This window comes from Caretta caretta, chromosome 2, assembly GCF_965140235.1.
Source record: "Caretta caretta isolate rCarCar2 chromosome 2, rCarCar1.hap1, whole genome shotgun sequence".
NCBI lineage: Eukaryota > Metazoa > Chordata > Testudines > Cheloniidae > Caretta > Caretta caretta.
This window is the reverse complement of record NC_134207.1, coordinates 37,688,511-37,751,188: the sequence shown is the minus strand read 5'-3', so window position 1 is coordinate 37,751,188 and position 62,678 is coordinate 37,688,511. Positions and strand designations below refer to the sequence as shown.

General features: G+C 46.5%; 1 protein-coding gene across 1 annotated transcript; it reads right to left on the bottom strand.

The window, feature by feature from the left end:
• Positions 1 to 45,867: 45,867 nt before the first annotated feature.
• Positions 45,868 to 60,256, bottom strand: LOC125632730 (uncharacterized). The gene is made up of 2 exons (XM_048841390.2): positions 47,094 to 60,256; positions 45,868 to 46,505 (listed from the first exon to the last, which is right to left on the bottom strand). Exons 1-2 carry the CDS (start codon positions 47,674 to 47,676, stop codon positions 46,420 to 46,422), a joined length of 669 nt encoding a protein of 222 aa, XP_048697347.2. The 5' UTR covers positions 47,677 to 60,256; the 3' UTR covers positions 45,868 to 46,419.
• Positions 60,257 to 62,678: the final 2,422 nt, after the last annotated feature.

Below are 62,678 nucleotides of genomic sequence, written 5' to 3'. Positions count from 1 at the left end.
GTGAGAAACAGAACAGAGGAAAGGAAAGAGAACACTAAGATAGAGACAGCATGAATATTAATTCAATTGAGAAGGGTAAGGACAAAGAGGAGGAAAGAATAAGCAAATGGAAGAGGAGGCCAATGACCACGCAAATTGTCAGTGAGAAAGATAACACAGTTAAGAGAGAATTAGTAGGGAAGTTGGAGTCAATGATCAGAGAAAGGAATGACTGTGTGAGGTGCAAAGAGTAACTAGACTGAATGAAGTAACTGAGGGCCAGAACAATATGGAAAGCTAGTGCCCTGCTTATAATAATAAGCAAGCAACTCTACCACTGCCCAGGCAAGCATTCATGTACAGATCACCTCCAAGGGAAAAAAGCATACCAGGAAAAGCAGATGCATGTCAATCTAATTAATCTGTAAGTGTTCCATCTGGCTGCTTAGCAGGCTCAAGGACCATTCTCAAAGAAGTCCATAGTGTAGTGGGGAAGTGAGGAATAACTTACATTTATATGACTATAAAGATACATAATGCAAACATGACTGTAACAATCACTTAACAAACAAATACACATCAGTGTTTAAAAAACATCATCCTGGATGCTAAAGACAAAAGAATGGTTACTTACCCTGCAGTAACTGTGGCCTTCAAGATGATGTAGTCAGTGTGTATCCCACTGTAGGTGAGCACATGCCTCATGTGGATGAGATTGGATTCTTTTCAAAAGCAGTGTCTCGTGGGGCCACACATGCACCCTATGTCTCCTTGTATTCCCATGTGAGATCATAAAAGGCAGAGCAGCCATGACCGTGTCTCAGTTCCCTCGCCATTCGAAGCCCATGATAGCTGGGGATTCCAAAAATTAGGGATGGAGGGCAGGTCATGGGATCCAAAGTGACAACATCCTGAAGAACCCCAGTTACTAGAGGGTAAGTAATCGTTCATTCTTCTTCAAGTATATGTCAGTGAGAATCCCACTGGAGGGGACTGACAAGCAGTATTCCCTCTGGACAGTTGGATGAGGCAATTCAACTGCATCAGTCAAACAGAGATTGCAGAGCTCTCCTAAACTTGCCATCTGACCTGGTGGCTAAGTCCAAGGCATGTTTGACAAAGGTCAGTGGCTTATTCCACGTTGCCACTTTAGAGATTTCTGAAGCAAGCAGATGCTGCTTGTTTTCTTGTGGGGTAAGATACAGGCATAAATATACTGGCACGTGAAGAGAAGGGAGTTACTTTAAAAGTGGAGAACCAGTGATATGTGCCAGCAATGACCCTCTGCCATGTACATTGGCCAAACTGGACAGTCTCTACGTAAAAGACACAAATCAGACATCAGGAATGGTAACATACAAAAGCCAGTAGGAGAACACTTCAATCTCCCTGGACATTCAATAACAGACTTAAAAGTAGCCATACTACAACAAAAAAACCTTCAAAAACAGACTTCAAAGAGAAACTGCAGAACTACAATTCATTTGCAAACTTAACACCATTAATTTGGGCTTGAACAGGGACTCACTACAAGAGCAATTCTCCCTCTCTTGGTATTGACACCTCCTCACCAGTTATTGGGAATGGACCACACCCACCCTGACTGAATTGGCCTTGTCAACACTGGTTCTCCACTTGTAAAGTAACTCCCTTCTCCATGACAGGTTTCAGAGTAACAGCCATGTTAGTCTGTATTCGCAAAAAGAAAAGGAGCTACAGCTCACTTCATCCCTTCTCCATGTGACAGTATATTTATGCCTGTATCTATAATTTTCATTCCATGCATCTGAAGAAGTGGGGTTTATTACCCACTAAAGCTTATGCCCAAATAAATCTGTTAATCTTTAAGGAGCCACTGGACTCCTAGTTGTTTCTGTGACACCTTAAGCAGCTCTGAGATTACAGAATCAGGACCCAAGGATCTTTTAAACAATTTCATGTCCTCTTTGACAAGTTGGGAGCTCCTCTGGGAACAAAAGGTAATTAGGATGACTTTGAAGGAGGTCCATCACTAGTACTTAACTATACGAACTAACATAAGGCAATTTGCTTGTTCCTCCACCATTCACAGATCTGCTATACATTTCAAAAACAGATGAATACAGAGATATCCCATGTTTACAATTCGTATAAATGCTATGATGTTCTTTTGGTATCTGAATTAACATAATACAACATAGACAGGGACTCATTACATTGTTGACTCTACTCCTACATGTAAATACATAAAAACACAAACATTATCTCCCCACATGTCTTTTGAGGGTTATTTATTTTGCAGGATGTTTAACCCTTTCTGGCCACAACATCCAAAGAGGTCCAACTTAGGCTCTTTACCCTTAAGCATGCCCTTTGTGGACCTGCTACTTTTCTGCTCTGCTGAAACAACCAGAGAGTCTGGGTTTGGGCGGGCACAGAAGTGCTCAAAGCCCTTTGGGGGCACCTGGTATCTCTTTTCCATTCATTTTGAGGTGGGCGGGAGAGTGGCCAGAGTTTGTTGAAGTCCTTTGGCTGCCTCTAGGTTCCCCTCACTGACGGGAGGGTTATCCTGGCCAGAGTCAAGAGCTTAATATACCAAAAGGGTTGTAGGACTACTCCTGTATGAATGTAGTTTCAATGGCCAGGGTCTCTGCAATACGGGACACAAGATCCTGGAATGCCTTGAAGTCATCAGTTGCCAGTGTGGGGGTTGGTTCCAAGGCCTCATCTGCCAATCAGGATGACTCCTTGAGTGGCGAAGGGGGTCATTGCTATTCCTCCATCATCTCCTCTCAAGGGGACCAACATCTGGCCTCAAGTGGGTGGCATGGCTAACGACACTACTGGGGAACAAGATCTCCTCCTCCTTCTGGATCAGTGAAAGGGGGATCTGCTCCTGGATACACCTGACAATGGTCCACAGTAAGGTCAATACAGCCAAGGCAACATGACACAGTTGAGGGTCCAGCCTAGTTGAGGCTGCCCAGCCCATTGCCACTCACTCCTCATCTGAGGCAGAGCCCTAAATGAGGGCCACCTGATGCCCTCTCTGGGATGGCTCTCTGAAGGTAAAGGGAAAAGAAGTACGCCAATGATGACTAAGAGAAGTAAATTTCTTCTTCAAATAACAATGCCTTTTCATAGAATCATAGAATATCAGGGTTGGAAGGGACCTCAGGAGGTCATCTAGTCCAACCCCCTGCTCAAAGCAGGACCAATCCCCAACTAAATCATCCCAGCCAGGGCTCTGTCAAGCCTAACCTTAAAAACCTCAAAGGAAGGAGATTCTACCACCTCCCTAGGTAACGCATTCCAGTGCTTCACCACCATCCTAGTGAAAATTTTTTTCCTAATATCCAACCTAAACCTCCCCTACTGCAATTTGAGACCATTACTCAATGGTAGCAGATGACAGAACAAGGAGAACAGTTTAGATCCATCCTCTTTGGAACCCCCTTTCAGGTAGTTGAAAGCAGCTATCAAATCCCCCCTCATTGTTCTCTTCTGAAGACTAAATAATCCCAGTTCCCTCAGCTTCTCCTCATAAGTCATGTGTTCCAGTCCTCTAATCATTTTTGTGGCACTCTGCTGGACGCTTTCCAATTTTTCCACAACCTTCTTGTAGTGTGGGGCCCAAAACTGGACACAGTACTCCAGATGAGGCCTCACCAATGTTGAATAGAGGAGAATGATCATGTCCCTCCATCTGCTGGCAATGCCCCTACTTATACAGCCCAAAATGCCATTGGCCTTCTTGGCAACAAGGGCAAACTGACTCATATCCAGCTTCTCGTCCACTGTAACCCCTAGGTCCTTTTCTGCAGAACTGCTGCCTAGCCATTTGGTCCCTGGTCTGTAGCGGTGCATGGGCTTCTTCTGGACTCTGCACTTGTCCTTGTTGGACTCTGCACTTGTCCTTGTTGAACCTCATGAGATTTCTTTTGGCCCAATCCTCTAATTTGTCTAGGTTCCTCTGTATCCTATCCCTACCTTCCAGCGAATCTACCTCTCCTCCCAGTTTAGTGTCCTCTGCAAACTTGCTGATGGTGCAGTCCATGCCATCCTCCAGATCATTAATGAAGATGTTGGACAAAACTGGCCCCAGGACCGACTCTTGGGGCACTCTGCTTGATACCGGCTGTCAACTAGACATGGAGCCATTGATCACCACCTATTGAGCCCGATGATCTAGCCAGCTTTCTATCTACCTTATAGTCCATTCATCCAGCCCATACTACTTTAACTTGCTGGCAAGAATACTGTGGGAGACCGTGCCAAAAGCTTTGCTAAAGTCAAGGAATAACACGTCCACTGCTTTCCCCTCATCCACAGAACCAGTTATCTCATCATAGAAGGCCATTAGATTAGTCAGGCATGACTTGCCCTTGGTGTATCCATGCTGACTGTTGCCGATCACTTTCCTCTCCTCTAAGTGCTTTAGAATTGATTCCTTGAGGACCTGCTCCAACTTTTGTGATTCTGCTGCCAGCTCCAGTGCCAGTCATTGTCTGGGCTCAGAGAATGGCTCCAGAAGAGACACTTTGGAGAAATTGATGTATTTCAGGCCATTACCAGGCTCAATCATGGGTACTGGTACTAGGGGTACCCCATCAGGTCTCTTTTTTTCCCCATATATCAGTGAAGTTTTGGGGGAGGAGTTAGAGGCTCTGTCCTTGGAGGATTGGTGTTTTATGTCCTCTTTCCAGGACTTTCCCTTCTGCTTGCAACTATTCTTGAGCTCCTTTTGGCTCTGAGTTTTGGCATCACCACTCTGTAGGGGCATAGTTGCCAGCTTTATAGCCTGGGATGCTAGCACTGGGGCTGCCAGTGCCAAAACAACCAGTGCCAAGGCTGTCAGTGCCAGTGTCCTTGGTGTTGAATTTGTCAGCATCAAAGTCACCAAATGCCTGGCACCTTCTTTTCATTATCTGATCCTAGGATATTATGTGTGCTCAAGGAAGCACTGGTCAATGCTGGCTTTTCCAGCCTCACTCTAGTAGTTACAATCACCTCATGGAGTGCCCTAGCAAACGTAACTTGAGCCGAGCATCCCAGGATTTGCAAGTTCTCGAAGAAAACACACAAAGCATTTATCTGGAATGTGGCTCACCTCTAGGTAGACAAGGTGTTGACTATGTCCATCTTTGAGGATCAGTCCGTCCTATGACAGACAGGGTTTGAACCCTGAAGGTTTACAGTCTGTCATGAGGTGTGGCAGTTAGTGCAAAGCACTTCACCCTGCTGTAAAGCTTTCTGCATTGACATCTCTAAGAAGAGTAGTGGGCTGAATGCTCGCTAGGTTCCATCTCAATGGTTGCTACCATGGGTGATAAGAGGGAACTAATGGAGGGTCACAGTTGCGCCACCCTTCATGCTCTTGCATGGGAGCATTAGGAGGCACAGGGCACATGAGCGGCTCTGATAGATACAGCTCTCTCACACATGAGTTCTATGTGCACCTACAGTGGGGCCCTGTGAGGGGTTTACAGTCCTCCTTCTTCCCTTTTTTTAAAGATGGGCACTACATTAGCCTTTTTCCAGTCGTCCAGGACTTCCCCAGATCACCATGAGTTTTCAAAGATAATGGCCAATGGCTCTGCAATCACATCCGCCAACTCCTTTAGCACTCTCGGATGCAGCACATCCGGCCCCATGGACTTGTGCTCGTCCAGCTTTTCTAAATAGTCCCAAACCACTTCTTTCTCCGCAGAGGGCTGGTCACCTCCTCCCCATGCTGTGCTGCCCAGTGCAGTAGTCTGGGAGCTGACCTTGTTCGTGAAGACAGAGGTAAAAAAAGCATTGAGTATATTAGCTTTTTCCACATCCTCTGTCACTAGGTTGACTCCCTCATTCAGTAAGGGGCCCACGCTTTTCTTTCCTTGACTTTCTTCTTGTTGCTTACATACCTGAAGAAACCCTTCTTGTTACTCTTAACATCTCTTGCAAGCTGCAACTCCAGGTGGGATTTGGCCTTCCTGATTACACTCCTGCATCCCCGAGCAATATTTTTATACTTCTCCCTGGTCATTTGTCCAATCTTCCACTTCTTGTAAGCTTCTTTTTTGTGTTTAAGATCAGCAAGGATTTCACTATTAAGCCAAGCTGGTCGCCTGCCATATTTACTATTCTTTCTACACATCAGGATGGTTTGTCCCTGTAACCTCAATAAGGATTCTTTAAAATACAGCCAGTTCTCCTGGACTCCTTTCCCCCTCATGTTGTTCTCCCAGGGGATCCTGCCCATCAGTTCCCTGAGGGAATCAGTCTGCTTTTCTGAAGTCCAGGGTCCGTATTCTGCTGCTCTCCTTTCTTTCCTGTGTCAGGATCCTGAACTCGACCACCTCATGGTCACCGCCTCCCAGGTTCCCATCCACTTTAGCTTCCCCTACTAATTCTTCCCGGTTTGTGAGCAGCAGGTCAAAAAGAGTTCCGCCCCTAGTTGGTTCCTCCAGCACTTGCACCAATTGTCCCCTACGCTTTCCAAAAACTTCCTGGATTGTCTGTGCACCGCTGTATTGCTCTCCCAGCAGATATCAGGGTGACTGAAGTCCCCATGAGAACCAGGGCCTGCGATCTAGTAACTTCTGCGAGTTGCCGGAAGAAAGCCTCGTCCACCTCATCCCCCTGGTCCGGTGGTCTGTAGCAGACTCCCACCATGACATCACCATTGTTGCTCACACTTCTAAACTTAATCCAGAGACACTCAGGTTTTTCTGCAGTTTCATACTTGAGCTCTGAGCAGTCATACTGCTCCCTTACATTCAGTGCAACTCCCCCACCTTTTCTGCCCTGCCTGAACAGTTTATATCCATCCATGACAGTACTCCAGTCATGTGAGTTATCCCACCAAGTCTCTGTTATTCTAATCACATCCTAACCAACTCCTGAACCAACAATAGAGAGGCTCCAGCCAATTCCCACCAGCTCCCCAGCCTAGGAGGTGTACCGTCTTGCCCTGATGGTATAGTTCCTTAATTCACAAGCTGGGATTCTGCTCTCCAGCCTTGGCCCACATCCGCAGTTCAGTCTTTGTTCTGCAGACCCATTTCCAGGTGTTGAGTTGTGGGGAGAGAGAGACCAAGTGATGATGTTACTTCCCCTCTTTTATAGCTTCTTCCAGCTTGCTGGAAAAATCCTTTGTTAGGTTGCGAGTCAAGCAGTGTCCATTGTCTGCGTACTATCTCTGAGAAGTCTCCATCGTATACAGTTCCTGAGATAGATGGGTTGGTAGTCTGGATTCCCCTTAATGGACCATCAATGCTGTCTGGCTTCTCCACTGTTGTACCTGAAAGGCTGATTGTGGGTGTCTCCAAACTCACAACATATTTCAGTAACACACACATAGCATAACTTCACATACAGTGACAGCACCTACAATCCAACAGGATATTAATGTTCAACAGATCAAGACTTTTAGAATGATACTTCACAAGGCACACTTTGTACAAAACATATCATAATCGTATCACCATGGTAAATATGGGGGTGCCAGGGTGTTGCTTTGGGGTACAGAGTGTCACAGTGACTATACCTACTCCATAAGCAATGATCCAGATGCACTCCCTCTGGAGGTGGGAACCCATGAGAGGCCCTGAAAAGCAGGATGTTATCACCCCAGACAGACTAAATTGCTGCTACTACTAAGACTGTGACCACACCCCAAAGGGAGGAGCTCCAGCCCAGAAGGAAGAGACCTGGGGTGAGTGAAACTTGTAGTGGACCAGTGGGTGGTCTGTTTGGGACACTGCAACGCTCCTTTTTAGAACCCTGAGTCACGATCTGGGGGAGTGGGAGGACCCAGGTCCCCCTACCTTGCTCCCCCTCTTCCCTCTGTCACGACAAAGCCCCAAACAGAGAAGATGGATACACAGGACTGGCTGAGGGCTGCTATATATGACCCAGCAAGGCCCCCTCCAGAACAGAGAGACTGATAAAGACTGCGGAGCCATGGCCTGACTACTAGACCAGCTGGCTTTCAGCTTGACACACTACAAACATTGGTGGAGAATGTGGGCAACGCACTTGGACCTGAAGGCAGCCTGAAAAAAAGTGGGGTAGAGAGAATGAAGAGGGCCATGGAGATGACAAGTTGCTAAAATGGGTAGTGGAAAATGGACAACAGCAAAAACAGCAACAGACCCACTTGCTACAGCAGCCAGGGACACAACCAGCAGCAACAGGCTCTGCAACAACAGCTGCAGCAGCAGCAGTTTATTAGGGAGTTGGCCACGCAACACTGGGAGCAGCAGTAACAGCTGGTGCAACAGGTGGTTCCGCCTCTGCAACCCCCAAACATGCCATCTAACCCACCAGTAAGAGCAGTTGGCCCCAACTCTGCTCCAATCCTCCCTTTGAAACGACAAGCCCAAAGCATTTCTAGTGACCTTCCAGAGGAAAGGAATGGACATGAGCAAGCACTCAAAGGAAAAAAGGTTACTAACTTTTTGTAACTGTTTTCTTCGAGATGTGTTGCTCATGTCCACTCTATGACCTGCCCTCCTTCCCCTCTGTCCGAGTTCTGGAGAGAAGGAACTGAGGGAAGGGGGAGCCAGCAGCGCCCCTTATATCGGCGCATATGCGCACCACTCCAGAGGGCACTGGATTCCCCTACGGATACCACTGAGGGAAAAACTTCTGGCACCAGTGCATGTGGTGAGCGCGCACACACACCCTACAATGGAATAGACATGACCAAGCACTTGAAGAACCTGGCTATCCAACCAAGGACTGGGGTGGCCAAGTAAGCAGAGACCACACTCAGGACTTTACTCTCAGGGTGAGTTGCAAGAGGAGGAAGTTTCCAGCCCAACAAGAGGCTCCTCTGCAGCCACAATGTCAAATGTGGGAGCACAAGCAGCCAAGGCCTCTCCACTGCCCAGAAACTGCTTCACATGCAGGCAACCAGGCCACTTCCAATTACATTGCCCATACATGGATTATAATTACAGGTGGGTCTAGGTGGTAGAAGCCAGAGCCCACAAGTTGGGACCAAAGAAATTGGTGGTTCCAGTGCAGGTTAATGGTGTCAGGATCTAAACCTTAATAGACACGGGGTATAATCAAATAGTGGTCAGAGAATGTTTGGCCAGGGTTGACAGAGAGCCCCTCAGTTATTATATTTCTACAGTGCATACACAGGGATGTGCACCTCTTTCCCATGAAATGGATGCACTTAATAATACAGAACCTGCAGGAATAATAATAATAATACGTCCCGCAGGAAGGTAGCCATAAACGTGGCCTACCCCATAGCAACTGGATGGGACTGGAAGTTCTTTCAGGAATTTCTAGAGACAGAGAGAGGGACATCCCCAGAGAAAGAAAGAGGGAACGCTGTGGACAGGATGATAGGAGAACCCTAGGGAATAGCTGGGAGGGGGGAACAATGAGCCAGGGAAAGGGATGTTCGCATCCCCAGTTAAAGGCCCCCACCCCTACTGATGAACTATGCCCCATGGGGACTCAAGCCAATGACACATATATCACACTCCCTGACACTGACCTGTTCTTGAGCCAAGTTGATTTAATCAAAGAACAACAAAACAATTTGAGGCTGAACCGAGCCTACGGGCAGTCAGTGATGAAGTAAAGGAACAGGGGCTTGTAAAGCAATAGCCACACTTTGTATTGCAAGGAGAAAAAAATATATTGAGCAGTGAAGGATGCTCAGATTGGGGAGGTCAGGATGCAACTCCTTGTCCCCAAGTGGTCCTGAAGGGAGCTGATAAGCTGGCCTATGTGATACTTCTTGGAGGGCAACTCAGGCAGGAGAAAATGCTTGAAAGGGTGAACCTGGCATCCACAAGAATGTGCAGGACTATTGTGCTTCATGCCCTGAATGTCAGTGGACAAGCCCAAGAAAGGTCCCTAAGGCTCCTCTGTCTCTCTCCATGGTGAGGTCCCTATTCAAATGAGTAGGAATGGACTTCACAGGTCCACTGGAAAAGAGTGCAGTGGGAAGGAGCGGGCACCAATATATTTTGGTGATCATGGACTATGCCACATGCTACTCGGAGGTGATCTTCTCCAATGCACAAAGGCAGCAATCATCACCACAGAGCTTATGAAAGCATTTGCCTGAGTTGGAATCCCTACAGAAATAATCACCAACCCAGGATCCAATTTTGTGTCACAGTTAATGAGGGAGATGTGCAGCTTACTAAAGGTAAGAGCAAGGCATAGATCTCATAGTGGAGGGACAGTTTAAAGGAACATTGGCAGCCCAAGGGGAAGGGGACTCAGGCTGAAGCTTGGGCTCTGAAGCACAGGGAGGGGGTGGGCTTCAGAGCCTGAGGTCCAGCCCACCACAGAATGCCGACACATGGCATGAGTCTTGTGAGCGCAGGACTGTAGACCCAGGCTCTGAGACTCACTACCATGAGAGGGTTTTTTTTTGCCATGTACACATACCCATTGACACTGGAAGCACAGAGACCAAAGGGGGCACAAATAAGTTAGTAAATAGTATTATCTGTCATTTTATAGTACCTAGTGCACATGCCAAAAAGAGAGACTTGCTCAACTTGAACTTTTTTGAAACTGAAGACTTAAAAGCTTATTTTTTCTTTAACCTTTGAAGTCCTAACAAAGAGCCAAAATCTTGCTTCCTTCATGCAACAAACTGGTCCATCAGTTTTCAGTTAGCTTACAATGTTGCTATGTAGTGATCAGCTACTGCCTCTCCAGGTGGTGGAGTGCCTTTATGCTGTTGAAAGAAGTTCTCCTGTCCGTGTAGTGGTGTCTTCACTAAGGGCTACAGCGGTGCATTTTCAGCTGTAAGTGCAGACAAGCCTTCCCTGTGGAAGGAAAAATCCCTGGACCCTGTGCTCCCACCGATCCTAGTTTAACACAGATGCTGACTTCAACTGAGTGACCCCTGATTTTACACTGAGACCAAACGCAGGCCCTCAATAAGGCCCTTGATTTGGCCCATAACTAAATAAACCCTCATTGCATATTATTGGCGGGTGGGGGGGGGGGTATGTGTATTAAACCCTGATAGAAAATTTGAACACGCAATCTTACAGCTGGACAATCTTGTCTGGACCCCAGACACGGGGCAGCGATCAGCTCAAGGCCCCGGCACTTCCCGCGACCAGCACAACCGCCTCGGTCGCCACACAGCGCCGTTACGCCTCCCGCTCCCCCGGCGCCCATCTCAGCACAACCGCCAGGGATACGGTTCCTCTCAGCGGCTCAGCCCGCCCCGCCCCGCCCCCTCGGAGGGCCAGCGCCCGAGTTCCAGCGCGAGCCAAACCCGCTCCTTCCCGCCTGCTGGAGCACGCACGCGGGGCCGCGGTCCGGGGGGCGGGGGTGCAGGGAGTGGGGACAGGCGGGTTTGGCCCGGGGGGTGCGGGGCTGAAGGCACCATGCAAAGCGGCCACGCAGCAAAGCAGCCGCCCACGCGGCGCTCTGAGTCCCTGCAGCTGGGACTGGGGTGGCTGGGGACGCTCCCAGGGCTCTGGCTACCAGGCCAGCTGGCTCCGCCCCGGCGGGGCTGCAGGGGCACCGCCAGAGAGCACAAAGCAGCGGGCATGGCGCTGCCGCGCTTCCCGCCCGGGTCTGTGAGGGCAGCGCCCCCGGCAAGGAGAGCGGCGGCATCCGCGACGCAGCGGCCGCCTCAAGGAGAGAGCAAGGCAGAGTCGCGCTCGCCGGGCCTGCCGCTAGGGGCGGGGCAGCGGGAGGTGGCGGCCGGTCTCTGGGCTGCTGGTGTAGGGTAACGAAGTCTCTCCGGAGTAATGTGCTCATTAGGTTTCAAAGTAACAGCCCTGTTAGTCTGTCTTTGCAAAAGGAAAAGGAGTGCTTGTGGCACCTTAGAGACTAACCAATTTATTTGAGCATGAGCTTGCATCCCATGAAGTGAGCTGTAGCTCAGGAAAGCTCATGCTCAAATAAAGAAAAGGAGGACTTGTGGCACCTTAGAGACTAACCAATTTATTTGAGCATGAGCTTTCCTGAGCTACAGCTCACTTCATCAGATGTTTACCGTGGAAACTGCAGCAGACTTTATATACACACAGAGAATATGAAACAATACCTCCTCCCACCCCACTGTCCTGCTGGTAATAGTTTATCTAAAGTGATCAACAGGTGGGCCATTTCCAGCACAAATCCAGGTTTTCTCACCCTCCACCCCCCCACACAAATTCACTCTCCTGCTGGTGCTAGCCCATCCAAAGTGACAACTCTTTACATAATCAAGTCGGGCTATTTCCTGCATAGATCCAGGTTTTCTCACATCCCCCCCACCCCCATACACACACAAACTCACTCTCCTGCTGGTAATAGCTCATCTAAACTGACCACTCTCCAAGTTTAAATCCAAGTTAAATCAGAACATCTGGGGGGGGGGTAGGAAAAAACAAGAGGAAACAGGCTACCTTGCATAATGACTTAGCCACTCCCAGTCTCTATTTAAGCCTACATTAATAGTATCCAATTTGCAAATGAATTCCAATTCAGCAGTTTCTCGCTGGAGTCTGGATTTGAAGTTTTTTTGTTTTAAGATAGCGACCTTCATGTCTGTGATTGCATGACCAGAGAGATTGACTTGATTATGTAAAGAGTTGTCACTTTGGATGGGCTAGCACCAGCAGAAGAGTGAATTTGTGTGGGGGGGTGGAGGGTGAGAAAACCTGGATTTGTGCTGGAAATGGCCCACCTGTTGATCACTTTAGATAAGCTATTACCAGCAGGACAGTGGGGTGGGAGGAGGTATTGTTTCATATTCTCTGTGTGTATATAAAGTCTGCTGCAGTTTCCACGGTATACATCTGATGAAGTCAGCTGTAGCTCACGAAAGCTCATGCTCAAATAAATTGGTTAGTCTCTAAGGTGCCACAAGTCCTCCTTTTCTTTTTGCGAATACAGACTAACACGGCTGTTCCTCTGAAACCTGTCATGCTCAAATAAATTGGTTGGTCTCTAAGGTGCCACAAGTGCTCTTTAGGGTGTCGTGAGCCTGCTCAATTCATCTGCTGAAGGCACTGCCCTTCACCCTGCCCTTATTAGCCATAAGCTTCTGCGGACTGCTTTTGACAGGGGTTAAAAAGGGGCAAAGGCAGCGAATCGGAGCAGGGGGCGGAAATTGACTGGTCAGGGGGGTCAAGCAGCTGGAGGCAGGATAAGGAGAGGGGCTAAAGGGCAAAATCAGGGCTGGGGGGGAGGAGCGGGAGTTCAGCTCGGGGTGAGGCTCTGGCAGAGGGTGTCAGAGGGCAAAACCCGGCACAGGGGGTAACAGTTACCCCACTGGGATTGAGACACCGGTGTTTGCCAAAATGGTGGGGGCAAAGGGGCTTTTTTTTATTTCCCTTCTCAGACGGTATGTCTACACTACAAAATTAGGTCGAATTTATAGAAGTCGTAGAATCATAGAATATCAGGGTTGGAAGGGACCCCAGAAGGTCATCTAGTCCAACCCCCTGCTCAAAGCAGGACCAATTCCCAGTTAAATCATCCCAGCCAGGGCTTTGTCAAGCCTGACCTTAAAAACCTCTAAGGAAGGAGATTCTACCACCTCCCTAGGTAACGCATTCCAGTGTTTCACCACCCTCTTAGTGAAAAAGTTTTTCCTAATATCCAATCTAAACCTCCCCCACTGCAACTTGAGACCATTACTCCTCGTTCTGTCATCTGCTACCATTGAGAACAGTCTAGAGCCATCCTCTTTGGAACCCCCTTTCAGGTAGTTGAAAGCAGCTATCAAATCCCCCCTCATTCTTCTCTTCTGCAGGCTAAACAATCCCAGCTCCCTCAGCCTCTCCTCATAAGTCATGTGTTCCAGTCCCCTAATCATTTTTGTTGCCCTTCGCTGGACTCTCTCCAATTTATCCACATCCTTCTTGAAGTGTGGGGCCCAAAACTGGACACAGTACTCCAGATGAGGCCTCACCAATGTCGAATAGAGGGGAACGATCACGTCCCTCGATCTGCTCGCTATGCCCCTACTTATACATCCCAAAATGCCATTGGCCTTCTTGGCAACAAGGGCACACTGCTGACTCATATCCAGCTTCTCGTCCACTGTCACCCCTAGGTCCTTTTGCGCAGAACTGCTGCCTAGCCATTCGGTCCCTAGTCTGTAGCTGTGCATTGGGTTCTTCCGTCCTAAGTGCAGGACCCTGCACTTATCCTTATTGAACCTCATCAGATTTCTTTTGGCCCAATCCTCCAATTTGTCTAGGTCTTTCTGTATCCTATCCCTCCCCTCCAGCGTATCTACCACTCCTCCCAGTTTAGTATCATCCGCAAATTTGCTGAGAGTGCAATCCACACCATCCTCCAGATCATTTATGAAGATATTGAACAAAACCGGCCCCAGGACCGACCCTTGGGGTACTCCACTTGATACCAGCTGCCAACTAGATATGGAGCCATTGATCACTACCCGTTGAGCCCGACAATCTAGCCAGCTTTCTACCCACCTTGTAGTGCATTCATCCAGCCCATACTTCCTTAACTTGCTGACAAGAATACTGTGGGAGACCGTGTCAAAAGCTTTGCTAAAGTCAAGAAACAATACATCCACTGCTTTCCCTTCATCCACAGAACCAGTAATCTCATCATAAAAGGCGATTAGATTAGTCAGGCATGACCTTCCCTTGGTGAATCCATGCTGGCTGTTCCTGATCACTTTCCTCTCATGCAAGTGCTTCAGGATTGATTCTTTGAGGACCTGCTCCATGATTTTTCCAGGGACTGAAGTGAGGCTGACTGGCCTGTAGTTCCCAGGATCCTCCTTCTTCCCTTTTTTAAAGATTGGCACTACATTAGCCTTTTTCCAGTCATCCGGGACTTCCCCGGTTCGCCACGAGTTTTCAAAGATAATGGCCAATGGCTCTGCAATCACAGCCGCCAATTCCTTCAGCACTCTCGGATGCAACTCGTCCGGCCCCATGGACTTGTGCACGTCCAGCTTTTCTAAATAGTCCCTAACCACCTCTATCTCCACAGAGGGCTGGCCATCTCTTCCCCATTTTGTGATGCCCAGCGTAGCAGTCTGGGAGCTGACCTTGTTAGTGAAAACAGAGGCAAAAAAAGCATTGAGTACATTAGCTTTTTCCACATCCTCTGTCACTAGTTTGCCTCCCTCATTCAGTAAGGGGCCCACACATTCCTTGGCTTTCTTCTTGTTGCCAACATACCTGAAGAAACCCTTCTTGTTACTCTTGTCAGTTTTGTAGAAAGCGTTTTTAGACAGTTGATTGTGTGTGTCCCCACACAAATGCTCTAAGAGCATGTAGTCGGCGGAGTGCGTCCACAGTACCGAGGCAACCATCCGTCGACTTCTGGAGCGTTGCACTGTGGGTGGCTATCCCACAGTTCCCGCAGTCTCCGCCACGCATTTGAATTCTGGGTACAAATCCCAGTGCCTGATGGGGCTAAAAGATTGTCACGGGTGGTTCTGGGTACATATTGTCAGGCCCCCGTTCCCTCCCTCCCTCCGTGAAAGCAAGGGCAAACAATCATTTTGCGCCTTTTTTCTTGAGTTACCTGTGCAGACGCCATACCACGGCAAGCATGGAGCCCGCTCAGCTAACCGTCATCGTATGTCTCCTGGGTGCTGGCAGATGTGGTACTGCATTGCTACACAGCAGCAGTTTATTGCCTTTTGGCAGCAGACAGTGCAGTATGACTGGTAGCCTGGGTGCTCTTTTAACCGGGCGCCTGGGCAAACATGGGAGTGACTCAGCCAGGTCATTTCCCTTGTTTCGTCTTGTGGTGATTGAGTCTTACCGGCAGTGCACTGTCTTTTAACCTGCAGCTAGCAGAAGATGATGTTGTCAAGCACCGTCTTCTGCTGAGCACCCAGGTGTTGACGATGGCTAGTGGTCGTACTGCACAGTCTGCTGCCAGCAAGATGTATAAAGATAGATGAAGTGGCTCAAAACAAGAAATAGACCGGATTTGTTTTGTATTCATTTTCTCTTCCCTCCCTCCCTCCCTCTGTGAAATCAATGGCCTGCTAAACCCAGTTTTGAGTTCTATCCTTGAGGGGGCCATTCAGTTTCTTGCAAAGCCACCCCCTTTGTTGATTTTAATTCCCTGTAAGCCAACCCTGTAAGCCATGTCATCAGTCGTCCCTCCCTCCGTCAGGGCAACGGCAAACAATCGTTCCGTGCCTTTTTTCCGTGCAGACGCCATACCATGGCAAGCATGGAGCCCGCTCAGATCACTTGGGCAATTAGGAGCACATTAAACACCACACGCATTATCCAGCAGTATATGCAGCACCAGAACCTGGCAAAGCGATACCGGGCGAGGAGGCGACGTCAACGCGGTGACATGAGTGATGAGGACATGGACACAGACTTCTCTCAAAGCACGGGCCCTGGCAATGTGGGCATCATGGTGCTAATGGGGCAGGTTCATGGAGTGGAACGCCGATTCTGGGCTCGGGAAACAAGCACAGACTGGTGGGACCGCATAGTGTTGCAGGTCTGGGACGATTCCCAGTGGTTGCGAAACTTTCGCATGCGTAAGGGTACTTTCATGGAACTTTGTAACTTGCTTTCCCCTGCCTGAGGCGCAAGAATACCAAGATGAGAACAGCCCTCACAGTTGAGAAGCGAGTGGCAATAGCCCTGTGGAAGCTTGCAACGCCAGACAGCTACCGATCAGTCGGGAATCAATTTGGAGTGGGCAAATGTACTGTGGGGGCTGCTATGATGCAAGTAACCAACGCAATCAAAGATCTGCTGATATCAAGGGTAGTGATCCTGGGAAATGTGCAGGTCATAGTGGATGGCTTTGCTGCAATGGGATTCCCTAACTATGGTGGGGCCATAGACGGAACCCATATCCCTATCTTGGCACCGGAGCACCAAGCCGGCGAGTACATAAACCGCAAGGGGTACTTTTCAATAGTGCTGCAAGCACTGGTGGATCACAAGGGACGTTTCACCAACATCAACGTGGGATGGCCGGGAAAGGTACATGATGCTCACATCTTCAGGAACTCTGGTCTGTTTCAAAAGCTGCAGGAAGGGACTTTATTCCCAGACCAGAAAATAACCGTTGGGGATGTTGAAATACCTATAGTTATCCTTGGGGACCCAGCCTACCCCTTAATGCCATGGCTCATGAAGCCATACACAGGCAGCCTGGACAGTAGTCAGGAGCTGTTCAACTACAGGCTGAGCAAGTGCAGAATGGTGGTAGAATGTGCATTTGGACTTTTAAAGGCGCGCTGACGCAGTTTACTGACTCGGTTAGACCTCAGCAAAACCAATATTCCCACTGTTATTACTGCTTGCTGTGCGCTCTACAATATCTGTGAGAGTAAGGGGGAGATGTTTATGGCGGGGTGGGAGGTTGAGGCAAATCGCCTGGCTGCTGGTTACGCACAGCCAGACACCAGGCCAGTTAGAAGAGCACAGGAGGGTGCGGTGCGCATCAGAGAAGCTTTGAAAAACAGTTTCATGACTGGACAGGCTACGGTGTGAAAGTTCTGTTTGTTTCTCCTTGATGAAACCCCCCACCCCTTGGTTCACTCTACTTACCTCTGAATGTCCCCTTAAGAAAAGCACCCTATTTCAACCAGGTGACCATGAATGATATCACTCTCCTGAGGATAACACAGAGAGATAAAGAACGGATGTTGTTTGAATGCCAGCAAACATACACTGCAATGCTTTGTTCTACAATGATTCCCGACTACGTGCTACTGGCCTGGAGTGGTAAAGTGTCCTACCATGGTGGACGGAATAAGGCTGCGCTCCCCAGAAACCTTTTGCAAAGGCTTTGGGAGTACATCAAGGAGAGCCGCAAATGCCAGGGCAAATTAATCATTAAACATGCTTGCTTTTAAACCATGTATAGTATTTTAAAAGGTACACTCACCAGAGGTCCCTTCTCCTCCTGGCGAGTCCGGGAGGCAGCCTTGGGTGGGTTCGGGGGGTACTGGCTCCAGGTCCAGGGTGAGAAACAGTTCCTGGCTGTCGGGAAAACCGGTTTCTCAGCTTGCTTGTTGTGAGCTATCTAGAACTTCATCATCATCATCTTCCTCATCCCCAAAACCTGCTTCTGTGTTGCCTCCATCTCCATTGAAGGAGCCAAACAACACGGCTGGGGTAGTGGTGGCTGAACCCCCTAAAATGGCATGCAGCTCATCATAGAAGGCTCTGACCCGGAGGGGCCGTTTGCCTCTCTGGTTTTCTGGTAGGCTTGCCTCAGCTCCTTAAGTTTCACGCAGCATTGCTTCGGGTCCCTGTTATGGCCTCTGTCCTTCATGCCCTGGGAGATTTTGACAAATGTTTTGGCATTTCGAAAACTGGAACGGAGTTCTGATAGCACGGATTCCTCTCCCCATACAGCGATCAGATCCTGTACCTCCCGTTCGGTCCACGCTGGAGCTCTTTTGCGATTCTGGGACTCCATCATGGTCACGTCTGCTGATGAGCTCTGCAGGGGCACCTCTGCTGATGAGCTCTGGCCAGTGTGGCAAGCTGCAGGTGTCCATGCAAACAGGAAATTGAAATTCAAAAGTTTGCGGGCCTTTTCATGTCTACCTGGCCCGTGCATTTGAGTTGAGAGTGCTGTCCAGAGCGGTCACAATAGAGCACTCTGGGATAGCTCCCGGAAGCCAATACCATCTAATTGCGTCCACAGTACCCCAAATTCGACCCGGCAAGGCCGATTTAAGCGCTAATTCCCCTTGTCAGGGGTGGAATAAGGAAATTGATTTTAAGAGCCCTTTTTAAAAAAAGGGCTTCGTCGTGTGGACGGGTGCAGGGTTAAATCGATTTAATGCTGCTAAGTTCAACCTCAACTCCTAGTGTAGAACAGGGCTCACAGACAGCACCTCTCTGCATCGGCTTCCCAGGGCTGGGTTCTTAAAGGCACAGACACAGGGCTGCGTTCTTAAAGGCACAGGCATCCCAATGCCTAGTCAATGCAACTCCTCTTTGTCTGATCTAACCTACTGAGGCTATGTCTACATTACAAAGTTAAAAGCACTGCCGAGGGTGCCAATGCTCCTGGTAATCCACCACGATGAGGGGATTAGCGCCGAGCACTGGGAGCCGAGCCTGTTCACACTAGCGCTTTAAATAAGATGGGTGCAAAACTAGTTGGAAAAGAATTCCGACAGTAGTTATCAGTGATTCACAGGCTGAAAGGCCTGAGTCAGGCTGAAAGGGCATAATGAGTGGGGTTCTGCAGGGATCAGTTCTGGATAAGTTTCTATTCAAAATCTTAATCAATGATTGAGATAATGGCATAGAAAGTACATTTATAAAGTTTATGAATGATAACAAGCTGCACGCATACAAAATGGGAAATGACTTCCTAGGAAGGAGTACTGAGGAAAGGGATCGGGGGGGGGGGGGGAGAAGGGGTCATAGTAGACCACAAGCTGGCAGTATTGTTTCCAGGTGTCCAGTTCTGGGTGCCACATTTCAGGAAAGATGTGGACAAATTGGAGAGAGTCCAGAGAAGAGGGGGAAAAAAATTAAGGTCTAGAAAATGTGACCTATGAGGGAAGTAGCATCTTTTTACAAAAGCTGTTTCTTACAATCCATATATAAATAACTGCTGCAGATAGTACATTTCTACATGTAGCAATTTCACATACACTATAGTGCAAGAAACTGCTACCTGTAGGCATTTGCTACATCAGGTAGCCGTTTACTACAATAGCAGTTTCTTACAATCCATTACGTACCAGTAGCACACACTTATGTGGAGCAGTTTAATACCTCACCGGGCCAGGTGCTGGCGGCACAGCTGATGCCAGGCAGCACAGGGCTGCACATCCCGCTCCCACAGTGGCAGGGGATAGGGCCGGGGTTCCCGCAGCATGCTCGTCCCCCTCCCCCTCCAAGCGCCCGCAGCTGGGCCCCTCTCCCGCCACCCCGGGAGCTGGGACACCGGGCCCGGGACTCCTCTGGGGATCCCGCCAACCCAGCAGTCTCAGCACACCCTGTGATGGAGCCCATTTGAAGGGCTCCGTGACAACCTGCACACAACTGTGGACCCATGGGGGCGCGGCTGAGCCCCAGGGAGTTTCAGGGGAGCTTCAGTAGGCAGAGAAAATTTTGACTAACAGTTTTATTGAAAAAAGAGAAATAAGAAAAGTTTCACCGCAAAAAGAAAACCACCCCCACGAGAGGCATACAGCTCTTACTGGTGATGCTATTGTGGTGATGTGCAAGTGAAGACACATTCTTCCTGTTTACACAGCTTCTGGCCTCCAGGGGATATCCCACAGTGACCACTCTGATCTAGTTTCAGAGTGGTAGCCGTGTTAGTCTGTATCAGCAAAAACAACGAGGAGTCCTTCTGGCACCTTAGAGACTAACAAATTTATTTGGACATAAGCTTTCATGGGCTAAAACCCACTTCATCAGATGCATGGAGTGGAAAATACAGGAGCAGGTATAAATACATGAAAAGATGGTAGTTGTCTTACCAAGTGTGAGGTCAGTCTAACGAGACAATTCAATTAACAGTAGGATACCAAGGGAGGAAAAATAACTTTTGTAGTGGTAATGAGAGTGGCCCGTTTCAAACAGTTGACAAGAAGGTGTGAGTAACAATAGGGGGAAATTAGTATGAGGGAAATTAACCACTAGCCGTCACCTACAGCCCCCAACTAAAACCTCTCCAGCGCATCATCAAGGATCTATAGCCTATCCTGAAGGACAATCCCTCACTCTCACAGACCTTGGGAGACAGGCCAGTTCTCGCTTACCAACAGCCCCCCCAACCTGAAGCAAATACTCACCACCACCAACACACCACACAATAAAAACACCAACCCAGGAACCAAACCCAACCAAACAAACCCTGGTGCCAACTCTGTCCACATATCTATTCCAGGGACACTATCATAGGACCTAACCACATCAGCCACACCATCAGGGGCTCATTCACCTGCATATCTACCAATGTGATATACGCCATCATGTGCCAGCAATGCCCCTCTGACATATACATTGGCCAAACCAGACAGTCTCTACGCTGCTAATGCTTCCTTTCACCTTTACTATTGAAACCTGCACCATTATACTTTTCTGCAGCATTCCAATTACATTTTTGCAATAGGGATTGGTTATTCGGAGATCCTGCAGTATTCAGTGCTTCAAGTGACCCTTTTATTTTCAGTGTGTAATATGCCTGCTAGTCTCCTTTACAGTTACCTACTTTCCATGTTCAGCAAATTTAGCAACATTTGTATGTGATACTAAGCTTCCATAAATTTTCCACTTGCTTCTTAGACAGTATTCCACTGAAAATATTTAATGGAAAATGTTCTTGTAAATATTTTAAGACTGGGGGAAATCCTGTCTATGCAATTGGTGATTTGGGGAAATAAAGTCCCTCTTTGCTGAAATAATGCAGTTAGAATTATTTTGCAAGTACACAAACAGTAACATTACTGGCTAGTATTGTATGGAAAGACCTTTATTCAACAGTTTTGGATTTACATTTCCATGCTCCGCCCTATCTTCTGTTTTGTTCCAACAATCAAATTGTACAAGCTAAAGGAAAAAACACAAGAGCACAATTGAGCAGTCATTAACCTTTATTATGGTAGCTTTTGAGTAGTTGCCACCAGGAGAAAAGAGACAAATACAAAATCTGGAATTAATTTGTTCTTCAACATCCCACCCACTAGAAAACTATTTTAGGAGTGTTATGATAACTTTCACATCCCCAGAATGCATATTAAATTCACCTTCAGGTCATTAATCAATTAAGTCTAATATTTCTCCACAACTTCTATTACAGCCAGATACTTCAATATTTTTCAGTATTATCTGTTACCTGTGTGCTTAGAGCTGCCCCTGCTCTGATGGGTATTCAAATCTAAATAGATAACAAAGCACACTGGGAGAGCCGGGGAAGTGTCTATTTTGCAATTTGTTCACATGGTGGAAAATGACCAGCATAGCTAAGCTAGAATAACTATTTTAGGGCTGGTCTTACACTACATCGTTAGATCGACATTCCCCGCATTGGGTCGAATTTATAATGTGCTTGTTTACACTACAGAGCCCTTCTCACTGACCTAAAGGGCTTTTAAAATCAAGGACTGTACTCCACCTCAACAAGTGGAGTAGCACTAGATTTGACCTTCCCAGGTCGAACTAAGGGTAGTGTAGACACAGCACAGTGTATTTCAACTTGTTTGGCCTCCTGGAGGTGTCCCAGAGTGCTCTACTGTGTCCACTCTGGACAGCACTTTCAACTCCACTGCACTTCAGCCAGGTAAACAGGAGAAAAACCGGGAACTTTTGAATTTCATTTCCTGTTTGATCAGTGTGGAGAGCTCACCACTACAGCTGACCATGGCTGCCCAGGTATGCAAACGTGCTCCAGTGTGGAGCACACAGGAGACACTGGATCTGATTGCTGTGTGGGGAGAAGAGTCTGTGCAGGCAGAGCTCCAAACCAGCAGAAGAAATGCTGACATCTATACCAAAATTGCACAGGGCATGGGGGGAAAAGGCTACACCAGGGACACACAGCAGTGCAATGTGAAATAAAGTTGCTCAGACAAGTGTACCAGAAGATAAGGGAGGAGAATGGTCGCTCTGGTGCTGAGTCACAGACATGCCACTTTTATGAGCAGCTGCATGCGATTCTAGGTGGGAACCCCACCAGTACCCCAACACTTTCCATGGAAACCTCCCAGGGGACCCAGACAGCCACAGGCAACAATGAGGAGGACATTGTTGAGGAGGAGGAGGAGAATGCACAGCAGTCAAGCAGAGGATCCATTCTCCCCAACAGCCAGGAGCTTTTCCTAACTCTGGAGCCAGTCCCCTCTCAGGATCCACTGGTGCGGGACTGTGATGGTGGGGAAGGTACCTCTGGGGAGTGCACACTTGTAATAACACTACAGGGGTTAAATGCAATTGGGGTTACTGTTTAATTTGAAGTAAACAGTTGGGATATGGTGGTGGGCAGTACAGCCATGCTCCTGGAAATGCCTGTTTATGTACCAAGAGTTTCCACAGTAAAAAATTTCCCTGGGTGTGCCCAGGGTCATCCCTAGCTATTCTGGGGCCCTACACAGTCCCCCCATGGCGTGGGGGGGTGGGCCCCAGGCTTCTGCGGGGAGGAGAGGGGGGGCTGGCCCCAGGCTTCTGGGGGAGTAGGGGGGAACCACCCCCCAGCACTCACCCAGCAGCACGGCTGGGGCCGAATCGCTGCATTTTCCACCACCGGTGAGTGCAGCCCCGGCCCTGCTGCAGAACTCAGGGGAGTGGGGGTGGGGCTGGGGTGGAGCAGGGGCAGGAAAGAGGCAGGGCAGGGTGGAGCAGGGACAGGGGCCTGGGGAAGAGCCAGAGCAGGGGCTGGAGCAGCACCCAGCTGCACAGAGCACCAGGAAATTTGGTGCCCCAAATTTTCTGGTGCCTTACACAGCTGCGTACTTTGCGTATGGGTAAGAACGGCCCTGGATGTGCCCTCACACCGCCTACCCTTTCTTGTGTGCTTAGCATGCCTGCCTGCAAACTGAAATCTACTGCCCAGCGCTCTGCCATATGTTGTACCTTACTAGCAGGCTCTTCTTTTAAAACACAAAATTTGGCCGAGTACCTCAGGGAATGTATTTACTGCTGTGAATTGTTTCATTCATTGCAACAGTTAACCTTTTGTTTTCAACAATGTATGCTTTTCTTTGCAGCTGCAATATGTTCTCTGGGTGCTTCCTCCACTCCTGCACAAAGGCTATCCCAGATTAGAAGGTGAAAAAAGCAGACAAGGGGAAGACGTTCTGTGATTTAATGCATTCCTCAGAGGCTGACAGGGCCCAGCTCCATGCATGGAGGCTCACACTCTCAGAGAGCATGCGCATCAACCAAGAGGGCAGGAAAGCAAGCAGGGAACGAGAGCTAACATGAGATTTTGGAGGATGATTTTGCGGCTTATGCGGGAGCAAACAGACATGTTGAGATGTCTGGCTGAGGTGCAGGAAAGGCAGCTAGACCTTAGAGTCCCGCTGCACCCAATGATGAACCAGCTGCCTTCCTCACCAAGTTCTATATCCTCCTCTCCCAGACTTCCTAGAATGTAGTTGGGGTAGGGGGGAAGGAAGAGAGAGTTCCATTTTCCCTTGAACTCAACTCCTGGGGATGGTTCATGGAGCAGAAAGCTCTCATTCCCACAGCTTTGATTGCTAGACAGTGCAATTCTAATAAGCTATGTGTCCTTGCCCCACCCTTCCTGTGTTACCAGGCTCTTATCTGGTTATCATTTCTATTCATTACAATCTGTTCAGTGTTTGTTAGCATAATAAAAATGCATGAATTGAGTTCAAGAGGCTCTTTATTCACTGTGCATACTGTAGTTGATGGGGGAAAGTTCCATGGGAGTGGCCTTAGGCATTCGAAAGTTATGCAGCCACTGCTCCTCATCCCATACCTGCATCACGACGCGGTCCCACCAGTCTGTGCTTGTTTCCCTGGCCCAGAAGCGGCGTTCCACTGTGTCAACAAGCCCGGCTGCCACTGCCAGTATGTGCAAATTGCTCCATTCCATGGCTTCCAGCACAGCTATTTGTGTGGCATCACATTCTTCCGCACGGCTGCTCCTGGCTATGTTCTGCAAATACCGCAGGTCGATGCGTGAGGGGTTTGTGACGCTCACAACAACAGTGTACAGCTGAGCGCAGTCCATGCTTGCTGTGCTATGGCGTCTGCACAAAAATTATTGTTTGCCATTGCTTTCAGGGAGGGAGGGAGGAAGGGAGGAGCCTAGTGCATCACAGGAGGCTGACGATATGTACCCAAAACACCTCAAAAAATGTTTTTGTCCCATCAGGCATTGGGAGCCTAACCCAGAATTCCAATCGGGAGCAGGAACTGTGGGATAGCTGCCCACAGTGCATCGCGCTGTGAGTCAATGCTACTCATGGTAGTGGGGATGCGCTCCGCTGATGGAATGTACATAGTGGAGACATACACCATTGATTTTGTAAAACTAGAGGCTACAGGTTGACTTTAATAAGTCAAAACTAATTTTGTAGTGCAGACAATCCCATAGTATATTTTAGCTATTCCAGGATAACTTTATGAGCAGATCATTTATTCTAGAATAAAGTCACTTTTATTCTGGAATAGAGTGTCCACATTGGGAAGCTTCTGGAAAGGTTATTCTGGAATAATTATGCCACTCAATCTCCCTGTGTAGACAAGCCCTTAGTTCAGGGGTGGCCAGCCTGAGCCTGAGAAAGAGCCAGAATCTACCAGTGTACATTGCCAAAGAGCCACAGTAATACATCATCAGCTTCTCCCCTCCCCCACTCCCAGCGCCTCCTGCCCACCAGCAGCCCCGCCAATCAGCACCTACCCCTCCCTCCCCGCACCTCCTGATCAGCTGTTTCGTGGTGTGCAGAAGGCTCGGGGGGTGGGGGGAGAAGGAGCGAGGGCATGGCAGGCTTAGGGGAGGGGGCGGGAAGGGGTGGAGTGGGGGCAGGGCCTGTGGCAGAGCCAGAGGTTGAGCAATGAGCACCCCCCGGCACATTGGAAAGTTGGCACCTGTAGCTCCAGCCCTGGAGTTGGTGCCTATACAAGGAGCCGCATATTAACTTCTGAATAGCTGCATGTGGTTCCAGAGCCACAGATTGGCCACCCCTGTCTTAGCTGTTGTTAGTACTTGTTTGTTCGCTTTTGTAATTGGAGGGTGACAGCATTTTACTGGCATAGGTAAACTTATTAGAGCAGGGAACAAGACTGGAAATTACAATGTAAGTTCTAAAGCTTTTCAGATAGAAAGTGACATACATGTACTAATTATTAATCTTATTGTACAAAATATTCAGACTCAAATAACGACAGTAAATTTAAAATACAATGATGAGTTTAAAGAATGAAAATAGTATAAAGATTTTAAAATTGCAGCTCCTTATTACATGACAGTTCAAAGATTTTTTTTTTTTTTAGTGATTAAGACTTCCATTTGTCATTTAACATTATGTAATCATACTGATACACACTGGTGGGCTGTAATGTAAAGATACATATCATCATTTTTACAATGCTGATAGAATAAATCTGAAAGTGTGTAGGAAGAAGTGCTGTAGAAAGTGTTTCACATCATCTCACTGAACAAGCAGTAGGGTAGCATGGGGGTGTAAAACTAGGTTAACATTAACAACACAGAGTTGCATGTAATCCTAAAAGTGCTCATGAAATAGCTTGTAATTTCCTGCAGTTCAATGATGAAAATGGCACTTTTTTGTTAATGTCTGAGGTCTGCTTTTAATAGCTGCCCTTTCAGTTTGGTTCTATTTATCAAGCTCGGAAGCTGAAGGGAAAGTAAATTGCAACTAATTTGCATCAAGACAGATTTATGAGAAAACTTTCACCTACCAGGCAGTATTATGTAAGATTTGTTTTTCTTCAGATCACGTGCCAGCTGCAGAAAACAAATACTATTTCAAAAGGTCCTAGGTTATTTCTTTATTGGCTGTTACCCTCATTGAACACATTTTCTACAATTATTCTTTGCTTTCTCCTGGCCTGGGAATTAACTTCCACGCTGGTTAAAAGTATATGCACTTGGCTCGTGCTGGTTAGAAGTGTAGGGTCCTGTAGGCTGTACCCAACCCCACCCCCTCAGGACCCAGCTGTTGTGGGTGCAAAAGGAGGGGGAGAGAACAAGGAATCCTCCCTGACCACTGTACAGCAGCTGGACACTATTGCAGTCCCTGCAATCCCTGGTGTACAGGACTGCTCACTCCATCCAGTGGAGTGGACTGCATATGCACCTCCTAAGACAAAAGACCCCCCCTCAAAAGGAGTGGGAAGGCAAGGAGATAGGTCAATGGCCCACTCACTTCATGAACTCACAGCAGAGCTGGCTGGCCACAGAGGAGGGTGTATGCTGCACCCCCAAACAATTGTCATAGAAAATGTTCTCCTCTCTCCTACTGGAAAGAATTCCCGAAGAAACTGTTCCTCCCAAAGACCTCCCAGCTATCCACTGTCCCCACTGCAGTCCAGAGACTAAATAGCACTACTGTGCCCAGAAACACAAGCAGTCCCAGAATCATGCAGAGTAAGGGCTGTAGGATCACAGGCATCAAAGTTTGTTAATTTGTTTCTCCTGTTTCACATGCTTCCTACCTTCTCCTGCCCCCTTTGCACTATTTGCTATCACAGTGCTTTCAGGCCCATCAGGAAATGGCTTCCATCAGCATTAATGTTATTAAAATACAGCTGTGCTCTCTGAATTGGCAGTACAGCAGCTCCTCACACCACCAAACCCCCTCTCTTGAAGCCAGATGGTGGCTGGCCTTTGCATGGGTGCACAAGAATGGTGCAAAGACATCACCTTTCTTTGGAACCCCTCCCCGCTGTGCAGGGACTGGCCACAGTTGCAGTCTTTGCACTCCCTTGAGTACAATGACTGCTCCTAAGGTACAGCAGTGCCCCAACAGGGACAGTAAGGAGGCACTTCTCTGTAACTGCCACGTGGGCTTTCCAACTGCAGAGAGGAGTGTGCATGGCACTCTCAGTAAAGGTGATGAGGCATATTTAGCATGCAAGCTCAAGCCTGCTAGCGTAAGTCTGTCTGCCCAGACTGGGAGGCTCGTTCCCAGCCGCAGTGTAGACATACCTCAGGAGACATTGTGGCTCCCTAAACGATTGCTTTAGAGCTCATGCTGAGACCCAGTGCCACAATTTAACCTGTGTTTTACACTAATTTGTAAACACTTTTGCACTACTGTACCTTTGCTCCATAGAAAACAGCTCAGTTCACAGTATTAATTGCTGTGGTTATTGTATCAAACCTGCTTCTTACTGCAACTCATACCAAATACCATTTGGGCAAATTCATCCAAGATGTAATCCCACAGAAGTCAGTTTGCAATTCCTCAAAGGTTATTGCATAAAGTATAAAATGTTCATTTCCCCTGTTAAATTAGTATTTCTACCTCTTCTAGAAAAAATAAAATGAATTGTGTCACCTATACTAGGAGGAAATGGATTCCAGTGGTTAAAGGAAGGGACTATGAGTGAGATTTTCCAAATGCTCAGTATTGGCCTAGTTCTGTTCCCACTGAATACAATTGTGTGGACTTCAGTGCAAGCAGAGATGAGCACTTGACTTCAGTGGAAGCAGAGTCAGACCAGAACTGAGTGCGTTTGCAAATCCCACCCCAAAATTCAGACCTCCTGGGGCTCTGGCTCCAACTCTACCTCAGACTTGCTGTGTCTCAGTTTGCCAATTTGTAATATGGCATTACATTTGCCTTTCCCAGTGGTGCTCATAGGGCTTTAAAATCACCAAGATCCTCAAATACAAAGTAAAAATAAAATGCAAGGTATTGTTTTATTATTACTGAATCACGATAAAAAAATCAGTCATTTTATAAATGTTATTTGATGCTGTTTATTATTTCTAAAGCCATCTACAGTAATTTATGAGCTACCCTATATTTACATAGAATCATAGAATCATAGAATATCAGGGTTGGAAGGGACCCCTGAAGGTCATCTAGTCCAACCCCCTGCTCGAAGCAGGACCAATTCCCAGTTAAATCATCCCAGCCAGGGCTTTGTCAAGCCTGACCTTAACCTACATATGTAGGTATAAATGGATTGCTAAGTAGCAACAGCTATTACACTCAGTATGTGCATTATAAATTGACACTGTAAAGATAAACAGCTCTAACGTTAATTAAATATCAGTAAAAAGACACTCAGATTTTCAAGGTCACATAGGAAGGTGATGGTATTATGTCATTCTTCTTGCCTGCATTATAGGTACATGTTTGTTTTCATCCCCACCGACTTCTTTTAACCTTTACTCTCTGCTAACATAGATAGGTCAATGGCCCACTCTCATTCTATGCTAAAAGCTGTGGCATAAGGTTTTGTGAGTTGTTACAGCTTAATGGAAAAATTATTTTTGCATTATGCTAAAGGTCAAGGCCCTAATACAGATGTAAGTCAACAACAGCCTCATACATGTGGTTTCCATACATAGTTATACTTAGTCATTCTCTCAGCAAGATACTTTTTGTTTCCTGTTTCTCCTATTCTGCATCTGAACTGGTATTTTAGACTCTAGAAACAAATGAGTTGCTCACCTTTAAATTGTTACACACATCAAACTATTCCATGTCATTAGCTGACTGATTAAAGTCATGTTATGAGTCAGTTAGTTTCAGTCTTGGTCATCAGCAGTAACATTCACCAAATTTGAAACTTTAGAGATCAGCAGCTAAAGTCAATGGTAGCTTCATTTGCTCAGCACCTCAGAAAATGAGGTCACTTAGTTAGGTGGCTAAATATAACCAACATTAGACATCTGGTTTTGAATATTTTTGGCCTAACTTCATTGACATAATGATCCAGCATATTTTTACTGACAATATTTTCAATAATTAGTTTCATCTCTCTATGGTAATGGTATATATTCTGCTGCTGTTAAGGTGATCCATCCTCCATGTGAAAGGCTGTGGGTTCCAAGAGGCTTTCTCTCAAGGCATAGCACTGCATTCACATATTTGGGCATGTGGTCTTTTAATATCAGTGTTAATTTGTTTAGTGCTGAGTTGATTGGTGCCGAAGACTAACTTACCGTTCTTAAGGTGAAGAGTCTTTCAGTTGTGTAGAAATCTGAAGAAGGAAAAAAAGAGAATGTAAGTTGTGGTATGGGGAAATAGAACATTTCCCAAATACAGGCTCTGGACAGCAGTATTACAAGGTTAATAGTTTCTCTGGGAGGTGGTTGCACTAGACTAGAGGATCTGAACAGCAGAGATTCCTGACTTCGGGGGCAGGGGTCATTCCCACAGCAGGGTTCTCAGCTCCTGTCTTAGAATGAGAGAATCTTGGTATGAGGATTAGGTGTTGTCTCTAGACCACAGGTGAAGGATAATATGCAAGGCCTTTTCTTGTAACTGGAGAGAAAACTGGCTGAGGGTTGAATCTGTTCCAGAGGTGGTGGGGCACTGTCTGTAGAATGTGGCTGTCTGTGGATCATACTAGTGAGTAGATTGGATAGAGTGGTATCAATTTAATTCTGTGATAACTCTGGACAGCATATTGTACCTTTTGTCTAGTTTGGCTATTGCAGCACACTGCTAAAGATAACCTTCATGTCTGTGAATGACTGTAAAAAATCATCCGGACTAGGGGAACAATTCTGCAGGGTGCTGAGCGCCTCTTGGGAGGTGCTGAGTGCCTTGTGGAGGGAGCACAGCACACTGCAGGATCCAGCCATGTTTGAGTCTCTGCATTAGCTGTCTAGCAGGTTCCAGAGATGTCACCCAAACAAAATGGGAGCACCATGGCCTTCAGGTTAGAGGTTAAGAAGTTTTGTTGTTCGGTCTTATCTTTTTGTGTGGCTTTTATAAAAATATCTGTGTTGATCCCTGGGCTGTTATGGATTTCTGGGGAGCTTTCATCTGCTATAGCCATTGTAAACAGTTTACTTTCTAGCCTAATTATCCATAACGACACTTCCATGTCTGTCTCCCTTGTGCTAGCTATGCCTCCAAATCCATTCCTCTAATACATTTAAGACAGCATTTGAAGTTTGCAAGTAGAGAGAGGGACAACTATTAAACTGTGCATGTGAGCATGTACAGCATTATTTTATGCTGACTGATATATGTGTAACACTCATACATGCATATACACATGCACAGAGTATATCGGGGGAAGAGGATGATTATGGAGAATGATCTTCAAAGGTAAAAAATGAACTTACTGGTTTTGTGTAAAACCATTTAGCATCAGATTATTCAGTAACAGAACTGCAGACTCCACACTAATGATAATGTAATAGAAAATACATAAAAGCATAGGGTAAATAACTAATACGCAAAAAGACATCTGGCCCTTTATGATATCCTACCTCACCTTGTCTTTAATCATTACCCAGCAGGCATGTCATGCAGCGTTCGACTTCTTCAACTTCATTTAGGATTTACATGACAAAGTCTTATCAAAATAGAACCCTACAGGCTGGAAAACAAACTCTTAATTAAAGCACAGTGTTTCTAATTACGTACACCAGGACAAACTCATTACAATGAATGTCATTTTCAATAGTGTCCCAAGAAATGACAAAACAAAGTCATTGTCAAATGCACACCCATCAAATTTATGCCATGCGTGCTCACAGAATTGATAGCGGTTTCCATTAGAGACACCAGCACAGGCTGCGAGTAGGCCTAATTTAGTGTTGAATGGTACAGTGGTATATCTCTGCACAGCGCTCCCTCCATAATATGATGGCAATTGTAACATGCATTATTGTACAGGAAAAGCAGGTTCAAGAGGTATGGTTGTAGAGGGACAAAAACTAATCTGGAGTTGGAATCTAGCTTCAACTGAAGTCAATGGAGATGTCTTTCCATTGCCTTCAATAGGAGCTGAATCAAAGCCTTGGTTGGTGAAAATCAGATGCATTTTAACAGGAGCGACTGTCCACCAATATTCAGGTTACAGAAATGTTTCTATCTAATCCTCTGTTTTCAGCAACTTAGAACTTTTAGAAACTTTCAAGTTCTGCACTGAAATTTTCCAGGCATGGTCTCTGCACAAAGGGTTGCTCAAAGACGGTTCAATAACTTGAATCTGAAGAGGGTGTAAAAATGCTTCACCATTGCGTAAAATAATTACAACTTTTTTTGAATACCTCTACAGCCAAATTGGTTTGGGGAGAAGTTGGAAATTATGATTATTTATTAAGTGCCCGAAGTTTGCTGGGGATGCTGAAGTAGAAGTTCTAACTCACTATAGAGCAATGGCCTCCAACCTTTTTACACCCCGCCCCTTCCCCAAAGCCCTGCCCTGCTCAGTCCATCCTCTGTCCCCTGTCGCTCCCTCTCCCCGACCCTCACTCACTTTCACCAGGCTGGGGTAGGGGGTTGGGGTTCAGGAGGGGTTCGCAGTGTGGGAGAGGGCTCTGGGCTGACCCTGGGGCAGAGGATTAGGGTGCAGGAGGGGATGAGGAGTGCAAGCTCTGGGAGGGCATTTGGGTGCAGGAGGGGGTTTGGGGCTGGGGCAGAGTGTTGGTGTGAAGGAGGGGGTACAGGATGCTGACTCTGAGAGGGGAGTCAGGGCTGGGGTGCAGGAGGGGGTATGGGATGCTGGCTCTGGGAGGGGGGCTCAGGGCAGCACTTACCTCTGGTGACTCCCAGTTAGTGATGCAGTGTGGCTGCCACTAAGGCAGGCTCCCTGCCTATCCTGGCCCCACACTGCTCCCAGAAGGGGCCAAAGCGCCCCTGCAGCCCCTGTTGGGTGGGAGGGCAGGAGGTATGTGGCTCCGCATGCTGACCCTCTCTGCAAGCACTATCCCCACAGCTCCCGTCGGTCACAGCTCCACATTCCCGGCCAATGGGAGCTGCAGAGGCGGTGCTTGCAGGCAGGAGCGGCACACAGAGGCAGACCCTTGCCCCCTGGGCCACGCTGGCTGCCTCCAGGAGTGACGTAGGGCCGGAGCAGGCAAGGAGCCTGCCTTAGCAGCAGCCCTGCTGCACCGCCAGAGATTGCGATCAACTGGGAGATGAGAAGATGAGAGATGGAGGAATCCGTTTCCCTGTGTAAACAAAATGGCTCATACAAAACACTCAGTGAACAAACTTGTGTTAAGTGTACTCAGCTGGAAACATTTATGCTGTGTTCCTGAAAAATATACTGAGTGTGTATTGATAGACTCTGAGAAGTGATCTGCTTAGGGAAAGTGAGCTGGATGGAGACCTTGTACTGGAAGGCTGCCCCAGGAAGAGTTTTGGAAAATACCCGACGTGGTGCAGCTTCAAAGATAAAATATTTCTCTGCTCAGAACAATTCCTATGAGATCCAGGGATAGGAATCATCTCTGAACTGGGTGACTCAGTAGTGTCCAGAGGGGGTGAACGCCCTCAAAAATCACCCCAACCCATTCTTCAATTTGTTGGTGGGATTTTAGCAGAGGGCTTTGGAAGCCCCTCTCCTCTTAGCGCATCACAGCTTTGGGGGCAGGGAAACCAACCCAAGCTGCAAGGTGCTCTCTGTCTCTTAGGAATAGGCCCAAAGTCAGGGTCACGGTGAGTTATACAAAAAACCCTCTTTTTGTGTGTGTGTGTCCTCCCCCAGTTTAATTTTCTACTTTTTTTGCTGGTTCTCAGAACAAGTCACACCCACTCCCCCCTACCAAGGTTGCTTATTATACCATTAGTAATGGGAGGCTGCACCAAAAGTCTCACCAGCCACTAGGGCTAAAAGTGAATGCTGGCTAGCACTGGAAAGATGGCATTTCCAGCTTGGTCAGGTCTTGGGATGTTGACAACCTACTAGGCAGCTGAGAATGGGGACTCTGGAATGGCTGTAACCGAGGAACCTCTTGGTGCCAACTGGCAGAGGGCACAGGGGGTGCATATTGTTTTAAAGGGATCTCCTGGGTTGGATATATGCATAATAATTCACTAAGAGGTGGCATGAGAGGTCTCTCTAGCAAGACCCAGTAGCCCACTGGTCATCATAATCATTGCAGAATGTATGTACGGATAATATCTAAGGAGTTATGTGCCTATACTGAAAATTATGTTCTTAAGGAAGGTAACCCGGAGGTGAAATGTCTTGGAGAGGTTCCTTTCAGACAGGGGGTAGCAGACAATATCTCCCTGTCTGGTCACTGTGTATTGTGTCCCCAAGTGTATATCTATTTGCATACTGAGCCAGATGCTGATCAAGCAATTGTGAAATCTACAAGAAAGAGATATACAGGAAAAAAAATGCAGGGGGTGGGGAGCGGGTGTGTGTGCACTGCTTATGAATAATGCCAGTGGATTGTTCTGATATGTCTGGGGGTGCAGATGCTCAGGATTTTCCACCGAGGAGGCAAGCTGACAGCATGACTTGTCTCATGAATGGAAGGTCACAACCAAGCCTGGCTGTAAAATGCTGGAAGGACTTTGGGTGAACATTGCTCTATAAGACAAGAAACTATCAAGTTAAATAAGGCTAAATTCTAGAAGATAGCTTCTGATGTTATATGTAACAATTTGCTTCCAATACTTCTAGTTGCTATTACTTGAATCTCTATACTTTGTTAAATGAACTTTTACTTGTTTTCACTATAAACATATCTAAGTGCTGTGTGTTAAGCGGCATGGTGATCCGTGATGGAAATGGTAAACTGGGGTATAGTGCTTCTTTGGAACTGGCAAATCTGTGAATACAGCATGTGTCCAGTGGAACAGGGGCTGCACACTCCAGGGAGACACTTGGAGATCTGAAGGGTTGGTGTATGCCTATCACTAACCAACAGAGAGACAACAGGGCCTGTGAGGTCTACAGGGGCATTGCTTGTGTTGCCTGTGGAGTTGGGGAGCTGACCCCCGGCAGGCACAGACAACGCTTCTTCATGCTATGGGCAGGTGGTAGCAAGATGCCCCATTCCCTTGGGTACTCACTGGGAAGTGTCACAATGGCACCATATATACTATTGATTTCTAGCCTTGTGGCTTGTCATCTATTGGACCTTAATATAGTCACTGGTCCCATTAATGCATGATCAGTTTTCCCCTGTATCTCCTTATCTGCGGATCACTTTTCACTTTAAGCTTAAGAATTCTGCAACACGGCATTTGTGCTGCGTAAAGATCAAGTGACATGGTGGCCACTTACCTGCCAGGATGTCAGTGATACTTGAGGGTACTGCACTGATTTACGCCTTATTTACTTATCCTCACACCTGCTTATTTTGCAGGTCTCTTGGGGCCAAATTCTCAAAAGGTCTCAGTCTTATGCATGCAAAGACCTCCATTTATACATGCCAATAGGTATTCCCATGTGCAAATTGTAAGTTAGATGCAAAACAGATAATTATGTATGTGTAGATACCCATTTGCACTCTCAAATGGATGCATGGGCACAAAACAGAGGCCATTTATAATGTTGCCATTGATGAATAAAAACCCTCCTACTGTTAAAACTAGAAGATGACAGCATAAAGCAACATAACTTGGGGGAAATGATTTTACTCTTCTGAATGACATGAACACCTGAAAAATATGTTAATATGAGCTAGAGATAACCGACTTACAAAGCATGAACAGTATGAAAATTGAATTAGTTTTCCTTTAAGAAAAGATTATTTTCCCTCATTTTCATTTTGTTTTTCTGCCTATTTTCCTGACATGACACACACACAAACTCAAATGCTACCATATTCCTTGTTTGTAAACTCCATAGGTCAGTTTCTGATCTTAGTCACAACAATATAAATCTAGAGTAACTCCACTGACTTTACACCAACATTACTGTGATCAGAATCTGGTCCACCACTAGTGACCATATTCTTATTTCTGTCTTTTCTATTTCTTAATTCTCTTTTTTCTTCTTCTTTCCTCTTAGATTATTTTCTCATTCTCACTGCTTTTCCTTTTACTTCCTGTTTGATTCATGCAGTAGCATCAGCAAAAATACCTTGGGAAATTAATTTGTATTTTTAAATTACTCTGACTCCTCACATTTCCCTTTCTGTTCCCTTATGAAAAGGCAACAGCAAGGTTTCTGTAGCAATTCCTTGAAAAGCTGGTTCCATCTGCTAGAGTTATTAGCTATAAAGTGCCAATTCATCCTTGGGGTAAGAAGGTTCAGTTTGCATTGAGGGTGTATGAATTTGGTTCATGGATACCAGGAGATGAAAAGGTAAATACCTATCTATAGGAGATGCTTGTGTTGCAACCTGACTATCAGATACCACCAGGGGCTCTTCTCTTAAAAGAATCCATGCTGGATGGAACAGGCTTGGTAGTCTATCAAAGTACTGTATGCCTGAGTTCGGTATTTCATAGCTGTGCTTTGGAAAGGATACTCTTCAAGATCAAAACTCTCACATCTTTGAGGAACCTGCTTTAGGTTATAGGAACTTTAGTTCTGTGAATTCAGGTTATTCTCTTCATATTTATGGGTATTAAAGTTGTACAATACATGTTAGGAGCAAAACTGCTGAAATACGTAATTCTTGCCCACCAAAAATAAACATGCAAGAGAACTGTGCTATTTTGAAAAATTTTAATAATCTGTTCATATTTTCTCCTTTGTTTCACAACATGCAACTATGATTCAGTGGCACTGGCATTTAAAGTTCTAACTTGTTGACAGGCATTTTGATATGTACAGTAGCATATCAGAGCTAGATTTCTTACAGCTGTTGCATATGACCTTTATTTGGCTACTGCAGAACTGCCTGTTATTCAACCTTTTATAATGTTTTTTGTGAAAGTCACTTAAATGTTCTAGTTCTACGTGCTCTGAAAGAGGAAGTTATTTACCTTGTGCAGTAATGATGGTTCTTTGAGATGTGTCCCCCTATGGTGTTACCCCAAAATTTGGACCCAAGAAACCCCAATAGTGGCCTGCCTGTAACTGTAAACCAATTGTCAATTTGGCCCACTTCAATGGGTAACAAGCAGTGGTGCAAGTAGATTTTAACTCTTACCGGTATGGTACCGACCCCACTCCCCCTCAAAAAATGTTCCGAGACTAGAGCCCTGTGTGGATACAAACTTATACCTGTGGATGTGGATATCCGCGGATAGAAATCAGTGTCCCCTGACCTGCAGGACTCTCCCAGGAACCGCAGCGGTGAAAAGAGCAGAAAGTGGGATCGCCACTCCCAGGAGCCAGCGCCCCATACCGGCAGCTTCTCCAGCGCCGCTGTACCACCCCAGCCCGTACACACAGCTGTGTGTCCTGTCTGGGGTCTGTACAGCCCCGCCGGATGACAGGGCTGGGGGCAACACTCAGGTTGTGGTCAGCAGTTTCACTGCTTTCTGCTGTGCTTTGATTAGCCTTGTTAGCGGTGGTGGTGTATAACTTGAACCTCATGTTGTCAACAACAGCCTAAATGAATTGTGATGGCTTAATTGTGGGACTTTTCCCAGTGCCTGTCAACCTTGTGTTCTTGAACATCATAGCCTCTTTGGGTCGCTATGCCTGTTCAGTGTGCAGTCCAGGGATTCTATGTAGGCTCTTGATTCTCTGCAAATAAGTTTTCATCAGGTTGTCTGCTTTTGGGATCATCAGGTCTCGGTCTTGTAAGAGTTCAGACAAATTCATGAGCTCAGCCAGGACATCTAACATATTTTTTACAAAGTTGACCGAACACAGTCTCGAAGGAGACCTTGGAGTTTTGTTCATTCCCTTCTATCTCTTGACTGGTTTTGTGAGGCTCTCTCAAAACGTTTAGCTAATACTGGGTAAGTCTGCCAGCCTGCATTGACAGGTCTCCAAGTTGAATCTACCCATCATACACTGAAAACTCTGCTGATTTTTTTAAGTATGTTATGCAGTTTGTTGGCATGTGCACTGAGCTCACAGGCATTTTTTGGTGACTGACTGTAAAGCGAGTATAAGCTGTCTAAAAATTCTCTGAAATCGTTTGTACCCCCAGGAATATTGGTGCTTGATCAACGGCCAGTTCAAGTCTATGGTTAAGGCAATGCTACAGTGTGAGATTTGGGAAGTCTTTTTGTAGGAGTTTGCTCACCCCAGCTTTGACTCCTAGCATGACATTTGCACCATCACTTCAAAAACTGACAAAGACCTTGGTCGGTAATTCCATAGTGAATCCATAGCGTAGTAAACATTTGATTATGTCTCACTTTATGTTCTCAGCCAATGCGTTGTCTAACTTAATCAAATCCAAAGGAAATGCTACTGAATTCATAACACCATCAAAACACCGGCTTTTAAAAAAATTATAAGTTGATTTTCGAGCAAGAGTAGTAGATTTGTCAACTGGTATAGTGATCTTGGATTTGGTCTTGATTATCTGCGAGACAATTTTTTTCTCCATTTCTGCAGAGAGACATGTTCTATGATATCACCGCAGACAGTTCTGCTTTGAAGCAATTGCCCCATCTCCACCCCATTCACTTGTTGCAGGTCAATCAAGCTCTTGTGGTCCGTATATGGCTGATTCATTTTCTCAATGTAGTAAGCCGTCCTGAACACGTAAGCAGTGGTTTCAAATGCTGCTTCTTCACCTTTTGCATTGATGTTGACCAGAATGCCTTTCGTAGCTGTTTCTAGAATTTTTGTCACTTCAGTGTGAGCAGCTGACTTTTTGTGTTCATTAGTTTTTTTTCAAAGTGATGTGAGCTCTGTTTCTTTACTTTTCCCAAAAGATGAAATCTGACATTCAGTCCATTGCGAAGCGATATTCACACATCGACCTGAGAAAAAGCTTTAAATTGGAAACGTCTCTACATGTTCTACACCCTAGCATTCCACTGGAAGCAAACAGCCAATAGTTTTTCCTTTGGAATTCGTCAAATTGAACCCTCAACCACACAGCTGGGTATTATTGCTTTTCAACAGTAGGCTTACCCCTTGATTCAGCAGACCTCTCACCCTCCTCAGGCTGCAGATTTGGCCTTTCTGTGGCTTCATGCGGTGTCAGTAACTCATTCATGTTTTTTTTTTTTAGAGGCCCTACTTTCTCCACATTCATCCTCTGCTTTATGCTTGAACATTTTTATTAACATTTGTTGCACTGACATTGTGATTGACCCTTATTAACTACTTAAAAAAACCTGAACTAGCTAGCTAAATTTGGTTTCTCGATTTGACCATCTTCAATGTCACTCACTGCCCAGATTTTTTATTTTCGCGCCATGCAACAGTAGCGTAGATGCCTTACCATGACCATTCGGATTCTAAATCAAGTGTAACTTACACACACAGAGATGACACAGACAATGCAGGCTGTCTCTCGCTTGCTCCTTACAAAGGCACACACCTAAAATAATGGATCTGATTCGATAAACTGTATATCTGGGCAGAATGTGTCGGCACTGTAGCAGTCTACTCTCTGTCACCTTAAGTCCCAACTCCAGAACTAAACTTAAACTGTGGCTGCAGCCTCCGCCTCACACCTAAATATTCTAACCCCACATGGTAACCACTGACCCAATCCCCCAGTCATTTACCACCTATCCCCATAGCAACTTGCCCTAACTGATATCAACGCAACCCAATACACAACAACACAACACGTACAAGGGACATATTTTAGCAATTAGCTACATATGCCAGCGCACTCTTCCAATACCCTTATGAGGATAACAAGAGGAACTAGGCCGCAGACTAGTCTTGCACAGCTGCCCTAAAACACTGCACGAAGTGTGTACTGGGACAGCTACGATACCTGGCACATTACACAAAAAACAGTCTATGACAATAGAGCCCTGCGCAGATACAAATTTCTATTGACGGATGCAGATATCTGTGAACAGAAATGAGTATCTGCTGAACCGCAGGGCTTTCCTGGGAACCACAACGGCAAAAGAAGCAGAACATGGGGCCATCGCTCCCAGGAGCCAGCGCCCCATGCCGGTAGTACAGCTGCGCCAGAGGAGGTGCCCCCAGCCCTGTCCTCTGGCAGGGCCATACAGACCCCAGACAGGGGAGACAGCCCTGTGGTTCAGCAGATACCAATTTCTATCAGCGGATATAAATTTGTATCCGTGAAGGGCTCTACAATTCATTCTTGAAAATGTGTCTTTCCAGTATGGCATACCGGCAATAAATGTCTTAATGGTACAGCGTCCCTGACCATACCGGCTTACTTGCATCACTGGTAACAAGGGGTGGCCCACCCTAGAGGAATTGCTGGGGTTTTACCAGGGTGTTTGTCTCTGACTCTCAGAGGACTCCCCAGAACAGATCGGTTCTGTTAACCCATCAGAGGACATGGATACAGCCTTCTGCTCAAAGGATTGACACTCAACCAGTAATTCTTTGAAAACACAATAACATTTATTCAAAGAAAATAATTAGTTACAATACTCTTAATAATCAAATTAAAAATCAATCAGGCTCCCTCCCTGCCTGCCTGCCCTGCCACCGCACCGCTCCGGAAAGAGGCCGGGACCTGGGGGAGGGGAGGCGAGGCACAGGAGTCTAAGTGTTGCCCTGGCCACTCCTCCAGGTACCTCCCCCGAAGCTCCCATTGGCCGGGAATGGGGAATCTCGGCCAATGGGAGGTACCTGGAGGCGCGGCCAGGGCAACACACAGACCCATGTTCCCCCCTCCCCCAGGTCCTGGCCGCTTTCTGGAGTGGCGCGGGAGCAGGGAGGCCGGGCGGGCAGGCAGGCAGCCTGCCCTGCCCCCGGTGCACGCCAGGCCAGACCCACCCTCCGAACCCCTCCTGCAGCCAAACCCCCTGCCCTGAGCTGCCTGCTGCACTCCACACCCCTCCTGCACCCCGACCCCCTGCCCTAAGCCCCTTGCTGCACCCCAACCCCCTGCCGTAAGCCCCGTCGCACCCCGACCCTCTGCCCTGAGCCCCCTGTCGCACCCCTCCTGCACTCCAACCCCCTGCCCTAAACCCCCTGATGCACCCCGCACCTCTCCTGCACCCTCTGTCTGAGCTAACAGACAGTCCCAATTTCTTGAGCGCCACCAGATAGTCTAGGATTACAAACAGAGTGGCTGCATCCGGGGTGAGACCTTTGGGCTGGCACCAGATCTGAAATCTAGTCCACTTTTGTAGGTAGGTATGACGGGGAGCCACCTTTCTACTAAGTAATAACACTTTCTGTACCTCTTCAGAGCAAGATGTTTCTATGTGCTGGAACCAAGAAGGAGCCAGGCTTTGAGCTGCAATATCAGCAGGTTGGGATGGAGAGTGTGCCTTTCGTAAGGTAAGGAGTGATTGGAAGAGTCATTGGACAAAGCGCCAGTTGTGACCGGTAAGGATACAGTGTCTTTCTGGGCCAGGTGGGAACGATCAGTATGATGTTTGCTTTTTCTCTTTTTATTTTCAAGAGGACTTTCAGTACTAGAGGGAATGTCGGAAAGTCACAAAGAAGGCCCTTGTCCCATGATAGGAGGAGAATGTTCTCCATGGAAAGTTGTCCAATCCCCGCTCTGGAGTAGTACTGTGGACATTTCTTGTTCTGATAAGTGGCAAACAGGTCTGTTGTCAGTGTCCCCCATCGCCAGAATATGTCGTGGAGTATCACTGAATCTATCTCCCATTCATGGTTTTGGGGGAATTTGCTGAGATTGTCTGATGTCATGTTGTGCACTCCCAGTAGGCAGGCAGCTGATATTGTGGGAAATGTGACCAGTTCCATAGTTTTAATGTTTCCATGCACAGAGAGGGTGAGCTGGTGCCTCCTTGTCGGTTTATAAAATACACGCAGGCCATGTTGTCCATCATGACTTGGGCGTGTGTGCCTCTGATCAGAAGGAGGAAGTGAACACATGCATTCCTGACCACTCGGAGTTCGAGCAGGTTGATGTGAAGGCATATCCCAGATGGAGACCATTGCCACAGCATTGAGAAATCATTGAGATGTGTGCCCCATCCTATGAGGGTTGTGTCAGTGGTCAGGAGTAGCGATTGGGGAGGTTGAACAAACGGGATTCCTGTGCAGACATTTATTGGGTCTTTCCACCAATTCGATTGTTTGATCTTGGTGGGCATCGGTAGTAGTTTATTTATGTTGTCTCTGTTTGGTCTGTAAAACAAAACGAACCATGCTTGCAGGCATCTCATGCGCAGTCCTGCACGAGCTATAACTGATGTGCCTTCGGCCATATGGCCCAGAAGCTGGAGACAGTGTCCGGCTGAAATTTTGGGGCTGGACTGCACTCTCTCTAAAAGTGTGGAGAAGCTGAGGAATCTGTGATGTGAGAGAAGTGCCCTCACCCAGGAGATGACCTCAACTCCATCTATGAATTCTAACCTCTGTACCAGTGTTACTGTCAATTTTTGCGCATTGATTTGTAGGCCCAGATTCTGAATAGATCCAGTGTGGTAATTCTATTTGTGGACTGAATTGTACCACTGAATTACCTCTCTTCTTTCTCATCAGCCACAAGTCTGTGCTGTGACCACATGAGGTCTTACAAGCACAACAGGGTCTGGCCAAGTCAGTGCTAGGATGGAAAACAATGAAGATCATTTATGTGCTGCAGATACTGGTGTTGGTGATTCAGAGCTTGTCTCCCTGGAGAAATGATACTGTTATAAGCTAAGGTGAATTTAAACTGATACAGTTACATTGGTATATGGACACACTTCTTCTGGAATAAGAATGCCTTTTCCAGTTTAAGTTTGTCACTATGGAAGGGATTTAAGTTAAACTGAAAGCAGCCACTCTTATTCCAGACTAAGAATGTCCACACAGGGAATTATACTGGTATAATTACACCAGTATAACTAGGAAAACTTTCCTGTATAGACCAACTCCTCAGTTGTGGCATTCCATCTTTTGAATCAATACTGAATCAGCATCTTCAACATGGTGTTGGGAGCCACAGTGGGGGTATGTCTTCACTACGGAATAAGGTCGAATTTATAGAAGTCGGTTTTTTAGAAATCAGTTTTATATATTCGAGTGTGTGTGTCCCCACAGAAAATGCTCTAAGTGCATTAAGTGCATTAACTCGGCGGAGCGCTTCCACAGTACCGAGGCTAGAGTCGACTTCCGGAGCGTTGCACTGTGGGTAGCTATCCCACAGTTCCCGCAGTCTCCGATGCCCATTGGAATTCTGGGTTGAGATCCCAATGCCTGATGGGGCTAAAACATTGTCGCGGGTGGTTCTGGGTACATATCATCAGGCCCCCGTTCCCTCCCTCCCTCCGTGAAAGCAAGGGCAGACAATCGTTTCGCGCCTTTTTTCCTGAGTTACCTGTGCAGACGCCATACCACGGCAAGCATGGAGCCCGCTCAGGTAACCGTCACCCTATGTCTCCTGGGTGCTGGCAGACGCGGTACGGCATTGCTACACAGTAGCAGCAACCCCTTGCCTTGTGGCAGCAGACGGTACAGTACGACTAGTAGCCGTCATCGTCATGTCCGAGGTGCTCCTGGCCACGTCGGCTGGGAGCGCCTGGGCAGACATGGGCGCAGGGACTAAATTTGGAGTGACTTGACCAGGTCATTCTCTTTAGTCCTGCAGTCAGTCCTATTGAACCGTCTTATGGTGAGCGGGCAGGCGATACGGACTTTTAGCAGTCGTACTGTACCATCTTCTGCCGAGCAGCCATGAGATGTGGATGGCATGCAGTCCTTCTGCACCGTCTGCTGCCAGCCAAAGATGTAAAAGATAGATGGAGTGGATCAAAACAAGAAATAGACCAGATTTGTTTTGTACTCATTTGCTTCCCCCCATCCCCTGTCTAGGGGACTCATTCTTCTAGGTCACACTGCAGTCACTCACAGAGAAGGTGCAGCGAGGTAAATCTAGCCATGTATCAATCAGAGGCCAGGCTAACCTTCTTGTTCCAATAAGAACGATAACTTAGGTGCACCATTTCTTATTGGAACCCTCCGTGAAGTCCTGCCTGAAATACTCCTTGATGTAAAGCCACCCCCTTTGTTGATTTTAGCTCCCTGAAGCCAACCCTGTAAGCCGTGTCCTCAGTCGCCCCTCCCGGCGTCAGAGCAACGGCAAACAATCGGGCATCTGAGAGTGCTGTCCAGAGCAGTCACAATGGAGCACTCTGATGGGGCTAAAACATTGTTGCGGGTGGTTCTGGGTACGTATCGTCAGGCCCCCGTTCCCTCCCTCCCTCCGTGAAAGCAAGGGCAGACAATCATTTTGCGCCTTTTTTCCTGAGTTACCTGTGCAGACGCCATACCACGGCAAGCATGGAGCCCGCTCAGGCAACCGTCACCCTATGTCTCCTGGGTGCTGGCAGACGCGGTACGGCTTTGCTGCACAGTAGCAGCAACCCATTGCCTTCTGGCAGCAGACGGTGCAATACGATTGGTAGTCGTCCTCGTCGTGTCCGAGGTGCTCCTGGCCACGTCGGCTGGGAGCGCCTGGGCAGACATGGGCGCAGGGACTAAATTTGGAGTGACTTGACCAGGTCATTCTCTTTAGTCCTGCAGTCAGTCCTATTGAACCGTCTTATGGTGAGCGGGCAGGTGATACGGACTGCTAGCAGTCGTACTGTACCATCTTCTGCCAGGCAGGCAAGAGATGAGGATTGGTAGTAGTCGTATTGTACCATCTTCTGCCAGGCAGGCAAGAGATGAGGATGGCTAGCAGTCGTACTGTACCATCTTCTGCCGAGCAGCCATGAGATGTGGATGGCATGCAGTCCTTCTGCACCGTCTGCTGCCAGCCAAAGATGTAAAAGATAGATGGAGTGGGTCAAAACAAGAAATAGACCAGATTTGTTTTGTACTCATTTGCCTCCTCCCCTGTCTAGGGGACTCATTCCTCTAGGTCACACTGCAGTCACTCACAGAGAAGGTGCAGCGAGGTAAATCTAGCCATGTATCAATCAGAGGCCAGGCTAACCTCCTTGTTCCAATAAGAACGATAACTTAGGTGCACCATTTCTTATTGGAACCCTCCGTGAAGTCCTGCCTGAAATACTCCTTGATGTAAAGCCACCCCCTTTGTTGATTTTAGCTCCCTGAAGCCAACCCTGTAAGCCGTGTCGTCAGTCGCCCCTCCCTCCGTCAGAGCAACGGCAGACAATCGTTCCGCGCCTTTTTTCTGTGCGGACGCCATACCAAGGCAAGCATGGAGGCCGCTCAGCTCACTTTGGCAATTAGGAGCACATTAAATACCACACGCATTATCCAGCAGTAATATGCAGCACCAGAACCTGGCAAAGCGATACCGGGCGAGGAGGCGACGTCAGCGCGGTCACGTGAGTGATCAGGACATGGACACAGATTTCTCTGAAAGCATGGGCCCTGCCAATGCATGCATCATGGTGCTAATGGGGCAGGTTCATGCTGTGGAACGCCGATTCTGGGCTCGGGAAACAAGCACAGACTGGTGGGACCACATAGTGTTGCAGGTCTGGGACGATTCCCAGTGGCTGCGAAACTTTCGCATGAGTAAGGGCACTTTCATGGAACTTTGTGACTTGCTTTCCCCTGCCCTGAGGTGCATGAATACCAAGATGAGAGCAGCCCTCACAGTTGAGAAGCGAGTGGCGATAGCCCTGTGGAAGCTTGCAACGCCAGACAGCTACCGGTCAGTTGGGAATCAATTTGGAGTGGGCAAATCTACTGTGGGGGCTGCTGTGATGCAAGTAGCCCACACAATCAAAGATCTGTTGATATCAAGGGTAGTGACCCTGGGAAATGTGCAGGTCATAGTGGATGGCTTTGCTGCAATGGGATTCCCTAACTGTGGTGGGTCTATAGACGGAACCCATATCCCTATCTTGGCATCGGAGCACCAAGCCGCCGAGTACATAAACCGCAAGGGGTACTTTTCGATAGTGCTGCAAGCTCTGGTGGATCACAAGGGACGTTTCACCAACATCAACGTGGGATGGCCGGGAAAGGTGCATGATGCTCGCATCTTCAGGAACTCTGGTCTGTTTCAAAAGCTGCAGGAAGGGACTTTATTCCCAGACCAGAAAATAACTGTTGGGGATGTTGAAATGCCTATATGTATCCTTGGGGACCCAGCCTACCCCTTAATGCCATGGCTCATGAAGCCGTACACAGGCAGCCTGGACAGTAGTCAGGAGCTGTTCAACTACAGGCTGAGCAAGTGCAGAATGGTGGTAGAATGTGCATTTGGACGTTTAAAGGCGCGCTGGCGCAGGTTACTGACTCGCTTAGACCTCAGCGAAACCAATATTCCCACTGTTATTACTGCTTGCTGTGTGCTCCACAATATCTGTGAGAGTAAGGGGGAGACGTTTATGGCGGGGTGGGAGGTTGAGGCAAATCGCCTGGCTGCTGGTTACGCGCAGCCAGACACCAGGGCGGTTAGAAGAGCACAGGAGGGCGCGGTACGCATCAGAGAAGCTTTGAAAACCAGTTTCATGACTGGCCAGGCTACGGTGTGAAAGTTCTGTTTGTTTCTCCTTGATGAAACCCCCCGCCCCTTGGTTCACTCTACTTCCCTGTAAGCTAACCACCCGCTCCTCCTCCCTTCAATCACCACTTGCAGAGGCAATAAAGTCATTGTTGCTTCACATTCATGCATTCTTTATTCATTCATCACACAAATAGAGGGATGACTACCAAGGTAGCCCAGGAGGGGTGGTGGAGGAGGGAAGGAAAATGCCACACAGCACTTTAAGCACAGCACTTTAAAAGTTTACAACTTTAAAATTTATTGAATGACAGCCTTCTTTTTTTTGGGCAATCCTCTGTGGTGGAGTGGCTGGTTGGCTGGAGGCCCCCCCACCGCGTTCTTGGGCGTCTGGGTGTGGAGGCTATGGAACTTGGGGAGGAGGGCGGTTGGTTACAGAGGGGCTGCAGTGGCAGTCTGTGCTCCAGCTGCCTTTGCTGCAGCTCAACCATACACTGGAGCATACTGGTTTGGGCCTGCAGCAGCCTCAGCATTGAATCCTGCCTCCTCTCATCACGCTGCCGCCACATTTGAGCTTCAGCCCTGTCTTTAGCCCTGTCTTCAGCCCGCCGCTTACTCTCTTCAGCCCGCCACCTCTCCTCCCGGTCATTTTGTGCTTTCCTGCACTCTGACATTATTTGCCTCCACGCATTCGTCTGTGCTCTGTCAGTGTGGGAGGACAGCATGAGCTCGGAGAACATTTCATCGCGAGTGCGTTTTTTCTTTCTTTCTAAGCTTCACTAGCCTCTGGGAAGGAGAAGATCCTGTGATCATTGAAACACATGCAGCTGGTGGAGAAAAAAAAAGGGACAGCGGTATTTAAAAAGACACATTTTATAAAACAGTGGCTACACTCTTTCAGGGTAAACCTTGCTGATAACATTACATACATAGCACATGTGCTTTCGTTACAAGGTCGCATTTTGCCTCCTCCCACCGCGTGACTACCCCCTCAACCTTCCCCCCTCCCTGTGGCTAACAGCGGGGAACATTTCTGTTTAGCCACAGGCAAACAGCCCAGCAGGAATGGGCTCCTCTGAGTGTCCCCTGAAGAAAAGCATTCTATTTCAACCAGGTGACCATGAATTATATCTCACTCTCCTGAGGATAACACAGAGAGATAAAGAACGGATGTTGTTTGAATGCCAGCAAACATACACTGCAATGCTTTGTTCTACAATGATTCCCGACTACGTGTTACTGGCCTGGAGTGGTAAAGTGTCCTACCATGAAGGACGCAATAAGGCTGCCCTCCCCAGAAACCTTTTGCAAAGGCTTTAGGACTACATCTAGGAGAACCGCAAATGCCAGGGCAAAGTAATCCTTTCACATGCTTGCTTTTAAACCATGTATAGTATTTTAAAATGTACACTCACCAGAGGTCCCTTCTCCGCCTGCTGGGTCCAGGAGGCAGCCTTGGGTGGGTTCGGGGGGTACTGGCTCCAGGTCCAGGGTGAGAAACAGTTCCTGGCTGTCAGGAAAACCGGTTTCTCCGCTTGCTTGCTGTGAGCTATCTACAACCTCCTCCTCCTCATCATCTTCTTCGTCCCCAAAACCTGCTTCCGTATTGCCTCCATCTCCATTGAAGGAGTCAAACAACACGGCTGGGGTAGTGGTGGCTGAACCCCCTAAAATGGCATGCAGCTCATCATAGAAGCGGCGTGTTTGGGGCTCTGACCCAGAGCGGCTGTTTGCCTCTCTGGTTTTCTGGTAGGCTTGCCTCAGCTCCTTCAGTTTCACGCCGCACTGCTTCGGGTCCCTGTTATGGCCTCTGTCCTTCATGCCCTGGGAGATTTTCACAAAGGTTTTGGCATTTCGAAAACTGGAACGGAGTTCTGATAGCACGGATTCCTCTCCCCAAACAGCGATCAGATCCCATACCTCCCGTTCGGTCCATGCTGGAGCTCTTTTGCGATTCTGGGACTCCATCATGGTCACCTCTGCTGATGAGCTCTGCATGGTCACCTGCAGCTTGCCACGCTGGCCAAACAGGAAATGAGATTCAAAAGTTCGCGGTTCTTTTCCTGTCTACCTGGCCAGTGCATCTGAGTTGAGAGTGCTGTCCAGAGCGGTCATAATGGAGCACTCTGGGATAGCTCCCGGAGGCCAATACCATCGAATTGTGTCCACAGTACCCCAAATTCGAGCCGGCAACGTCGATTTAAGCGCTAATCCACTTGTCAGGGGTGGAGTAAGGAAATCAATTTTAAGAGCCCTTTAAGTCGAAATAAAGGGCTTCATTGTGTGGACGGGTGCAGGTTTACATCGATTTAACGCTGCTAAATTCGACCTAAAGTCCTAGTGTAGACCAGGGCTAATACTGGCGTTGCCATCTTTTGATTATATGGCATTGTTAACATGGCATTTTCCATGAAAATCTATGTAAGAGCAGTAGATAGATTGGGTTTAACCTGTCATGACCAAGATCCAATTTGGGTAATCTTGCCTATTTAGCCTCTCCTGGAAATTTCAAATGTAAAGTTGAGTAGTTTCTGTGCACTTGTTAATGAGTTGCCACATTTCACCTAAACCACTGTGTTTCAGTGGATGCAGTTATGCCTATAAAGAGTATTTATATCAGTTTGTAAAATACATCAGGATCCTTTTGGGATGAAAGGAAGAACATAAATGAGCATTCGCATCAGCCTAAATGAAGAGAGTGGCATTTTATTCTTGTGCAAGTAAGTGAATAGTCTATGATTCCTCGGGGTCTATTGCTATACTTTATTAATAAATACTCTGTATGCCCTGTGTTTTGTGTGGGGAGTGTTTTTATATTACATCTCAGAAAGACAGATAGTGTGGAAGATGAAGCACAGTGACTTGAGATTAGTTTCACAGGAATATGGAAATTATTTGAAGTCTGACCAGAAATGAAATTATGTATCACTAATGCAATTCTGTCTTCTAATACAGTACATGCAGTTCTGTAAAATTTAATAAAATACAGATATTGAACTTAAAAAAAAGATGTTATTTATTAAGGGCCAGATTGAAACATTGCTTCTAGCCAATAGAAGCTGTGCTGCCCCAGGAGCAGTCCAGGGAAGGAATTGTGTCTCTGAGACAACTAAAAAACCCAAAGGTTAAGGGCCTGATTTTCATTTACACTAAGCCCCCTTTTACACTGGTCTGGTAATATAAAGAAGCCTTAAAATGAGACTAAATTACATGACACCCACGCTAAGGCCACCCCTTCGATAGGCTGCAAGAGCAGTATAAAGGGACCTAACCATGAATGAGAATCAGGCCCTTAATCCGGAAGTGATCAGTTAAAGGATTCAACTAGTTCCCACTACTATAAATTCCTGCATCACTCACCATCATCCCACCCACCTTATACTACCCATCTAACATTTGCCACCTACAATTAAAAAAATTAAATGCAAAGATCAAAACAACAAATTACTAAAGGATTATAAAAATCTTATTTTCTATTCAAGGAATCCATTTCTAGTAATCTCCTTGTGAAATGGTATTTTGAACAGTTATTCCATATCGAATCTTTTATATGCAGCAATGCAAGATAAGGGATTTTACTTTTTTTTTTTTTTTTGCGTGCTTGAAAAGCATTCTTGACTTTGTGTGAAAGATAACCTGTCTCATTAGCAATTATCTGTTGCCTATGCATAGCCAGGACATATATAGCCAACAATTATTCCCTCTAGGTACAATCCACTGGCAGTTATTAGAGTGCATTCAGGACCATGCACCTTTTATTTGCTGTTGGGGAGTTGTCACTCAGTTTCTGAGAGCTTAGTTGAGGCATCCTTGAAAACAGGGGTCGCCAACCTGTGGCTCCGGAGCCAAATGTGGCTTTTCAGAAGTTAATATGCGACTCCTTGTATAGGCACCGACTCCAGGGCTGGAACTACAGGCGTCAACTTTCCAATGGGCTGTGGGGTGCTCACTGCTCAACCCCTGGCTCTGCCACAGGCCCTGCCCCCACTCCACCCCTTCCCGCTGCCTCCCCTGAGCCTGCAGTGCCCTCTCTCCTCCCCCTCAGAGCCTCCTGCACACCACAAAACACCTGATCGGAAGGGAAGGGGAGGCATTGATTGGCAGGTCTGCCGGTGGGTGGGAGGCGCTGGGAGCGGGGGGGCTTTGATGGCACGGCTGCTGACATATTACTGTGGCTCTTTGGCAATGTACATTGGTAAATTCTGGCTCTTCCTCAGCCTCAGGTTGGCCACCCCTGCTTGACAACATCATTGTGAGCTTCTTTCTGTTTATGAAAGTTTCTCTTAATAGATTCATAAATTTTAACGCCAGAAAGGACCACTGTGTTCATCAAGTCTGACCCCCTACATAACCCAGGCCACAGAATTCCATCCAATAGTTCCCACATCGTGTCCAATAACCTGTGGTTAAACTACGGGATTTTTTTTAGAAAGGCATCCAGCCTTGATTTAAAGACCTGAAATGACAAGACATGCGTTAGTATGCTGTTCCAGTGGGTAATTACTCTCACTTCAAAAATTCCACTTATTTCCCAGTTAAGTTTGTTTGTCTCATTTCAACTTCCAACTCTTGGATCTCATTATGCCTTTTCCTGCTTGACTAAAGAGCTCTCTAGTGTCAGATATCTTTTCCCTCTGAAGATACTTATAGACCATGATCAATTCACCTCTTGATCTTCTTTTCAATAATCAAAATCTATCCTGGTATGTAGGACTAGCAGTTATTTGCGTCCATATTGCCTAAAGGTAGGTGTTGCTGAAACCTAGATTTGTTTATTACTGTAGGAGCAGAGAGAAGTAACCAAGGCAAAGAGTTCTGATTCTGGTAGCTCTGACTTGATCCCTGTGGAGAAGCTGTGTCTGTTGGACACTGTATTTAATATCCACAGCTCTCACAGAACTATTTACTTGAGAAAATCTGTGGAACATCTACAAGGGTTCCTATCTATCTACCCTCTTTTGCCATTTTTATGAATGGTGAGAAAGCTTTGCCACCTGACTCTCTTTAAAATGAGATCCCTATGGAATAGTCATCAGCTTAAGCATTTCCAAAACACAATACTGAAAAAAACCTCTTCATGTTTAAACAGTGAGCAACACAGGCATGCTGGCAAATCCATGAGATTTACAGGTTCAGAGTTAACTCTATATCTGTAGAGTAAAGTCCTGGCTTCAGACAGCCTTTCAGAGGGCTCCCACTGACATATGTATCCAAAGCTGGAATATGGCCCTTATTCCTTCCTGAATAAGGAATAGAGATGCAGGAATAAGTTTAGAGATGAGTCTGGGTGAATCTAAGGGAGGCTAACTTGATGTAATTTAACCTTCTGGCTTTCTCAGTTTACACATTACACTAAATTGATTGGTCATGGTGTAATTCACACCAGGAGCCTATACTGATGTTGCTGAGGATTTGGAAGAGAGGCGTAGCAGGAAAAGCCATGAATAGGAGAGAACAGAAAGGTGTAAATTAGAGTAATCATAAAGTGGCCAATTTTAATTTAAAGAGACAAAGCGGGTGAGGTAGTATCATTTATTGGACCAACTTCTGTTGGTGAGACAGACAAGCTTTAGAGCTTACACAGGTCAGAAAAAAGAGCTCTTTGTAGCTCAAGAAGTTGGTCCAATAAAAGGTATCACCTCACCCATCTTGTTTCTCTAATGTCCTGAAACCGACACGGCTAAAACAATAGTGCATACAAACACAAACAAAGCAATGATTTTGTGAAAGGTCTATAACTGGATCTGAAGCAGAGAACCTTATTAAAGAGCTGGAGGGGAGAGACACACAGACTCATTTTTTCCCGGTTTCAGAATACAACTTAATTGTATTGTCCTCATAAAGCAGGAGAAGTTGACAGATATTAATTCCACTCCTGAGCAGCTAGATGTAGCCCTCCAGCATGGAGGTATCCAGGTCTACTTAACAGCAATGTGAAAAATGAATGAGTCACTGATATGAGATTCACAATATATATTGGAGCTTCCAATCAAGCAAACAGGCTGCTGCTTATCAACTGTTTTATAGAAAATTTGTAACCCCAAATAGGAAATCCTAAGAGTCACCCTTCCCCCTCCCTGCTACACAATATTTAAATAAAAAGCTAATAAGTAATATATATTGGTCCCAACAGATCAGATCATAGCACAGAATATATCTCCCTTAAATATTCCTAGCCCAGACTGCATCCTAATGTTTATTACAGAAGTCTCACTGATGGCCCTGCATTTTCCTGAGGCAATACTCCCCTTTCATTAACACCAGCCCTAGAAATATGCCAAACTAACGGAGTAATGAAACCAATCGGGTAACATCACAGGCACTTTCCCATTTGTACTACTTCTGTCTATTTATAGTTCAGCACAAACAATCACATTCATTTAGTGACTAGTCCATTAATTACTTGCATAGTCCTAGGTCATCATGCATCTAACTACAGAGAAAAACCATGGGTGATGTGGGCAATTTTCAGGAGGAAATGTACGTTTGTGCTTTACAGCATTGCCTGGTCCTCTGGAGAGCCAATCAACAGAGGTGGATAGAAAGCTGGCTAGATCATCGAGCTCAGTAGGTGGTGATCAATGGCTCCATGTCTAGTTGGCAGCCGGTATCAAGCAGAGTGCCCCAAGGGTCGGTCCTGGGGCCAGTTTTGTTCAATATCTTCATTAATGATCGGGAGGATGGCGTGGACTGCACCCTCAGCAAGTTTGCAGAGGACACTAAACTGGGAGGAGTGGTAGATACGCTGGAGGGTAGGGATAGGATACAGAGGCACCTAGACAAATTAGAAGATTGGGCCAAAAGAAATCTGATGAGATTCAACAGGAACAAGTACAGAGTCCTGCATTTAGGACAGAAGAATCCCATGCACTGCTATAGATTAGGGACCGAATGGCTAGGCAGCAGTTCTGCAGAAAAGGACCTAGGAGTTACAGTGGACGAAAAGCTGGATATGAGTCAACAGTGTGCCCTTGTTGACTCACAAGTAGGGGCACTGCCAGCAGATGGAGGGACATGATCATTCCCTTCTATTCAACACTGGTGAGGCCTCATCTGGAGTACTGTTTCCAGTTTTGGGCCCCATACTACAAGAAGGATATGGAAAAATTGGAAAGAGTCTAGCAGAGGGCAACAAAAATGATTAGGGGACTGGAACACATGACTTATGAGGAGAGGCTGAGGGAACTGGGATTGTTTAGTCTGCGGAAGAGAAGAATGAGGGGGGATTTGATAGCTGCTTTCAACTACCTGAAAGGGGGTTCCAAAGAGGATGGATCTAGACTGTTCTCAATGGTAGCAGATGACAGAACAAGGAGTAATAGTCTCAAGTTGCAGTGAGGGAGGTTTAGGTTGGATATTAGGAAAAACTTTTTCACTAGGAGGGTGGTAAAGCACTGGAATGCGTTACCTAGGGAGGTGGTGGAATCTCCTTCATTAGAGGTTTTCAAGGTCAAGCTTGACAAAGCCCTGGCTGGGATGATTTAGTTGGGGATTGGCCTTGCTTTGAGCAGGGGGTTGGACTAGATGACCTCCTGAGGTCCCTTCCAGCCCTGATATTCTATGATTCAAGAAAACCCTCCCAACATGGTAATTTGCTTGCAAGTTGTTACCCTGCCATGGAAATACCCCCTTGGAAGTGAGGAGGCAGCCCAGTAACTCCATGAGGCTCACCTCATGATTCTCTATCAAATTTTCTCCTCAAGAGGGCCAGGGGAGCTGTGGAAAAGGCTAAGGTACAGCCGCTCCATTGTGTGGATCCCCAAAATTTAGGGAACAGCACTTCCAATCCATGAAGGGCCAAGCTTTTCTGTGAAACAGCTCTGGTTCTTCGTTTCCTTCTCTGCTGCATAGTAGCAGCTGCAGACTGTACCCATCGGAATAGTGATGGAGCCAACAGAGGATAATGCCAGGCATAATACCCCTTTTCTGCTCCCAAAATTCCATTGCACCCACTCCTGCTATTATGTTTCGAAGGAAAAGGATGCTATGGAGTCATGGCTCCCCTACACTGCAACCCCCAACCTAGGGTCCCCTGGAGAACACTCCCAATCCACTGACAGCAGCGCAGGCTTTAGGCTTTAGACCTGGTTGCCCAAAATGGGATTCTGATGCCTTACTGTGCATGAGTAGGATATTTGTCTCACCATCAGATAGTGTCATGGGCATGACAGATGTTCACATACCTGTTATTTACATGAGATCAGTGGGAAAGGGATCTCTGTGCCTTTTTCTATTATTAAAGATTTTACACGCATCTGACTAGATGATCTCTTGAGGTCTCTTCCAACCCTACATTTCTATGATTGTGTGTATAATTTAATTATATCATCACTGGTGTGGCTACCATGTGCATGCTGAATATGAGGAGTGATGCCATGTAAGAGTCTTCAGGAAACATACACAGCTACCCAAAACTTCTGTCCCATATGTCTCTGAAAGAAAGAGTGGAGCTATTCAAAAACATTCCGTATATCCCTTCCAGCACCTGCAAACCTGCTATCACCACCTCAGTCAGGAGTAACACTACTGAAATCACTAGAATACACCACCATACAATTGTAGTAAGTCAGAGAAGAATCAAATCCCTTGACTTCAACAGAAATCGTACAAAGTTGGGCCATGTGTTTCTCTATCATTGTGATATAGGCACCAGAGTTTGTATATACTAACCCCTGAATCTGAGTAGTCAAATTATATAGTGTAACCCTTCTGCCCATCAGAGTTGGCAGCAACAAGGGCCGGGTTCAGTATCTAGGGGTTCCATTCCAATAACACAATGCAAAACCATCTCGAGCCCCCACCCAGTGACCTGGGACAAATATATACCACCCCGCTGGACGCCTCCAAGAGGCAATACTTCCCTCTCCCAAGCACAGAGTCTGAGTGTAGCAAAGCCTTTTAATAACAGAGAGAAACAATGTGGCATTATGTTGGAGAAACACCAAACAGGATTCCTAACACAACTCATGAGCAAAAAACCCACCTCAAGCAAATTGGGGCATGTCCTTTCCCTTTTCGTTCTTGAGTGCAGCAACCCAAAATCACCCGAAGTCCCAAAAGTCCAACACCCCAAAAATCTCTGTCCCTGGTCAGTGCAGCCCCAGAATTCGAAAGTTTATCTGCGGAGTTTTACTTCCCAACCTGGGTGGAGATGGTGGGGGGATGTTAAGGGGCACCTTGCGTGGCCCAAAGCCAATTGCCCCACCTCTCCATAGGGCTCCGCTCCACCCCACCAGCCGTCCCACGAATCGCTCTGCTCTGCCAGCCGCCCCCATGAGCTGCTCCAGGCATCCCAAAACTTGCTCCGCTCCACCAGCCGCTCTGCTCTGCCAGCCATCCCACAAACTGCTCTGCAATATATCTTCAGGCTCCCCCACTACTTAACACAACACTCAGAGATTTCAGCTCTTTGTAAGTTTAGCTCATTTGTGATTTCAGCTTGTAGTAGGGGAGCCTCAGTGCTGATGCACCATTGGCCCAAAGTGAATTCAGCTCAGCAGCCTGTAACTAGATTCCTAATAGAATCAAAATTAGCTCTGATATTCCACAGTGGAGAGAGGAGGAAGTGCAATTAGCATGTAAGGCCCTCACCATAGGACCCATACCACCAGGTATTAATACCTATCCCCAGCCTCTCTCCATTCACTGGGTTTTGGAACCCATGACCCTTGCCTAGCGAGTGCTCCTTAGTTGATGGTGAGTCCCTCCATCATAACAAAAGGCCAAGTACAGTTCCACTGTCCTTGATTCACATAATCAGGATAACAACAGTTTATTCCTGCCCCAACAACAGAGAAACTGGGGCTCCTACAGCAGCCAAAGTGACCATCTAGGCAGGGTGGGTGTGCCTATGCAAATGAGATCAGCCCCTGAAGTTCTTTTCCACAACCCACCATGACTCGCCACCAGATGTCAGGGTAGAGCTCATCCTGACTCTGCTTACATCCAGGGGAAAACAAAGAGGAAAAAAGACTTATCCCAAGAAGCTGTAGGAGAAGAGGTGGATCACTACTCCCCCGCCCTCCAAAGTTACCATTTGTACCCTTTCCCGCTGTCCTCCAGCCAGGGTTTTCCCTGGGTATATTTAGGCAAAAAGGATTGGCAGCAGCTGATGTGGCACCTTGTTTTGATACGACAATTTGAGATTAGTGTGCCACCATGGGCGCTAGCTACCACTGAATTTGATTATGGCATTGTGTGTGCTCGACTCTTGCATTTTGTTTTTGTTGTAGAATTAACAGCTGAGCTGGCTGGCTGCCACAGCTCCAGCTATGGTCTCCAGAATGACCACAGAAATAACTGAATCCATTTGACCAATTTTATGGAAATCTTTGCTAGCACTCGCTCTCCCACTCCTTCAGTTCCATAAGCTGCACTCGCACGGGCAAGCTCTGGGGCATACACTGATCAGAGAAGACAACAGCTTCACTGTTCTGCTTTAAGAAATAGCATCGCACACTTTCACCTTAGTTTGCAGCAACACTTTACATTTCATATTGAATTCACTCTGCAAATAGAGGACATCTTAACAGTCCTTGGGTTTATAAACAACTGGCAGGCACATACATTCTACTGCACTTTAACATACCGCTGGGTGCTCTAGTTTGGTTGCAATACTTCTAACATAGTGGAAATTATGCCTAGGCCTAAAATTCCGCTCAACATCTACTTCATCCCAGAGGGGGCAAGGGCAAGTCCTAGGGGAGAGAGGACATGAAAAGTGAAAAGGATGGTACATGGCTAGGCTATGGGAGTTCACAACACCTCTGCTCCTCCCGATCCTTGTTGCAACATGCCAATAAGGATGGCCCATATCCTCTGCTTATGTAAATCAATGCTTGACTGAATTCTGTGGTGCCCACCAGTCAGCTGAGGATCTGAGCTGTAGTGTGTGATATTTTATTCCACCTGAAAGAATATGGAAAGTGCATCGCCCGTAGGCCAAAGACATTGTACTGTACAACAGTTTAGGGATGGTAGGGTGACCTCTTGATGTCCCTTCCAGCCCTACATTTCCATGAGGCTGATTTATTGTACATGTCTATTCAAAAAAGCATTGCTGAAACACATACAACTGCAGTAACCTAACTGTCTTTCCAGTTTATTACCTCAAGTGGTAAATGATCTGAAAAGATATTCTCTCCTTTTTCTAGGCAAAAATTAGTCTATTTTTTGTTGGCTTGAGACTGCCTAGATCCCCTTAATTCAGAGCTACGCTTAGCAACAGCACCAATAAAGGAAGAGATTAACAGCTGTGACACAAAGAAAATAAAAGTGGCAACAACTGTTTTCTGCTTGGCAGTTGCTCCTGTTTTGTGTGGTATCGTTTGGATTTTGTAATCCAGCCAGCATGTGGTAATGTTTCCACTTACAGAGAACAGATGCAGGAGAGAAAGATGATATATTGCTAAGTACAGTGGCATTGAGGACATGTTCGTAAGTACTATCAATAGCCAAAGAGTGGGTTTGGAAGAGCTTGGAAAAACCTACCTTGTCATGAAGTTCAGTTTCTTAAAGGTTTGTTAGTCTAATGGGCTGGAGGAGAATGAAATCAGCCAATAGAAGAAATGCAAGTGGAGAGATTAAGGACAGGATGACAAAAAAAAACAGTTATTTCATAATTATGCAGATGGATGTCTGCCTAATGGATTCCTCCTGAAAAGAGAGACAGCAATTAGCCAAATTTCTAACATGACATCTTCTACAATAGCTCAGCAACTGTGCACTGAATTTCCCCTATGTATTGTGACTGAGTTTTGTGTTGGACTAGTAGCCTGTGGCAGTGAGTTAGGGAAATGGCACCATGATGAGATACAGGATACAGTAAAACAAGCATTAAAGCAAACCCAGTGACTGATGACATCAGTGATGATTATTTTATCATCATATATTTCCTAAGGGCTGTATGTTGCCCTCCAGCATACAATGGCACAGAAGGCTGGTTGACACACAAAGAGTTATGATAAGAAAAGGAAACTAAACAAGGTGCCCCAGCCTGCCCTAAAAAAAAATGTAGTTAGATGAAGCAGAGGGTGTAACTGTAAAAAAACAGTGGAAGAAGAAATGAGGAGGAAATACAGTGCACAACCACTGTGTACAAGGAAACATGAGAGGGTAGCTTTTCTTCCACATTACCTTGGCCTCCTTTTTTAAATCTTGCCATACGTTCCCTTAGTGCATTGATCTTGTCCTTAGGAATCCAAGCTTCCTGTGTCAGTGTCCAGTTCAATATGTAAATAAGCAATAGTGGTCCCATCCTTGTGGAACAGTGAGCCTATCCATGAGACTAAGAAATGGCCCAGCAATGCCTCACAATGCCCACGTCCTTGGGGGCCCATGAAAAGGAAATCACCCAACTAATGTGCCAGGGACATTAAGTGCCACCTCTTGCCCCCCACTCCAGGAACATGTTAAAGGCTGCAAATGTGAGAACAGCTCACAGGCATCATTCTATCAAAATTCATCTGGGGTTTCCTCAAGGACTATGCCCAGCAAGGAAACTCACAGTGGAGAAATGGGGAGGGATGTAAAAGACCTGCTGTCTTACCAGCTCCCTCATGGTTTTTCTTCCAACCATCTTAGGAAGAATAATGGCCTTGCTGTCCATATAAAAGCTCTTAGTCACAATGAGCCTCTGGCCATTCTGCAAGGATAATTGCAGAGGAGACTCTGGCAGGCTAATGGGTGGGGCCTCTTTTCCTCTAAAAGCTCTGGGCTCTTCCATCAAGGACTCACCTTGTTAACTGCCTTTCTTCCCTCCTCCTGGGTCCCCACCCTTCCAGCAGTTGATATTTCTGTGCTGACCCTACTCTTGGATCAAAGAGAACACAGGGAATTATAGACCGGTCAGCCTAACTTTGTTACTTGGAAAAATACTGGAACACATTATTAAACAATCAGTTTGTAAGCACCCACCAGATAATAGAGTTATTAGGAATAGCCAGGATGGATTTGTCAAGAACAAATCATGCCAAACCAACCTAATTTCCTTCTTTGACAAAGTTACTGGCCTAATGGATGGGGGTGGGGAAAGCAATAGACATGATATATCTTGATTGTAGTAAGGCTTTTGATAGTGTCTCACATGATATTCTCATAAACAAACTAGGGAAATGTGGTCTAGATGCAACTATGTAAGGTCCATGCACAGCTGGCTGAAAAACCGTACTCAAAAAGTAGTCATCAGTGGCTTGTAGTCAAACTGGGAGGGTGCATCTAGTGGATTTCCATGGGGGCGTATCTAGTGGGGTTCCACAGTCCTGGGTTCAGTACTATTCAATATTTTCATTATTGACTTGGATAATGGAGTGGAAAGTATGCTTATAAAATATGTAGATGACACCGAGCTGGAGGAGTTGCAAGCACTTTGGAGGACCAGACTGGATTTCAAAGGGACCTTAACAAATGGGAGAATTAGTCTGAAATCAACGTGATGAAATTTAATAAAGATAAGTGCAAAGGAAGGAAAAAAATCAAATGCACAACTACAAAATGGGGAATAACTGGCCAGGTGGTAGTACTATTGAAAAAGGATCTGAGAGTTATAGTGGATCACAAATTGAATATGAGTCAAGGTGATTCAGTTGTGACAATGGCTAATATTCTGGGGAATATTAACTGAAGTGTCCTACGTAAGACATGGGAGGCAACTGCCCCGCTCTACTCGGCGCTGGTGAGGCCTCAGCTGGAGTACTGCATCCAATTCTGGGTACCACACTCCAGGAAAGATGTGGACAAACTGGAGAGAGTCCAGAGAAGAGCAACAGAAATAATAAAAGGTTTATAAAACCTGACCTTTGAGGAAAAGTTTTAAAACTTGGGCATGTTGAGTCTTAAGAAAACTCGGCGGGACCCAAGAACAGTCTTCAAACATATTAAGGGCTGTTACAAACAGAATGAATCATAGAATATCAGGGTTGGAAGGGACCTCAGGAGGTCATCTAGTCCAACCCCCTGCCAAAGCAGGACCAATCCCCAACTAAATCATCCATGAGGACCAGTTGTTCTCCGTGTCCACTGACGGTAGGACAAGAAGTAATGGGTTTAATCTGCAGCAAGGCAGTTTTAGGTTAGATATTAGGAAAAGCTTTCTAACTATAAGCATAATTAAGCTCTGGAATAGGCATCCAAAGGAGGTTGTGGAATCCCCATCACTGGAAGTTTTTAAGAACAGGCTGGAAAAAACCTGTCCTACCTCAAAGCAAGGACTTGATGACTTCTTGCGGTCCCTCCCAGCCCTACATTTTATGATTCTATGCCAGACCTCCAGTGTGGTTTTGCACACACTCCCCTCTGGCATGCTCAGTAGCACTGTTTATCCTCCTCAACAGACTCTGGCAATGAAAAGCTGTTAGTGTCCTGCAGGGGAACCAGCCAAAACAGGGTCAACACACAGTAGAACCTAGAGCATCCCTGCATTTTGTCAACATCACAGCCAACCTGCACTGTAAGGGCTCATCATGGCAAGCCGCATCTTTGGCCCAAAGACTTCTGTGCACCCAGAAGGCCAAAGCCAATTAAAGATGGGGCAAAACATAGAAGGCTTCTTCGTTGCTTTCACAAAATATATACTGTATATGAGACTTGGGAGGACAGATTTTTAGATATGAGAATGAGGTAGGGTTGAAAGGGTGAAGTAGATTGCACCAGAGTAAAGGTCAGCCATGGAAACGTAGCTGGAGGAAGTGGGTTTCAAGGACAGCAAGTCACCTAGAAATGAATTAGGAAAGGTCTACTCCAGAGTGTTTAGCTGAAAATGTGACCTATACATTAATAAAAATTTCTAATACATGTTAAAGACAAACTCCTTACAGACAATTCTATTAACATATTGAGTGATGAGTAAACATGGGAAACACCACCATTATAATGAGTGAAACAAATTAAGGAGGGGTTATACAAATAAAAATATCCTCTGCTTCAGGAAGACAATTACACGTAATATGAATGAGGGTTGGAACGGCTCAGTAAGCACATTCAAGGCTATAGGCAGCCTATTAAGCTATTAACTCTTCACCTCTTAAGCGCTCATAGAATCAATAAATGATGAGTAAGTCTCTCATCAAATGGCAGGAATATTTCCTATTATAGTGCAGAAACATCACCACCTTTTATAACCTGTTCTATTTAAGATGTCTTGAATGGGTTGAAGTTCATTTCTGTAATATGCCTCTTATTTCTAATTCATTATTTCAGTTCAGCCTCTAATAAAGAACGCAGAGCTCAGAATGCTTCATAGCATTTATATTCCTCTCCAAAGGCATTTGCTTCACATAATGGGAATAGTTTTATATTGGATCTGACCCTGCAAGCCTTGAAGTTGTTGGTAGCTACTTGTAGACTTCCAAGTTCCCTGCTGGACTTTGGGATTCCCTGAAGACTTCCTTTTGCTGTCCTAGTCCTGGGAAATGAGGGGGCTTGACACACAGTGATAGTCTCAGTCTATCTGTAAATTAACATTTTGTAACGGTCTATTAATCAAACACAGGCTGCACCACTATTTTAAATTCAGTTTAGCTAATCAGTAGCTCTCTTTTTCCCCCCTTTGTCCAATTTGCAACCAAGGATTGAACATCTTTACCAAACTGCTGTTAGAATAAATTAACTCCTCCACTCACTAACATATATCAGATTAATTCAAGCCAACTCACAGCCACAGCTAACTGTACTGAAGAAAATTCCTTACCCGAGACACGTCTCAAAGAAAATTCCCTTTTGTTTCCTAACTTTCCCTCTCCAGGAAGCCCACAGAAGGCTCATCTTCTCATCATGCTTTCCCAACCCAAGTTTCTTTTTATCTTAGCCCAGAACTCAAAGGAGAAATTCTCTCCAAACCCCTGCTTTCCTGGCAGCCTTCTGCCCTAACAGAAGGAAGAGACACTCCCACTCTGCACTCGATATATGAGACTCTCCCCTTGCTTGGGATGAATCAGAAATCGCTCCACTGGAATTAAAAGAGATGCACTGGCTTAGAATTACTATACGAACGAGGAGAATCAGGCCCAATGGCTGGATTCTCCCATCTGCTAAATCCTACAGTGCAAAATGGATTTAAAATGGCTAGAGATGAGCCGGGAAGAATTTCCCCCTGTGGATGGCCTGCTCTGGTCAATGTTCAGCCCCGGCTCGGGGCTCTGTGCCACTATACCAGGGGAACCCAGGCGTGTCTGCTAAACCAAGTTCCAGCTCAGGGACCCTATCACCAGCAATCCAGGTCTGCTCAATCCCTGTCCCTATTGCTGTTTCCCTGAGCTCCTTCCTACACAGCTTTCTGTCATCACTTGTCTATTTCTGGGTTTACCATGGGAGCCTACTCTACTCCCCATGGTTACTTCACCCCCTCCTAGCCTCTTGCTAGACTCCATACCCCCAGGCAGAATCTCAGGACTTACTCTCACCCTGGAATTCCTCCTTGTCCCTGATGACCTCCCTCATCACAAGGAGCGACTGCAGCTTTCTTTTGTTTTCAGCCTCCTGGCTTTACAGTGTCCCAGCTGGGCTTCTCTCTTAATTAACTCTGGCCTTCCCTCTTGCAGGTGACTCCAGATAACCCAACTGGCCTTCTCAGGTCCTCGTTAACTCCATCAGGGCTAGTGTGGAGTGCACACCCTATCATACACCCTTATGGAAAACTTAATTTAACAGGCACTAAACCAAATATAGTTCTATAGAGCTGTAATGAGGTTCTATAAAAACTACTCTAAAACCTAGAGTGGCGTAGAGAATAATATTATTTTTAGAGGTTTTTAATCTAATAGAAGGGATTTAATTCTGTAAATTCTACAGCATAGTTAAAAAGACATAGAAAAGAGTTATCATTTCCTACATAATTCTATAGACCATCCCATATGGACAGACAGTCAGAAAACAATCTATCCCAACCTAATGAGCCTCAGTAAAACCCTTCGCGGCAACACTGAGTCTGATAGACTCTTAGTGCCAGTTGTTTTTGTATGCAGCTCAAGCCTCCTCTTTTTAAGAATGTGGTCCTTCCTGTCATA

Coding starts and splice junctions, on each gene's coding strand:
- LOC125632730 (XM_048841390.2), bottom strand. CDS start 47,676: ATGCAGAGCTCATCAGCAGAGGTGACCATGATGGAGTCCCAGAATCGC. Junction 46,506..47,093: donor AGGCGGAGAAGGGACCTCTG/GTGAGTGTACAT, acceptor TTTCTCCACCAG/CTGCATGTGTTTCAATGATC.